This window comes from Triticum urartu, chromosome 4A (assembly GCF_056163025.1).
Source record: "Triticum urartu cultivar PI428250 chromosome 4A, HENAU_Tu73, whole genome shotgun sequence".
In the NCBI taxonomy this organism is placed as follows: domain Eukaryota; kingdom Viridiplantae; phylum Streptophyta; class Magnoliopsida; order Poales; family Poaceae; genus Triticum; species Triticum urartu.
In genome coordinates, this window is record NC_141876.1 from 64,849,416 (window position 1) to 64,921,504 (window position 72,089).

The window sequence follows — 72,089 nt, forward strand, 5'->3', positions numbered from 1 at the left end:
GCTGAGTGGTGCGTCAGATAGTTGAGAGGGGGAAAGAGATATTCCATCCGCTCGATAATGCAGTGCATGTAAATTTTTTAGAAGTCAAACTTTGGAAACTTTGATCAGGTTTACGCAAATGTTATTTATATCTACAATACCAAAGATACATCATACAAAAGTACATCTGATGGTGAATCTAATGGTATATGTTTGTCGTACTAGATGTAATTCTTTTTCTCCACGTACATGGTCAAACTTTGTGATGTTTGACTTTTCAATAAATCTATATGCTATGGACCGAGGAGAGTGACTCAGTCGAGATAGATCAAGTGCGTGTGAAGGAGAATGAGTAAGTGTGCAAAAAGAGTATGTGTGTGAAAGAGAAAGTGACAACAAACGATAAATTAGAGAGAGTGTGTGTTTTTTCGTTTCTTATGCGAACATATCACGCATGCATCTCCGAGATGGAAAAGAGAGGCGAGGAGATACACGAAGATAGCTAGTATGTGATTGTTTGCAACGGAGAGAGACACCCCTGTAGCACATGTCCAATAGAGGTGTGGCCAACAAGGAACAAAGGTCGAGAGGGAGACATGGATGGCATGGACGCATGGGGAGGGATAGAGGGTGTGTTTGTGATAGAGAGATCCCGTCGAGATCGTGAGGGGACTATATGGGTGGGAGATCGAGGGAGTGCGTGCGCGATAGAAAGATGCCCCGAGATAAATCGAGATAGACCATGCACATGTTTGTGATGGAGACTAAGATTAGCTAGTCATATACATATAGGGGGGACTGCGTGTGCCTACAATTGAGTGAGAGACCATCATACTTGGCTAGTTGGGCATGAGATTGTGTGTGTGCGCGTGTGAGATGGAGAGAGAACGAGGGGGAGAGATAGAGTTTTAGATGGGCCTATCGAGTGCGAGTGATATATGCATGTGTATGTGTGACCCAGGTGGATGGAGAGTTTGAGGGAGGGGGAAGAGCTCCGAGACGACATAGTGGTGCGTGAGAGAGTTACAGGCAAAGAGCCAAGGAATCTGTGTGCGTACGATGTGTGCACCCAAGATATCTAGCTTGGACTAGCTAGAGTATCATACATAGTGTGCGAGAGAGACCTATAGATGGTGTATATATGCATGCGAACTAGAAAGACCCCCCCCCCACACACACACAAAGAGAGAGAGAGAGAGATGGATAGAAAGGGAGAGGGACGAACAAGGTTTTTGTGTCGGATGCGTGCGACAGAATTGAAGATTGTCGGCGAGAGAGAGAGAGAGAACAGGAGTCTGGGAGAGGGGGAGGTCACATTTTATGCATCAAAGACTGATATAAACCATGTTTCGATATAAAATTGCATTCAAATATTTAAATTGGAGAACATGTTGTCTGCAATCCACACATGAACGGATATATGCGTATATCAAACAAGTCCATTAATTTGACTTTCAACATGTTCATGGAGTACTATAATATTGTACAACATGCTACTCGATTGAGGTGTTCAATTTTGGATTTAGTTCACTATTTTGACCTACTGAACGAGCTATTTCATTGAATCGAGATATTTCATTTTGTGTTTGATTCGCGTTTTTGAGTGGGTCAACTATTTGTCATATAGTAAATCGCTAGCAACGAGCATGTAAAAACACATTACTCCCGAGCATCATCTCTCCATCTAAAAAAGAAGTGGCAAGCTAATATTTAAAAATTTGATCCGAATCGACTTGGTAAGGTAGACGTGGATGCTCGTTCTCCCAAAATTTGAACGAACCGTTAAACATCCTCTCTGCTCGGTGGAATTCGCCCGAGCAAATAAATGGGAGACGCGAAATTACCGTCCTATGTTGTTGGTGTACAATAAGAGGGGTACACTTTTTGTACCCCTATAACTGTGCACGGGCAGTCTAAGCCACGGGCACCACCACACTGAGCAAGGCAAGGGAGGTGAGCCAAGGTAAGGCCGAAGCTCAGTAGAAGCAGAACGATGCCAAGACCAAGATCACAAAGAGCAAAGGGGACGAAGCGGACCCCCCCGGCAAGATCCTTGCCGGGAGGCGGTTTTAGCAAACCCGGCAAGACCCTTGTCGTGGCAGCTCGCCCCACACCTATGGAGTAAGTCACCCTTGAGTCCACTGCCCCCATGGGGCAAGGATTCGGGAGACATCCCCGTGGTGGCATGCAGATCTTTGTGAAGACATTCAAGATCAGATACACCCTTTAGAAGATGATGATGCTTGGCGGGATCCCAGCCAAGGAGGACCACAAGGCCCCCGGCAAGAGCCTTGCCGGGGATGACAGCAGGCGCCACGGCAAGACCCTTGCCGGGGCCCCAACAAGGCCCTTGCCAAGAACACCCGTAAGGCCACCATCAGGCCCACGCCAGTCAAACCTCCATCGCCGTTCGCATGCAGCTACCGACCCAACCAGCTGGGCAGGCACCTGCGTGGCGGCATGCGGATCTTCATGGAGACCCACCACTGCGCCACCTCAGCAGCCTACCTGCCTACATGGCACCGCGGGCGCCACTGGCCAGGGCGCGTGTCAACACGAGAGGGAGCGGCGACGGACGAGACAGGGCTCTCCCCCGTACCCGATAAAGCAAGGACACCTAAGCAGGACGCATTAAATGCACCTTGTCATGTAATGCGAGGGATAACCTCGCATCGCTGTTCCCTTTCCACCTCCTGTGTGCCACTATGGCCACCCCTTTTCCTATAAAAGGAGGCCCGAGGCAACCAGGAGGAGGATTCGGCTTTTTGGAGCTCCTCACGCCCCATAGCTAGCTCAAGAACACAGATATACAATCCACCAAAGCAGGAGTAGGGTTTTACGCATCCTCGCGGCCCAAACCTGGATAAACGAACCGTGTGCTATCTGTTTGATCCGCTCTTCTCACGATCCCGCGCCTCGCAACCGTAGTAGGGATTCTTGTGATCCCATAGGTGTCATTCCCACCGACATCTTTGGCGCACCAGGTAGGGGACGCAGTTGTGAGAATCGGCTCTAGCAATTAGCCCGGCACTCCTTCATCTTCATGACCCTTGAAGAATAAAGGAGGCCAGAAGATCGACACTCGAGCGATCGCAAACAGAAGCTAAGTTGCACTGAACCCTTATTTGTGCTACCCTTCTTATATGAGGTTATTCCCCCCGAAGATATTTGCTTTGTATGAGAAACCTGCACGCCAGGGGGCTCTACCACGATCGGCAACGCCCTTGCCCTGTTTCGAGTCCACTCAACAGCTCAAGCGGCTGCGTCGAGAATGGCAGAGTAGCCTTCCGCGATCAGCAACGCCCCCGATTCTAACTCGAGTCAAGCTTGACAGTTCGAGCGGACGCGTTCAGAACGGAAAGGTGGCTCGTCCGGCAGCACGCGTACCTGGCCGGCCATGGGGATCCGTCCCCAAAACGCCGCTAGGGGCTTCCGCGCCGGCAAGCCTTCCCGATTGACGTAGGGCACGCATACAAAGAGGAATTGAACGGGGAAATAACATGCATGAAAATTAAGAGTACTTCAAAGTTATATTACATCACATCATAGCTGCGGTTCTAACTAAAGATAAAATTTGTCTTGGTCGGGAACCCGCAGCGGCGAAGAAGAACGGGATGCCTAATCCCGGCGCTGGCCTTCCACCCTCTTGATTTCGTTGATGCAGTCGGTGATGGGCTTGATGCGCTCCTTGAGCACTGTGAGGTCAGCACCATCCGGCAAGCTCTTCATCGCGGCCGCGAAGTCAAGATCGGGATTCCAGTACGCCATCTTGGAGAGGACCTTCGTCACGACCCTCCGGCAAAGTCGCCGGGCCTCCTCGGCCAGCGTGGCCGTCCTGTTGGAGTGAAGATAAGCCAAGGCTCCGAGGACACCCTCGAAGAACAGGGTCAACTTGGTGTTGACGGTCCCGCTGCGCTCAGGGGCGTACCTCACGTTTGGCATCCCCATGGTGGCCAACTGCGAGGTGACCCTGCCGGCGACCTCCTCCAGACGGCTGATCCGTCTGTTCTCGCCCACCACATAATCCTGGTGGGAGGCGGCCTTGTTCGCCCGCAGCTGCTTCTCCTCCTCCAGGCTCCTGGTCAAGGTCTCCTCCCGAGCCCTGCTCTCCGACAGCATCTTCTCGAGATCCTCCAGCTTCAGCTTGAGGTCTCTGACGGAGTTTTGTGCTTTGGAGAGCTCCCCAGCCCTGCTGATGACCGCTCCTTGCGCCTCCACCAAGGCGCTGTTGAGCATGCTCTTCTCGTTGGACAGCTTGAGGGCCTGCTCCTTCAGCTCATCCTGCGCCACCTCCAACTCCCTTACCTTGCCGGCATGGGCCAGAGCCTGGGCATCGAGTGCCTCCTTGTGCCTCTGCTCCAGCTCGCAAGTCCGCCGTGCGACAAGGGCCTCGAGCTCCTCATCCTTGCCACGGAGCGCTGCGGCAAGCTTCGCCTCATGCGCGGTGAGGTCCTCTTCCTGGGAATCCAGTGCGGCTTGATGCTGGTTCCGGACGGCCTCGGCCGCGGCAGCCAAGTTCGCCGCCTGTTCCTGGGCCTTCTCGATGTCAGCCATCTTCATGGTGAGCTCGACATTGCGCTTGGCCAATTCCTCCTGAAGGGCCCTCTGCTCCTCGCGAGTCTGGTGGAACCAGGTCTGCGTCTCAGCAACGCGCGCCTTGAAATCCACCTCCGCCTGGTCCACCGTTGCCATCCTGGACTTAACCTTATCCAGACGGACACGGTAGAGCGCCTGGAGTTTTCGGAAGTTGGCCCCCATAGCGCGGAAAAGACGCTCTTTCGAAGAACCGTCACCGCCAACGCCCGGCTCACCGACAACCTCAAGCCCGGTGGTGGCAAGCACCTCGCCGTCAAAGACTTCCCCTTCGGCGGGCGCCCGGGAACTTGACGCCCCTGGGAGGTGGACGAAAAGATCGTCGCCCACCTTCAGATACCTGCCGGGGCCCGAGGTTGAGGAGGAGGGAGGCTGATCATCAACCGCCTCTTCCTCGGCGGTGGCCTTGCCGGCTTCCCCGGTAGGCCCACCGTTGGCGCCCTCGGCAGAAGCCTCCCCGGTCGCCTTGGCGGCCCCCGCCGTGGTGTCCTCGGCAGCATCCTTTGAGGCCTCATCAGCGGTGACCTCGGCAGCGTCCTTGGCGGCCTTCTCAGCAATGTTCCCAGCAACGGTATCCACATCCTCCATACCTGTTGAAGGAGGGTCTGGGTAGTAATGGGAGCATGGAAGCCAAGAAAAGAATAAGGGAAAAACAGAGACGAAGGACAGGCAACTCACAAGTGCCAGGCTATGAAGCAGAAGTCCCCTCTCCGCCAGCATTTGGTGCCGTGGCAGAGCCACCAGCACCCAAGTTCCCCTCTTCCTCCATGAGTGTGGGCTCCGTGCCTGATGCCCTTGCCGGGGACGCCCCCGCGGCGGCGTAGTCGATGGGGGTGGTGTGTTAGGAGTAGCCCTCTGTGGCTCCTCCTGCTGCCGCTCCCCTCCGGCAAACCCGGCAAGTTAGCATCATAGCATCAAGCGCCTACCACATGTCGAGTAAGAAGAGGGTGGCGAACTTACGCTGGGGGCTGCGCCGAGGGCTGCTGTCCGGGCTGCTCAGCACCACCAGTGGTGTCTTTGAAGCCCCAGCCGGAGGCTAGCTGCTCGCCGAGGTCCTCGCCCTCTTCACCCTCTGGGCCAACGTCTCTGCCTCCCTATGGAAGCGAAAATGGATCAAGACAAGCGACCCAATTCGAGGAAATGGAAATGACAGTAAGAAACAGAGAACTTACTCGTCATTCGTCTCCTCCTCTTCCACCAGTTTCCTTTTCCTCTCCGGGCTGAGAGCCCCGAGATCAAAAGGGAGCTCCACATCATCATCCGAGTCGACACCTGCCAGAGGAGGCGAAGGAGGCGGCAGGGTTTGTGCGCGCCCGGATGAGGAAGGGGCTGTTGTCTTCTTCTTCTCAGCGGCCTTCGTCTGCCTCTTGGCTGCCGTGGCCCTCGTGTGGCGCCCAGACCCCTCCAGGGTCAATTGAGGCCGCGCAGCCCTGTCGGGCCGGACCGGCTCACCGGAGCCAGCCCGCCGCGAGACTCGCCCTCTTCCCCTGGTTGGCATCGAGCCCGCCGCCATGTCCTCCTCCTCCCCCGACGACTCGTCGGCCGTGTCTTCGACGAGCGGAGATCCAGTGTCGGCGCTGCTGACCTCCCCGGAGGCCGCCGCCCACCGGGTGAGCTCCTCTTCCTCCGCCGCCGTTGCGGCCTTGTCCTCCACGCCCCCGGCGCTACCGGCCTCCATGGCAAACTGTGCCTCCATCGCCCTAGTGGCGATCTAGTCCAGCTCTGCTTGGGTGGTGTCCATGATAAGCCACCGCTCGACGTCGGCATTGACGTACACCTCGATCAGGGTGTCGAAGAATTGTTGTACATCCTCGTCCTTCGGCTCCTCCCAGCTCGGGACAGGGCAGTGCACATTACAGTCTGGCATCATGGCGATGATCTCAGACCGACGCGAATTGTTGCACAACGGGACCACCCCCGCTGGCAGCTTGAAAAATGGCCCCTTGAGGGCCTTGCCAACCTTTGCGGCAGCCCTCGCGGCCTTGCCGGTCCGCTCGACCTCACCATCGCGACACACATCAAGCTGGAAAAGCCGCTGGCAGAAGTGGGCATGCGCCAGCACTGTGAAGTTGTGATCGAGGCCGGGGCGGAGTCGCATAATGTCAGCCAGGTTCGTAAAGAGCCAAGCTGGCCTCCCATTGCTGTGCAACGGGGCGATCCGGCATAATGAAGTCCGCCCCGATCATCTCAAGGGTGAGTCCGGCCTGGGTGAGCCGGAGAATCCTGGTGGTGGCAACGGTGAGCCTCCCATCGGCGGCGTCGACATCGCTCCAATCGCTGCCGTGGACCGGCAGCACTCGGTGGACCTTGCAGAATTCCGGCGGGTTTATATCTTCAATCCAGCACCACTGGCCACGCCATTCCTCCCACCTCTCCTTCACGGCACCGTCCGAGTACACCCCTTTGGATCTTGGGATCCAGGTGACGCAACCGGAGAAGGCTCCTCCCGGCTGGATTCGAGGGAAGAAGTAATGGCGGAAGAGCGCCATGTTGGGCTGCATCCCGGCAAAGCCTTCGCAGAGATGCGCGAAGAAAGCCATGCACGCCACCGAATTCGGAGTAAAATCCAAGAGGCGAAAGCCAAAGGTGCGCATAACGTCGTAGAAGAAATCGGAGAAAGGGGGCATAACCCGCAAGAAAAGTAATCAACGAAGAAGGGGTACCGATTTGGGCCAGGATCAGCGCAAGCGGCAGGAATGACGCGCGTCGCCGGGTGTCCCGAATCCTCTCCCCCCTTCTTCACTCCCCATAGGGGCTTGAAGGAGGCCCAAAGCTCTTGAACATCAACCATCAAGGGGAAGAAGAAGGCGGACTTCGTCCGGTCCCCCGACAGCGTACTCTCCGGCGGCTCCACCGTCCCGGCGCCCTTAGCCACCCCCTTGCCCTTGGCGAATTTGGGAGCCATGGCGACCAAGAAGTTCATAGGGCTGAGGAAGGGGGATGGCGAAGCAGCGACGGCGGGCGACGGCGGAAGCTTAGGAAGGAAGGAAGAGAGGAAACAGCTGCTCCGAGATTGGAAAAGGCACGAGGAAAGAGGAGAAAGTGAGCAGCGCGCCCGCGGTTATTCCTTTCTTATGGGGGAAAACAATGGGCCGCCTCCTTTCACATTAACTATGATGTGACGCATGCCCGCGGGAAGCAACCCCACGCATGCCGCCCACGTCACACACGCCTCCCCACGCCGCGCCACCCGCGGGAGGCATGGGAAGCGCAGTGCGCGAAGAAACTTACCGCGGTAAAAACCGCCCCGCCTGCCCGCGCACCATTTTTGGGCCTAGCCCAACGACGCGATTGCGCTTACGTGTAGCCCAGGCCCGGGGGCTCCTGTCGGTGTACAAAAAGAGGGGTACACTTTTTGTACCCCTATAACTGTGCACGGGCAGCCTGAGCCACGGGCACCACCACACTGAGCAAGGCAAGGGAGGTGAGCCAAGGTAAGGCCGAAGCTCAGTAGAAGCAGAACGACGCCAAGACCAAGACCACAAAGAGCAAAGGGGATGAAGCGGACCCCCCGGCAAGATCCTTGCCGGGAGGCGGTTTTAGCAAACCCGGCAAGACCCTTGCCGTGGCAGCTCGCCCCACACCTACGGAGTAAGTCACCCTTGAGTCCACTACCCCCATGGGGCAAGGATTCGGGAGACATCCCCGTGGTGGCATGCAGATCTTTGTGAAGACATTCGAGATCAGATACACCCTTTAGAAGATGATGATCCTTGGCGGGATCCCAACCAAGGAGGACCACAAGGCCCCCGGCAAGAGCCTTGCCGGGGATGACAGCAGGCGCCACGGCAAGACCCTTGCCGGGGCCCCGGCAAGGCCCTTGCCAAGAACACCCGTAAGGCCACCATCAGGCCCACGCCAGTCAAACCTCCACCGCCGTTCGCATGTAGCTGCCGACCCAACTAGTTGGGCAGGCACCTGCGTGGCGGCATGCGGATCTTCGTGGAGACCCAACACTGCTCCACCTCAGTTGCCTGCTTGCCTACATGGCACCACGGGCGCCGCTGGCCAGGGCGCGTGTCAACACAAGAGGGAGCGGCGACGGACGAGACAGGGCTCTCCCCCGTCCCCGATAAAGCAAGGACACCTAAGCAGGACGCATCAAATGCGCCTTGTCATGTAATGCGAGGGATAACCTCGCATCGCTGTTCCCTTTCCACCTCCTGTGTGCCACTGTGGCCACCCCTTTTCCTATAAAAGGAGGCCCGAGGCGACCAGGAGGAGGATTCGGCTTTTTGGAGCTCCTCACGCCCCATAGCTAGCTCAAGAACACAGACATACAATCCACCAAAGCAGGAGTAGGGTTTTACGCATCCTCGTGGCCCGAACCTGGATAAACAAACCGTGTGCTATCTGTTTGATCCGCTCTTCTCACGACCCCGCGCCCCGCAACCGTAGTAGGGATTCTTGTGATCTCATAGGTGTCGTTCCCACCGACATATGTGGAACACGCATCAATTGGCCCGTTGTACATCGAGGGTAGGTTCGTAACTTCATCCAAGCACGCCTTCTCCTCGGCCGAAATGACATGTGCCGAATTATTCATAAACCATGGTCGGCAAAACACGCTCTCCTCGCCCGAAATCGCTCGCGCCCACTATAGTTCAAAACACGCCCTCCTCGCCTGAAATCGCTCCCGCCCAGAGAAGCAAAGTTACTCTACTATCCCCGACCCTCAGTACACAGACCCAAGCTGAGAAGCCTATAGGTAAGGGTAGAACTGTAACTCCCCCTCACATTTCAGACAAATGCATCCGTAAGACATGGTTCCACTCCCCTCCCAATTTCCCCCGCCCGCCCCCGTTCATACCTCGTGGGCGCCAAATCACCTTATCCCCGGGAAGCTCCCTTCTCCCGAGCCGCGAAACCTCAGCCCCACCTCCATGGCGCCCCCCACCGCACCAATTTCACAGCCGCCCTCCTTCCTAATGCTGGAGACACTGTCCATTTGCCATCATGCACTGGGCCATGTGCCTCTTACTCCGTGCTGCTGGTGCTGCCTCGACAACGGCCGCGTGAACCGTACCAGAGCCGATTCACCCCCGCCGTTGTTCACGGCGCCGGAGCGGCTCCAACTTCAGATCCGTCCAGAGTCCTGGCGCTCGGCGTAGCCGTCGACCGTCGCGACATCGCTCTTTCCCTGCCGCCGGTCGCCACCACAACGGCGCCGGCCTCACCGACTTGGCAGCTGGACCTGCCTACTTCACCATGCCGCCAGATAGGTCACACCCTCATCTCAAATCACTTTATTTAGGCGTCAGTTGTCTGAATTTTTATTCTGGGCCAATCGATTTGCAATGGGAAGCAGCACCCCTCGAGGCGGCGGAGCTCCTAGGCTGTCGGTTGGCTGGTGTCTAACGAAAGGGTGCGGGGCTGCAAGTTCGCCGCGGAAGCAACGCTTAGATGGCTATATTTTAGAGTTGCGTGGGTTGAAGGTACTGTCGCCTCCGGATCTGGATGACGGGGAGTCTTTGTGGATTGGCCCGGGGGCAGCGCAACCACGGCAGTGCGGTGGGGCGGGGAGCAGGGTTTTGGCCGGGGCCATGGACGGCGGAGGCAGGCTGCTCTGCCGTTGGTCACTGGCTCTTCGGGGAAAATTCCGAACAGTGTCAGCCGGGAGGCACAAGACGGCCAGCCATCCGGCGTAGATCGGACAGTACCAAAATGAAATAAAATCGTGTGACCCCAATTTAGTCTTCAGTCAACAGATGTGTGACCACTCTCGTACCTTGCTGTTGATCTCTTAGTGTATTTCTTCAGATCAAAGAGATATGTCGTTCTTAACATTATGCGTTATCTGCATGTTCAGACACACCGTCTTCCGACTCACCGCAGCTGCTCCAACAAGGGAAGCATACACCAGAAGGGTGCTATAGTCCCCACTCAACAGTTCCCTGCATCGAATGCGCGTGCCCGACATGCACAGCCACAACAACTGCAGGGCCATCGACAAGTCAGCACATGATGCTCACTCCTATGGATGGCAGCCAGATAGGTTGTACCCTCATCTTACTTGTGTGCAACATTTATGGCTTTGTTATTCATCTAAGCATAGAAAATAGATCATCACATTTCACTGTATATTCATGTTGATCTCTTACGGGTCTTGTTCAGGAGTTAACGTTGTTCCATAGTTCAGCTAAGATACTTGTTCTTTAGGTAACACTGTTCCATAGTTATCATCCATCAGCCAATGCTATCCCACGGGCTGGTGATTATAGTATTATTCCACTTCTAGTATTTCCTATGTTGCTCTTTAATACTTTTGTGTGCCATCTAGTTAATCTCGAGTACAAACGATACATATTATGTAGCTTACATCTGTGTTCTCCCTTTAGTTTATGAGACCTGTTGCTGCTAGTTAACCCCAGTTCTACTATTTATGTCGTCTCCTACGGGCACTCATTACATAAATCTAACTACTAGTTGTCTTCCATGCATGTCAGATATAATTGCACACACTGATATATCCACAAGAACCTCACAGAGAAATGTAAAGGCCAATAAACTTGATGTCAATGATACCCAATATGATGGAACATGTAAAGGCAGTTCTTCAGAAGACTTGCAGAAAGATGATGAATCCTCTTCGCCCCACAAGGTCCTTGCTCTAACTTGGCCTGTGATATGGGTACAACATGCATATAATGTCCTGGAGTGTATCTACTCTGTTGCAATGCCATGTGCTTAGCATGCTGATCATGCATGTAAATATGTCATGCCTTCCTGTTTTTCAGTACCTATTCCATTCATGATAACATGTTTTCAAATTCAAGTACTGTCATTCTACTCTATCACAATGCCATCTGCTTAATTTGGACATCATGCTTCTGAATATCTTATGCATTGTTATTCATCAGTATGTACTTCATCTGTCTACCATACCATGTTTTTTTACATTGAAGTGCTGTTCTAGTGCTCTGTTGCAATGCCATCTTATTTTCCCAATCATACACGTGTATGTTGCCTTAGTTATTTCTGTACGTATTCCACTAGCATACAGTTTTACATTTTTTTGCTGTGTTGTCATGTCGTATCCCTAGCTCTTACACCATACTCCCTCCGTCCGGATTACATGTTGCCGAAATGGATAAAAAAGGATGTATCTAGAACTGAAATACGCCTAGACCCATCCATTTTTTTCCGGATGGAGGTAATACATGTCAATATGTCATGCCTTTCTATTCTTCAATACCTATTCCATCTCTCTGCTGCCGCATGTTTTATAATTAAAGCACCATTCTTCTATACAAGGCATGCAAGGGGAAGATGACTATGTTAGAATCTGAAGGGTTACAAACAAGGCCTTTGCAAAAGATCCAAACGCCAGGAGATAATAAACCAACTCCAGTTTTTATAGATACTGCTCCAGCACAGAGAAACCCAACTCCTACTGAGGGAGTCCGGGATTAGGGGGTGTCCGGATGGCCAGACTATACCTTCAGCCGGACTCCTGGACTATGAAGATACAACATTGAAGACTTCGTCCCATGTCCGGAAGGGACTTTCCTTGGCGTGGAAGGCAAGCTTGGCGATACAGATATATAGATCTCCTACCATTGTAACCGACTTGGTGTAACCCTAACCCTCTCCGCTGTCTATATAAACTGGAGGGTTTTAGTCCGTAGGACAACATACAGAGCAACAGTCATACCATAGGCTAGCTTCTAGGGTTTAGCCTCTCCGATCTCGTGGTAGATCTACTCTTGTACTACCCATATCATCAATATTAATCAAGCAGGACGTAGGGTTTTACCTACATCAAGAGGGCCCGAACCTGCGTAAAACTTTGTGTCCCTTGCCTCCTGTTACCATCCGGCCTAGACGCATAGTTCGGGAGCCCCTACCCGAGATCCGCCGGTTTTGACACCGACATTGGTGCTTTCATAGAGAGTTCCTCTGTGTCGTCACCGTCAGGCTTGATGGCTCCTACGATCATCAATAGCGATGCAGTCCAGGGTGAGACCTTCCTCCCCGGACAGATCTTCGTCTTCGGCGGCTTTGCACTGCGGGCCAATTCACTTGGCCATCTGGAGCAGATTGAAAGCTATGCCCCTGGCTGTCAGGTCAGATTTGGAAGTTTAAACTTCATGGCTGACATCCACGGGGACTTGATCCTCGACGGATTCGAGCCACTGCCGAGCGCGCTGCACTGTCACGACGAGCATGATCTACCTCTGCCGTCGAACAGTACCCTGGAGGCCGCACCCGCATCGGCTTCGACCCTTAATTCGGAGCCAACTGCGCCGATCGAGGATGGGTGGTTGGACGCTGCCTCGGGGGCTGCGATCCCAATGGCGATCGAGCCAAACACCAGCCCCGCACTCCGCGAGACTCGTGACTCCAAGGAGTCGGACTCCTCTCCGGATTCTGAACCCTCCACGTCCCTGCCGATCAAATCCGATCGGGCGCCGATCATGGAGTTTACTGCCGCGGAAATCTTTTAGCACTCGCCTTTCGGCGATATTCTGAAGACACTAAAGTCTCTCTCTTTATCAGGAGAGCCCTGGCCGGACTACGGTCAGCAAGGTTGGGATACGGACGATGAAGAAATTCAAAGCCCACCCACCACCCACTTTGTAGCCACTGTCGATGATTTAACCGACATGCTCGAGCTCGACTCCGAAGACATCGACGGTATGGACGCCGATGAAGGAAACGATGAAGAACCAGCGCCTGTTGGGCCCTGGAAAGCCACCTCGTCATATGACATATACATGGTGGACGCACCAAAAGATGACGACGAAGAGCGGAAGGACGCACCGAAGGCTTGTTCCCTCGAGAAGCAGTCAAAGCGGCCACCTGGCCTGATAGACGACCCCTCTGAAAACACAGAGCAGCGTACAACGCCACTCACAATACAACACGCGACCCATGCGAGGGATCGCACTCAAAGAACGGCGCAACAAGATCCATCTATGGACCACGCAAGCGTGCCCCAGCATACAATGCAACACAACAAACATCCGAACAACGTGGTACACCCAGCTACAGGGGTGCCGCACACCCCCTATGTTTCATCGATGAGGTGCTAGACCATGAATTTCCAGAGGGATTCAAACCCGTAAACATAGAGACATACGACGGAACAACAGACCCTGGGGTCTGGATTGAGGACTACATCCCTCATATCCAAATGGCTCGAGGAGATGATCTCCACACCATCAAGTACTTACCCCTCAAGCTCAAAGGGCCACCTTGTCACTGGCTTAAAGGCCTCCCCGAAAGCTCCATTGGAAGTTGGGAAGAACTTGAAGAGGCCTTTCGGACAAATTTTCAAGGGACTTATGTCCGACCTCCGGATGCGGACGATTTGAGTCATATAACTCAACAGCCCGGAGAGTCAGCCCGAAAGCTTTGGAACAGGTTCCTTACTAAAATGAACCAGATTGTCGACTGTCCGGACGCTGAAGCCTTGGCAGCTTTTAAGCATAGTGTCCGTGATGAATGGCTCGCCAGATACCTCGGCCAAAATAAGTCGAGAACGATGGCCGCATTAACAAGCCTCATGACCCGCTTTTGCGCGGGTGAGGATAGCTGGTTAGCCAGATGCAGCACCAGCGACCCCAGTACATCTGAAGTTAGAGATGGAAACGGGAAATCACGTCGCAACAGCAATAACAAACGCCGGAATAAAGAAGACGGCACGAAGGGCACGGCAGTAAACGCCGGATTCAAAAGCTCTCGGCCAAGTCAACAAAAGCCGCCCTCTAAAGGCACCAGGGATGAACTGTCCAGCCTCAACAAAATTCTGGACCAAGTATGTCAGATCCATAGTACCCCTGATAAACCTGCTAATCATACCCATAGAGAATGTTGGGTCTTCAAGCAGTCCGGCAAGCTCAACGCCGTACACAAGGGGGAGGATACACCAAGTGCAGACGAGGACGAGCCTCCCAAGCAAGACACTGGGGAACAAAAGAAATTTCCACCAGAAGTCAAAACAGTAAACGTGTTACACATGATCAAGGGAAAAAACAACGCGGCACTCCCAGGAAAATATACCCAAGTGCCTGTCACCGCGAAGTCCTGCCACTAGTGGTCTCAACCGATCACTTTCGACCATCGCGATTACTCAGCAAGTATCCGACGTGTGGGATGGGCTGCCCTGGTATGAGACCCAGTAATTGGCGGATATCACTTCACATGAGTCTTGATGGACGGTGGCAGCAATCTAAACCTAATACATCAGGATACAATCCGCGATATGGGGTTAGACCCAACAAAAATTCGCCATAGCAATACTACCTTTAAAGGAGTAACGCCAGGCCCAGGGGCTCGTTGTACGGGCTCCCTCCTACTACAAGTTATATTCGGCTCCCCCGATAACTTCCGTCGCGAGCATTTAACCTTCCACATCGCTCCGTTCCAAAGTGGCTATCAAGCACTGCTCGGACGCGAAGCTTTCGCTCGCTTTAATGCAATACCGCACTATGCCTCCCTCACACTCAAGATGCCCGGTCCACATGGCATCATTTCAGTGAACGGAAATATCAAGCGATCTCTGCGCGCCGAAGAGAGTGCGGCTGCCCTGGCAGCCGCACACTAAAGGCGCCCGGACCAGCAAAAGCATCCAATAGGTTGTCAAGACCTCAGACACAACTAATCAAGTCCGACGCCGCTATTTATACCGAATAAGTGGTCACACCCCTATTTGTCAATACAAGGGGCTCAACGCGCGCAGACAAGTGGCAATTTTTTCTCATCTTGAATTATACATGGTTTCTTTAAAAACTATCTTTTTGGACGACAACTTTTTCACCTCAATTTCTCTCTTTTACAGACGATCATCGTGCTACACCCGTCCAGGATACGGCACAACGGAGACACAGGCACAGACGTGCAGCAGGGACCCGCTCCAAGGATTCTTTTTAGATTAAGACGCTGCGTAAACCTTTTTTACTGTCTCTTGTTGATACATATCCACCGTTGAGAAGGATGCTGACGTCTTGGCATGTGGCCACGCCAGAACAATGCACGTACCTGGACACAAGGGGCTTCTTACAAAGGCCATTATTTAGGCCCGGTTTATACCACAAAGACTGAATACCTTAGGGAGTGTTCGGCGTCGCGAGTTTGGCCTTATATGCATCAGCTCCGAATCATTGTCTTTGGTCAAATGTTGGGTTTGCCCGGCTCCTGTGTTTTGGTGCCTTACGTTCCGCTTTACCGGCTAAGGTAGCACCAGGAGAACTACTGCGATTGTGCCCTGGTTCATCCGGACGAGCACCTCAGTAGAGAAAGCCAAAAACTGACTGTCATGATATAGCGTGAGACTGGTCAACCACTCGATGACCTGTTGGAATGTTAGAATTCCTCCGCCTTAACAAAGGGCCGTTTTCCGGCCAGGCATGTACGCACCCCGGGATCGGGAGAGTGCGGAGCCACCAGGGGCTATCTAGTAGCCCCACTGTCAAACTCCTATGGCTAAGTGAAAGTGCTAAAGCATTATAGTCTGGTTGCCTCGCTCGCTCCGCTATCACCTCCTTAATAGGACCAAGACATTGGGTTAAGTGTGAACTCATGTCTTTTGCGAGCACCTCCGCATTATATGCGTGGGGGTTGAAGCCGACGGCTGCAATCTTTCAGGTTATACACATGTATACATAAACGGCCGCCCAGGAGGCATCATATTACTTTCAGGCAAAAGTATAAAAATATTCTTATAAAAATTTATAAAGCATTTCGCTTACAATGAGATTACATATCACTCAAACATAATATTTTTTGAGCACTGGGTCTTTATCAACCGAGCACCCTCAAGAACTTCTTCAAAGTAGTGCTCAGCAGCCATTCGACCTGTGGCCGAATCCCGCGCTGCAACAGTGGTAGCATCCATCTCCACCCAGTATGCTTTAACACGGGCACATGCCATCCGTGAGCCCTCTATGCACGCCGACCTCTTCATCGCATTAATGCGTGGCACCACGTCAAGGAGCTGTTGCACCAAGCTGAAATAGCTGTTCGGTTTTGGCCTTTTCGGCCATAGCTGATCCACAACAGACCTCATGGCGAGTCCGGACAACCTATTCAGTTCGGCCCATTCAGCTAATTGGTCAGTCAATGAAAGCGGACGCTCAGGAGAATGGAATTGTGTCCAAAACAGTTGGTCCACTTCACGGTCCGTCTGGCCCTGGAAGTACTTGGCCGCATCGGCAGCGCTCGCCGCCAAATCCATATACACATCCTCCGAACTCCACAGCCGGTCCAGAGAGGCATACCGTGGATCTCCGAACTTCCTCCGCAACATAAAGGATTTCCCAGCTACAATATCCCCGGCTTCCCGCAGCTCCTCCTTCTTCGCCCTCATAGCAGAGCGGATGTCTTTTCTCGTCGCAGCAGCCTTCTCAAGGTCCGATGCCTTCACTAGGTTTTCCTTTTCAAGAACCCGGCAACGGTCGGCGGCGGCTTTTAATTCTATGGCCATCCTGGCCATCTTATCTCGGCTCTCGCCATGCGCGGCCTTCTCCGTTTTCAACTCTTCGGCTGCCATCAAAGCAGCCGCATTACTAAACCTCGCTTGTTCCTTGGCTCGGGCAAGTTCTGCCCGCAAGGCTTCAACAGTGGCAGCTCCATCTGCAGTCACAACATATTAAAGATATTGGCATCATGCTGCTCTTACTATGTGGCGTTTACCAGATAATGACACTTACCCTGTGCCTCGTCAAGCCTTTTGTTAACAAGCTCGATGTCGGCGTCTGCCGCATCCAACTGCCGTTTTAAATGGGCAAACTCGCTAGTCCGGCTAGCCACCGGAGCTTCCATCACCTGCACATAGAGGCAGTATGGCTATTACCTGGGAATATGATCCTCTGTTCGTCGTCGTTTCCGACGACAACCAGAGTCTCAGGGGCTACTATCTACAAAGGGCACACCTAGCATGTGCAGGACTATCATACATTATTTTACGTACCTCAAAACCTGTCAGTAGACTCATAAAAGCTTCATGCAATCCGCTTTCGGCGGACGAGATTCTCTCCATCAGCGTATTCATCAGCACACGGTGTTCATCTGAGATGGCCGCTCGCCCCACCAACTCCCTCAGAACATCCGATCGCACACCAGACGGTGCCGGACTCTTTTTTCCGCTCTCTTCAGGAGCCGGACACTGGGAGCTTCGGGGGTCAATGGGATTATCTTCTGGCCTCACCGGACCCGGAGAGGCCCTCCGCGACGACACTTCGGGGTCGCCCGCTTCCGGAGCGGAGGAGTCCGGAGGGGGCGTTTCGCTCTCCATCATCTCTGGAAGAAGATCCCCCGAAGACGAGCTCATTTGAGAGGGGATAAGGCCCGAACTGCAAAGATATTTGCGGTGGTTATTTTCTCAGAAGAAAAAGATGGCATACATGTACTATTAAAGTATTTCGGGTCACTTACGACTCACTGGAGAATTGATCCCCCCGCGGACTTTGTGCGGCAAAAGCACCCCCCAAGGTAGGACCCTCCGTGGGAGACTTCTTCTCCCGTTTGGAAGCTTCGGCGTCCGAATCCCCAGGCGCAGTCCTTTTCCTCCTCCGGTCGTCTTCCTTCATGGAGACGCTCGCTCCCTCGGTTAGAATGGGCAGCGTTGGGGGCCCGCTTCTGTCCATATTATCCTTCCCAGTATCTTCCTTCAAGGGCTCCGGGCAAGGTGCGACCTGTAGCATCTTTTCCAATACCGGATTGTCCAAACCCTCAGGGAGGGGGGCCGAACACCGAATCAACTTCGCCTTTGTTAGCCAGTCCTGGTCAAAAAGCAAACTCTCATAAATAACTTCGTAACAAATGAGAGATAGTATCTTCGGCCGGAAGATTCCTTACCTGTTCGGCGGTGCGGTTACTGCTCAGGCCCACGTCCTCGGTGATTTCCGGACACTCTACCTGAGGTCCGAAGAATGACTTGTACATCTCCTCGTGCGTCAGGCCGAGGAAATTTTGGATGACACGCGGTCCCTCGGGATTGAACTCCCACAAGCGAAGGGGCCGGCGTTTGCAAGGCTGGACTTGACGAACCAGCATAACTTGTATTACCACAACCAAACTAAAATCTCCATTGAAGAGATCTCGAATGCGGCTTTGCAGTATAGGCACGTCCTTGCCTGGACCCCAGCTCAGACCTCTGCTGATCCATGACATCAGTTGTGGTGGAGGGCCCGAGCAGAAAACAGGGGCGGCCGCCCACTTGGCACTTCTAGGAGCCGTGATGTAGAACCACTCCTGTTGCCACAATTCAGACACCTCTGGAATGGAACCTTTGGGCCATGGAGCTCCCGTAATCTTGCATATCGAGGCACCTCCACATGCCGCATGTTGCCCCTCGATCATCTTCGGCTTTACTTCAAAGGTCTTGAGCCACAAGCCAAAGTGAGGGGTAACCCGGAGGAAGGCCTCACACACGACAATAAATGTCGTGATATGAAGAAAGGAGTCCGGAGCAAGATCATAGAAGTCTAGCCCGTAATAAAACATCAAACCCCTGACGAAAGGATCCAGAGCAAGGCCTAGACCTCAGAGGAAGTGGGAGACGAACACGACGCTCTCGTTGGGTTTGGGGGAGGGGACGGCCTGCCCTCGGGCGGGCAGCCGATGCACAACCTCGGCGGCCAGATATCTGTCCTCCCTCAACTTTTTAATGTCTTCTTCCGTGACGGAGGAAGGCACCCATCGGCCTTGAAGGCTAGATCCGGACATGATTGAAGGTTCGGAGCACCCGACCTGAACTTTGGGTGTTTGAGCTTGAGGTGGGGGAAGGATTCGATTGAGCACGGGAGGGAAAAATAAAAGCCTTGTCACTTTATAAAGAGGGTGAATATCAAGCGTCCTCTCCGTGGCCGTTTGGACTTGCCTATAGTCTAGGAGTCCTAGAAGCGGTTGGGTTACCCACGCCCGTATTGATGAGAATCCCGGAATAAGGGGACACGATCTCTGCTTTAACAAGACGTGCCAAGGAAACCGCCTCGCGTGACACGCTGAGGTGGGATAATAAAATGATTCGAATAAAGGCTTGGCCGTGGTGCGTCCACACTATGCAATACGTTGGCAGATTAGATTTGTGTAAATATTATTCTCTCTATGGCAATATGTGGAAACTTATTTTGCAGAGCCGGACACTATCTTTGTGTTCAAAATCTTCTATGAAGTACTTGGAGGAGGAACCCGCCTTGCAATGCCGAAGACAATCTGCGCGCCGGACTCGTCGTCATTGAAGCCTGGTTCAGGGGCTACTGAGGGAGTCCGGGATTAGGGGGTGTCCGGATGGCCGGACTATACCTTCAGCCGGACTCCTGGACTATGAAGATACAAGATTGAAGACTTCGTCCCGTGTCCGGAAGGGACTTTCCTTGGCGTGGAAGGCAAGCTTGGCGATACGGATATACAGATCTCCTACCATTGTAACCGAGTTGGTGTAACCCTAACCTCTCCGGTGTCTATATAAACCGGAAGGTTTTAGTCCGTAGGACAACATACAGAACAACAATCATACCATAGGCTAGCTTCTAGGGTTTAGCCTCTCTGATCTCGTGGTAGATCTACTCTTGTACTACCCATATCATCAATATTAATCAAGCAGGACGTAGGGTTTTACCTCCATCAAGAGGGCCCGAACCTGGGTAAAACTTCGTGTCCCTTGCCTCCTGTTACCATCCGGCCTAGACGCATAGTTCGGGACCCCCTACCGAGATCCGCCGGTTTTGACATCGACACCTACTGATAATAAGCAGATTCCAGTGGCCAAAGAACTAGTCCGCTCCAATCCAACAAAAATATGTCAACTCAATTCTAAGAAGCGTGTGCGTATCCTTGCATCATGAAATTTTATAGCATGCTGATCATATTTTCTACATGTTTCTTACCCATCTCTCTTTTAGAAAATAAGCTTAACAGATAGAAGATTTTCTGCAATGGTATCGTTTATGAGGAAAGATTCTTGCAGGAATTCTCTGTGCTCCAATGTAGATGTAAGTACCTGTTGTATATCACTATATTTTTACATCAGCATGTATTTTGTTAATCGGCGTGAATCCAACCTTTATCTTATCTAAATTTAGTTGTAGCAAAATGTATGATTAAAGGCCACAATGTTGATTTTTGCAAGGAAAACTGCCCGGTAGTTTTTCATCCTGAGCTGCATGAGTGTACTATCTCATATGAGTGGGTTTGAATACTTTGGTTCTGCAGTGGGTTTTTCAGTGTTTTTTTACTGTGTTGTCCTGTCGTATCCCTAGCTCTTACATCATACTCCCTCCGTCCGGATTAAATGTCACAGAAATGGATAAAACTGGATGTATCTAGAACTGAAATACGTCTAGACCCATCCATTTATTTCCGGATGGAGTGAATACATGTCAATATGTCATGCCTTTCTATTCTTCAGTACCTATTCCATCTCTGCTGTAGCATGTTTTATAACTGAATCACCATTCTTCTATATAAGGCATGCAAGGGGAAGACGGCTATGTTAAAATCTGAAGGGTTACAAACCAGGTCTTTGCAAAAGATCCGAATGCCAGGAGATAATAAACCAACTCCATTTTTCATAGATACTGCTCCAGCACAGAGAAACCCAACTCCCACTGATAATAAGCAGATTCCAGTGGCCAAAGAACTAGTCTGCTCCAGTCCAGCAAAAGAATGTCAACTCCATTCTAAGAAGCGTGTGCGTATCCTCGCATCATGAAATTTTATAGCATTCTGATCATATTTTCTACATGTTTCTTACCCGTCTCTCTTTTAGAAAATAAGGTTAAACGATACAAGACTTCCTCCATTGGGATCGTATTCGAGGAAAATATCTTGCGGGAATTCTCTGTGCTCCAGTGCTGATGTAAGGACCTGTTGTATATCACTATATTTTTACATCAGCATGTATTTTGTTAATCGGCGTGAATCTAATCTTTATCTGATCTAAAATTAGTTGTAGCAAAATGTTAAAGGCGCCAATGTTGATTTTTGTAAGTAAAACTGCCTGGTAGTTTTGCATACTGAGCTGCATGAATGTGCTATCTCATATCACGCACATTACTGAATTGTAGTGCTTCTCTAGTTGCCCATTCATTCATTGTGTCAATGTTGCTTTCGTATTACCTTACCTAGATGATGATAGCTATGCCATATTGTGTTAATTTGGTGTAGGCTAGTTGCCCAAATGTTCGTTGTGTTAATTTTGTGCAGGCTGCTGAAGATAAGAAGACAAACTCTGAAAACAGCAAGGCAACCCCATTGTTTCTTTCCAGTAAATCTAGGCCAGGTAATATGGCAATAACTCATGATTAATCTGTTTGGTTCCCGTCTTAATTTATGTTATGATGTAGTGGTCAAGACACTCTCCACTATCAATAATACAAGCCTGCCAAAATCGCCATCTGAATCTGTTCAGTATCCTCTGTCTCGAATGCAACGGAATAAATGTATGTTTGTGAACCAATTAATGGCTGAAGCAATGATGGAAATGGTGGATGAATCAGAGGTGCAGAGTCATGCGACACAACAACTGATCAATGTTTTCAGAGACAGTGTGGCAAAGTAGCAAGAACTTGTCCACATGCTTATGGGCGTCATCTGTGCTGAGGTTGCAGATTGTGACGTTGTAGATGGTTAGGTTCTGCTCATTTATTTGCACTGGCATCAATCTTTGATTGCCCAGTGGATGTAATTTCCTGTAATATATTCTGGATGTGCAACGTTATTCCCTGTATGCCATACCTTTGCTCGTCGTAATGGGCTCAAATTATCTAATTTGGCCTAAAGACATGAACAAACTTTAGTGGGCCCATTAAGTTAATGGGCCGTTACTAGGCCGAAAGTTAATGGTCGGCCCTCTTACCTCCCGGGTCGTTAACAGGCCGACATCGAAGCGGGCAACAGGTGGACCCAATTTATTTTACAGGCCGTTACTATGTTTGGGCTACATATGGCCCAGCTATACTTTAGGCCTTTAGCAGGCCGAAAGAGGCAGCGGGCTTGTATTGGACCATGAAGAGCATGGGCCGCTAAGAGGCCGAAAGTCAGGTCGTATTGTAAACGGCCCAACTGTGTTGTGGGCCTTTAGCAGGCCGAAAGAGAAACCGGGCTGGTATTGGACCATGAAGGGCATGGGCCGTTAAGAGGCCAAAACTAAGGTCCGACTACAAATGGCCCAACTCATTTATGGTCCGTTAACAAGCCGAAAGGCACATAGGGCCGGGAATTGGCCCAACACTTAAATGGATCGCTAAACGGCCAAAACTCAGGTCTGACTACAATTGGCCCAACTGATTTATGAGCCGTCAACAGGCTGAAAGTGACACCGGGCCAGAAATTGGCCCAACACTTAAATGGGCCGCTAAAGGGCCGAAACTCAGGTCCGACTACAAATGGCCCATCAGATTTATGGGCCGTCAATAGGCTGAAAGACACACCATGCCGGAAATTAGCCCAACATTTAAATGGGTCGCTAAAAGGCTGAAAGATGTACATCCTGAAAATTGGCCCATCCATTAAATGGGTCGTTAACAGGCCGAAATCTCATCGGGCCGATATTGAGCCCAAATATATAGCGGGCTGTTAACGGGCTCGAACTGACGATGGGCTGCAATGGTGTCAAATCTTTAACGGGCCGAATTGGCACATCTCGTATGGGCCGTGGGCTTAAATGGACCTGACACAAATAGGCCTTATATGGGCCGGCCTGCTAATTTTTACTGGGCCGGCCTTTTTCACCGGAATGGGCCACTATTGGGCCGTGCCACGTGTCGACCTATCATAGGCGCCTCCTGTCCAATGAGTGGATGACATCTGTCCCAATGATGAGCCGACACGTGTTTCCTCTAGCCAATGATGATTTTACACATGGAAAATCCCCATTGGTCGGGGCTGTTAACGGGTTATCGGATCCAAAACCTGACCCGATAGCTTAACGGTGTTCCATTACGGTGGACGCCACGTGTCGGTCACCCTTGACGAAAGCACTTCTGTGACGCGCGATTTATCGTCATGGAAGTGGACACTTCCGTGATGATAATTTTGGTAATGTCATGGAACACTTCTATGACAGCACAGGTATGACTATCTTGATTCTGTCATAAATTTGTCATGTATGTACATGCATGACAAAAAACGCGACCTACTGTGACAAAAACATATCATCACGGAAGTGTATTTTTTTGTAGTGTAGGGGCGTTAAATGATAGCGCTTGTTGGGAGGCAACCCAATCCTATTCTTATTCTTTACTTTTTGCTCCTGTTTAGTAATAAATAATTCATATAGCCTCTTTTTAGATGTGGTTTTATGTTTTAATTAGTGTTTGTCCCAAGTAGAACCTTTGGGAAGACTTGGGTGAAGTCTTTCCGATCATGCTGTAAAAAACAGAAACTTTAGCGCTCACGAGATTTTCTGCCATTTTTTATTGGAGAGTGCTATTTAGTTAATTATTTTTGCAGATGATTAATAGATAAATTCCTCAGGTCCACCAATTTATTTGAGAATTTTATGAGTTCCATAAGTATACGTTTGATCCATATTACTACAGACTGTTCTGTTTTTGACAAATTCTGTTTTCTATGTGTTGTTTGCTTATTTTGATAAATCTATGAGTAGTATCGGAGGGTATGAACCATAGATAAGTTGGAATACAGTATTATTACACCAATATGACTTAGAATGAGTTCACAACAGTACCTAAGTGGTGATTTATTTTCTTATACTAACGGAGCTTACGAGTTTTCTGTTAAGTTTTGTGTTGTGAAGTTTTCAAGTTTTGGGTACAGATTCGATGGATTATGGAATAAGGAGTGGCAAGAGCCTAAGCTTGGGGATGCCCAAGGCACCCCAAGGAAATATTCAAGGACAACCAAGAGCCTAAGCTTGGGGATGCCCCAGAAGGCATCCCCTCTTTCGTCTTTGTTCATCGGTAACTTTACTTGGAGCTATATTTTTATTCACCACATGATATGTGTTTTGCTTGGAGCGTCTTGTATGATTTGAGTCTTTGCTTTTTAGTTTACCACAATCATTCTTGATGTACACACCTTTTGCGAGAGCCATACATGATTTGGAATTTGTTAGAATACTCTATGTGCTTCACTTATATCTTTTGAGTTATATAGTTTTGCTCTAGTACTTCACTTATATCTTTTAGAGCACGGTGGTGGATTTGTTTTATAGAAACTATTGATCTCTCATGCTTCACTTGGATTATTTTGAGAGTCTTAAATAGCATGGTAATTTTCTTAAATAATCCCAATGTGCTAGGTATTCAAGATTAGTAAAAAATTCTTCTGAGTGTTTTGAATACTAAGAGAAGTTTGATACATGATGATTGTTTTGAGATATGGAGATAGTGATATCAAATTTGTGCTAGTTGAGTAGTTGTGAATTTGAGGAATACTTTTGTTGAAGTTTGCAAGTCCCATAGCATGCACGTATGGTAAACGTTGTGTAACAAATTTGAAACATGAGCTGTTATTTGATTGTCTTCCTTATGAGTGGCGGTCGGGGACGAGCGATGGTCTTTTCCTACCAATCTATCCCCTTAGGAGCATGCGCGTAATACTTTGCTTTGATAACTTGTAGATTTTTGCAATAAGTATATGAGTTCTTTATGACTAATATTGAGTCCATGGATTATACGCACTTTTCTTCCTTCCACCATTGCTAGCCTCTCTAGTACCACGCACCTTTCGCCGGTATCATACACCCACCATATACCTTCCTCAAAACAGCCACCATACCTACCTATTATGGCATTTCCATAGCCATTCCGAGATGTATTGCCACTCTTGGTTCATTGCATATCCCGGTACACTGCCGGAGGCATTCATATAGAGTCATACTTTGTTCTAGTATCGAGTTGTAATCATTGAGTTGTAAATAAATAGAAGTGTGATGATCATCATTTTCTAGAGCATTGTCCTAAGTGAGGAATAAAAGAAGGCCATAAAAAAGAGAAGGCCCAAAAAAATGAGAGAAAAAAAGAGAAGGGACAATGCTACTATCCTTTGCCACACTTGTGCTTCAAAGTAGCACCATAATCCTCATGATAGAGAGTCTCTTGTTTTGTCACTTTCATATACTAGTGGGAATTTTTCATTATAGAACTTGGCTTGTATATTCGAACAATGGGCCTCCTCAAGTGCCCTAGGTCTTCGTGAGCATGCAAGTTGGATGCACACCCACTTAGTTTCTTTTGTTGAGCTTCCATACATTTATAGCTCTAGTGCATCCGTTGCATGGCAATCGCTACTCCTTGCATTAACATCAATCAATGGGCATCTCCATAGCTCATTGATTTGCCTCGTTGATGTGAGACTTTCTCCTTTTTGTCTTCTCCACATAACCCCCATCATCATATTCTATTCCACCCATAGTGTTATATCCATGGCTCGCGCTCATGTATTGCATGAAGATTTATAAAGTTTGAGATTACTAAAGTATGAAACAATTGCTTGGCTTGTCATCGGGGTTGTGCATGATGAGAGCATTCTTGTGTGATGAAAATGGAGCATGACTAAACTATATGATTTTGTAGGGATGAACTTTCTTTGGCCATGTTATTTTGAGAGGACATAATTGCTTAGTTAGTATGCTTGAAGTATTATTATTTTTATGTCAATATGAACTTTTATCTTGAATCTTTCAGATCTGAATATTCGTACCACAATTAAGAAGAATTACATTAAAATTATGCCAAGTAGCACTCCGCATCAGAAATTCTGTTTTTATCATTTACCTACTCGAGGATGAGCAGGAATTAAGCTTGGGGATGCTGATATGTCTCCAACGTATCTATAATTTTTGATTACTCCATGCTATATTATCTTCTGTTTTGGACATTATTGGGCTTTATTATCCACTTTTATATTATTTTTGCGACTAACCTATTGACCCAGAGCCTAGTGCCAGTTCCTGTTTTTCCCTTGTTTCAGTGTTTCGAAGAAAAGGAATATCAAACAGAGTCGAAACGAAATGAAACCTTCTGGAGAAGTTATTTTTGGAAGGAAAGCAACCTGATAGACTTGGAGTGCACGTCAGGAAAGAAACGAGGGAGCCACGAGGTAGGGAGCGCGCCCTCCACCCTCGTGGGCCCCTCGTGGCTCCCCTGACGTATTTCTTCCGCCTATATATATCCATATACCCTAAAACGATCAGAGATGACAATAGATCGGGAGTTCCGCCGCCAGAAGCCTCCGCAGCCACCGAAAACCAACCTAGACCCGTTCCGGCACCCTGCCAGAGGGGGAATCCCTCTCCGGTGGCCATCTTCATCATCTCGGTGCTCTCCATGACGAGGAGGGAGTAGTTCTACCTCGGGGCTGAGGGTATGTACCAGTAGCTATGTGTTTGATCTCTCTCTCTCTCGTGTTCTTGAGGTGGTACGATCCTGATGTATCGCGAGCTTTGCTATTATAGTTGGATCTTATGATGTTTCTCCCCCTCTACTCTCGTGTAATGGATTGAGTTTTCCCTTTGAAGTTATCTTATCGGATTGAGTCTTAAAAGATTTGAGAACACTTGATGTATGTCTTGTCGTGCGTATATGTGGTGACAATGGGATATCACGTGATTCACTTGATGTATGTTTTGGTGATCAACTTGCGAGTTCCACCCATGAACCTATGCATAGGGGTTAGCACACGTTTTCGTCGTGATTCTCCGGTAGAAACTTTGGGGCACTCTTTGAGGTTCTATGTGTTGGTTGAATAGATTAATCTGAGATTGTGTGATGCATATCGTATAATCATACCCACGGATACTTGAGGTGACATTGGAGTATCTAGGTGACATTAGGGTTTTGGTTGATTTGTGTCTTAAGGTGTTATTCTAGTACGAACTCTAGGGCTGTTTGTGACACTTATAGGAATAGCCCAACAGATTGATTGGAAAGAATAACTTTGAGGTGGTTTCGTACCCTACAATAATCTCTTCGTTCGTTCTCCGCTATTAGTGACTTTGGAGTGACTCTTTGTTGCATGTTGAGGGATAGTTATGTGATACAATTATGTTATTATTGTTGAGGGAACTTGCACTAGCGAAAGTATGAACCCTAGGCCTTGTTTCAACGCATTGCAATACCGTTTACGCTCACTTTTATCATTAGTTACCTTGCTGTTTTTATATTTCCAGATTACAAAAACCATTATCTACCATCCATATACCACTTGTATCACCATATCTTCGCCGAACTAGTGCACCTATACAATTTACCATTGTATTGGGTGTGTTGGGGACACAAGAGACTCTTTGTTATTTGGTTGCAGGGTTGCTTGAGAGAGACCATCTTCATCCTACGCCTCCTACGGATTGATAAACCTTAGGTCATCCACTTGAGGGAAATTTGCTACTGTCCTACAAACCTCTGCACTTGGAGGCCCAACAACGTCTACAAGAAGAAGGTTGTGTAGTAGACATCACATACCTACACAAACAAATAAGAACCTCGCAACCAACGCGATAAAGGGGTTGTCAATCCCTTCACGACCACTTGCAAGAGTGAGATCATATAGAGATAATAATAATAAGATAAATATTTTTGGTATTTTTATGATATAAATTTAAAGTAAAGATTGCAAAATAAAATAGATTGGAAAATTGTATGATGGAAAATAGACCCGGGGGCCATAGGTTTCACTAGTGGCTTCTCTCAAGATAGCATAAGTATTACGGTGGGTGAACAAATTACTGTCGAGCAATTGATAGAATTGAGCATAGTTATGTGAATATCTAGTTATGATCATGTATATAGGCATCTCGTCCGTGACAAGTAGACCGACTCCTGCCTGCATCTACTACAATTACTCCACACATCGACCGCTATCCAGCATGCATCTAGAGTATTAAGTTCATAAGAACGGAGTAACGCTTTAAGCAAGATGACATGATGTAGAGGGATAAACTCATGCAATATGATATAAACCCCATCTTTTTATCCTCGATGGCAACAATACAATACGTGTAGTTTCCCTTTCTGTCACTGGGATCGAGCACCGCAAGATTGAACCCAAAGCTAAGCACTTCTCCCATTGCAAGAAAGATCAATCTTGTAGGCCAAACCAAACTGAAAATTCGAAGAGACTTGCAAAGATAACCAATCATACATAAAAGAATTCAGAGAAGATTCAAATATTGTTCGTAGATAATCTTGATCATAAACCCACAATTCATCGGATCTCGACAAACACACCGCAAAAGAAGATTACATCGAATAGATCTCCAAGAGAATCGAGGAGAACTTTGTATTGAGATCCAAAGAGAGAGAAGAAGCCATCTAGCTAATAACTATGGACCCGAAGGTTTGAGGTAAACTACTCACACATCATCGGAGAGGCTATGTTGTTGATGTAGAAGCCCTCTGTGATCAATGCCCCCTCCGGCGGAGTGCCAAAAAGGCCCCAAGATGGGATCTCATGGGTACAGAAGGTTGCGGTGGTGGAATTAGGTTTTCGTGGTGCTCCTCGATGTTTTCAGGGTACGTAGGTATATATAGGAGGAAGAAGTAGGTCGGTGGAGCCACGAGGGGCCCACGAGGGTGGAGGGCACGCCCCCCTGCCTCGTGGCCTCCTCGTTGGTTGCTTGACGTCCACTCCAAGTCCTCTGGATCACGTTTGTTCCAAAAATCACGCTCCCGAAGGTTTCATTCCGTTTGGACTCCGTTTGATATTCTTTTTCTGCGAAACACTGAAATAGGCAAAAAATAGCAATTTGGGTTGGGCCTCCGGTTAATAGGTTAGTCCCAAAAATAATATAAAAGTGTATAAATAAGCCCATTAATCATCCAAAACAGAATATATAATAGCATGGAGCAATCAAAAATTATAGATACGTTGGAGACGTATCATGGCATCCGAGCCAAGTTTATGCGTAGATGTTATATGCACGAGTAGAACACACGTGAGTTGTGGGCGATACAAATCATACTGCTTACCAGCATGTCATACTTTGGTTTGGCGGTATTGTTGGATGAATCGGCCCGGACCGACATTACGCATACGCTTACGCGAGACTGGTTCTACCAACGTGCTTTGCACACAGGTGGCTGGCGGGTGTCAGTTTCTCCAACTTTAGTTGAACCGAGTGTGGCTACACCCGGTCCTTGCGAAGGTTAAAACAACACTAACTTGACGAAATATCGTTGTGGTTTTGGTGCGTAGGTAAGAACGGTTCTTGCTCATCCCGTAGCAGCCACGTAAAACTTGCAACAACAAAGTAGAGGACGTATAACTTGTTTTTGCAGGGCATGTTGTGATGTGATATGGTTGTCGCTTTATTGTATGCAATGTAGTCGCCCTGTAATTGCTTTACTTTATCACTAAGCGGTAGCGATAGTCGTAGAAGCAATAGTTGGTGAGACGACAACGATGCTACCATGGAGATCAAGGTGTCGCGCCGGTGACGATGGTGATCATAACAGGTGCTTTGAAGATGGAGATCAAAGGCACAATATGATGATGGCCATATCATATCACTTATATTGATTGCATGTGATGTTTATCCCTTATGCATCTTATTTTGCTTTGTTTGACGGTAGCATTATAAGACGATCTCTCACTAAATTTTAAGGTAGAAGTGTTCTCCCTGAGTATGCACTCTTGCCAAAGTTCGTCATGCCGAGACACCACGTGATGATCGGGTGTGATAAGCTCAACGTTCATCTACAACGGGTGTAAGACAGTTTTACACACGCAGAATACTCAGCTTAAACTTGACGAGCCTGGCATATGCAGATATGGCCTCGTAACTGAAAGTGCGTTATATCGACTGGAGGGGGGGGTGAATAGGCGATTTTTATGAAAGTCTTCAAAACGTGAGAGTTATGAAGACAAACAGTGAAGATTATGCCTATTACTATGCAGCGGAAGTTAGATTACACTAGACCAGCCATGGTCATGTATTCAATAGAGTGAAAGCGCAATGACAAACAGCTTCAGTGTAATAAGGATCAGGTAGGAAGAAGTTATGAAGCCGAACAGATCATACATTCATGTTGTGAAGACAAAAGATAAAGCAAGCATGCAATGGCTTCACAATGAATAACTGTAAGTAAGGGAAGTGAAGATGAAACCAGTGAAACGTTGAAGACAATGATTTGTTGGACCAGTTCCAGTTGCTGTGACAACTGTACGTCTGGTTGGAGCGGCTAGGTATTTAAACCAAAGGACACACAGTCCCGGACACCCAGTCAAGGACACTCAGTCCAAGACACCCAGTCCTCACCGTTTTCTCCTTGAGCTAAGGTCACACAGACCTCGCCCAATCACTCTGGTAAGTCTTCAAGGTAGACTCCCAAACCTTCACAGACCTCGTTCACTGGCAATCCACAATTTCTCTTGGATGCTCAGAACGCGACGCCTAACCGTCTGGAGGATGCACAGTCCTCAAGTGTAATAAGTCTTCAGATCACACAGACACGAAGACTTAAGTGATGCCCAATTTACTCTGGCTCTGGGTGGTTAGGGCTTTTCTCCTCACTGGGAATTTTTCTTTCAAAGGCTTCGAGGTGGGTTGCTCTCAAACGACAAAAGCCGTGCACTGAAATCTGAGCAGCCAACCATTTAAGGTTGTGGGGGGTGGACTATTTATAGCCACTTGGCAACCCGACCTGATCTGTCCGAAATGACCCTGGGTCACCAAGGAACTGACACGTGTACCAACGGTCGAATTTTGAACTCACACGGCAACTTTACTTGGGCTACAAGTAAAGCTGACTTGTTTGACTCTGGACAAGATTTTCTCTCAAAGTCTTCGCTCGAAGACATAGGATTTGAATTTGGCATCACTTCAGTCATTCTGAATGGTTCTCTTCGACCCCACTTAACAGTACGGTGGTTCCTATGACACAACATGAATGAAATAAAACTATGAAGGATCTAGGTCTTCGAGTTCCAAAAGCTTCATAGGGAGTCTTCCTATGTCATTGTCTTCAATATGAATATCTTCATAAACCACCATTGTCTTCAATGTCTTCGTACATTTTTAGGGGTCATCTCTGGTAGTGAAACCGAATCAATGAGGGACTTCTACCTGTGTTTTCCTGCAATTCTCACAAACACATTAGTCCCTCAACTAGGTTTGTCGTCAATACTCCAAAACCAACTAGGGGTGGCACTAGATGCACTTACAATCTCCCCCTTTTTGGTGATTGATGACAAACTAGTTGAAGTTTTCAACGGGAAACATAATTTGCGAAATTGTAAAAGATTTGTCTTCATAAGTTGCAAGGGCTCCCCCTGAAGATGTGCATATAAGTAATTTGCTTCTTGAATGCAAATGCACATGGCAGGTTGTACTTGTGGAGATCCACTTCAACTTATGACAATCCACTATGCATGTGAAAGTATATGAAGATAATGACATGCATAATGGAAAATGGACGTCTGCAGAATGAGATGAATGCGGAATTTATCTTCGCAACACGGAGTGACAAACAGGTAGCAGACGACCATCAAGGCTAAGTGTTACAACTCAATGAAGCAAATGTAGCAAAAAAACGGGAGTTGTAAGCACGAAGCAAAATGTAGCAAATATATGAAGGCACCCGCCCATAGTGACCCGCTTGAAGACTATTACCATCATATGCTTCTCCCCCTTTTGTCAGTGATAACCAAAAAGGTTTGAAGACATAGAGGTTTCTACGCGTTCCCAGGCGCAGCAGGGTCGGTGGAGTTGTTTGGCGGCGGTGCAGACGAGCTTGGTGCAGATTCGACGCGCGTTGAAGCAGGTGGAGATGATGTCGCGTCGTCTTCTTCTTCAATAATCCGGGCAGACACGGTGGCAGCAGAAGAAGAGAACTCTGACTCTTCAAGTGATGGTGTGCTGCGCATCACCGCTCTGCTTGGAGGCGTGGAGTCAAATTTGAAGTGCTCTGTGAAGCCATCCTCATGCAGTTCAGCTTCAGGGCACATCATGGTGAGGCCCTTCCAAGTGCGGCGACAGGTCTCGTGTGTGACAAATGCATTCTTTGTTGCCATATTTCTGATGCGATTGACGTCTTGCATGATGCTTCTCATCTGCCTCTTGAGCCAGTCGTGATGCCTATCTTGCTTTTGGTGAAGAGCCACAAGAAGCTCTCTGTCATTGAGTGCACGAGCGCGCTTCTTGGGTCTCTTTGCAGCTGTGCTGTTGGTGGCTTCAGTTGATGCAGGGGCACGTGTGGTGCCAGCCATTGGATACACTCGGGAGAGAGCTTCAACACCTTCAATATTTTGAGTGAAGCTCTGGTGTTCTGCATTCTGAAGACTTAGTGGTTGCTTGGCCGGCTCTGGATAGATTGCTTCAGCAGATGTGTCCACATCTGGCAAAAATATTCTATGATTGCGGGCTGAGGGTTGATAGGAGATTGCAGAGTGAAGCTTGATCAGCCTCATAACCCAAGGAGCATAAAACTTTAATCCAAACAGTTCTGAAGCAGATGCTGCAAATTGACGGATGAAGAGATCATGTGCATTGAAGCATTTGCCGTGAAGAATGCAGAAGATGAGAGTCTTCATTGCACCATCAATCGTTGCATATCGAGAGTGTCCCTTGACAGGCCATAGAGTCCGCCTTATGATATGATATATTGTTCTGGGCAGGTACTCTAAGTCTTCAATGAAGAACCTAGTTGGATAGGGTGCATTTGGAGCAAAATGCTTCATCATTGAGAGCATCTGACTCATATCTGGCTCAGGACGCTGAAATATGCTCTCAATTGCTTCAGCATGGAGTTGGCACCCTTCTTCAAAGAATTCGCCAGGAGTGGGAAGGCCAGTAAGCTCAATTAGGTCGAAAGCATTGGCTTCATGATGGATATTGCCTGTCATCCACTCCAGGATCCATGTCTTCGGATCTCTGTTATAGCCTTTGATATGCAAAGTGGCATAGAACTGGAGCAGAAGCTCTTCGTTCCAGTGCTCTTCGTCAGTGATAAATGGCAGCAAACCCACTTGCTTGAAGCAATCCAGTGCTTCTTCCAGACCAGGCAGACCTGCAACAGCTTCAACCTCAAGGCGCTTGTGAGGAAAGATGCGGCCTTGGTTGTAGAGGATGCATGAATAATAGCTGCGCTATTGATGGCTCCAGAACCTATCTGATACAATCCGTTCCCTTGAATAAGGGTTCTTGGAGCGGTCAAAAAATGTGTTATCTGCCCTGAAGCCGTTGATGTTGAAGGAACCAGGAGCTGATGCAGGACCTGGGAACCTTGGTAGTCGTGGGATCGGCTTCTGGACCTGGGGCCTGTGCGCAATATGATAGTTGAATTGTGGTCCGGCAGCAGACTCAGGCACAGAATGTTCAGGAGCAGTAGCTTCGGTGTCTTCTGAAGCTGTTGTTGGGGAGGGCTCCACATTTGCTTCGGGGTTGTTTTTGGCAGCCTCAACATTTTCAGCTTCAGGCACGTTCTCCTTGAGAACTTCTTCTTGTTGGTGCGGGGGAGTTGGAGCTTGTGGTATTTCTGCTTGCTCTTCGGCTGATGCAGCCGGAATGTCTTCAGCAGCCTGAGCCCTTGGCCCTTTGCGAAGCCTATGGAGTGTAGGCGCTGGTGGAGTTGGAGTGGGATGGGGCTCATCTTCCTCCTGTGGGCTGTCTGCCCACGACGCATTTTGTGTGATTGGCGTCAATGGACGACCAATACTGATCTGTTCGCTTGTCTCAAGCCGAGGAAGGGCTGCATCACCTTGCACATTGTCTTGGGGACCAATGTCTTCAGCAGCATTGGGGTTGGCTGCTGGAATGTCTTCAGCGTGCGGAGCCTCTATGTAAGCAGGCTCATGCACAGTCAACTGACGATCTGCGTCAGGATAGCGGACGCAGAGTGGTTCAACTATCACGGGCTCTGTGGGAGCAGCCCGAGATTTCTTGGTCTTGCGCTTCTTGATGATGGGTTCAGAAGGAGAGGCTTCAGAATGTTTTCTCTTCTTAGCTTTAGCCTCTGCAGTCCGTGTCTTCTTGTGTTGTAAGGCGGTTGATCGACTCTTTGGCTTCGAGCCAGTCGTTGCAGCGGGGAAGACAATCGGAGCATCAGGTTCTGACCTTGGCGCTTCAGGTTCGGTCACAGCCACCTTCTTTTTCTTCTTCGCGGCCATCCTGGGGTCAATGCCGGGACGTCCAAGCGCCTTGCGCTTTTCTGCCTCATTGTAGGCCTGCACGCAGTGATCAGCCAAAGTCTTCATGCGTTCTCGCGAGCCTTGAGCTTCAGCACGCGTCTTCAGGAAGCTCTCTTTCAACTCATGCAACATGGTTTTGAAGTTTTTCACTTCTTGCACACTGAGCATGGACACGTGCTTCTTGAACTGAGCTTTTTCATAATCAATTTTCTGCTTCAGTTCTACAATGCGCTGGGCTATTGCAAGTTCTGAAGCAATTGCACCTTGAAAGGCAACGCTGAGGCCTATGGGTAGCTGCAGATCATTGAAGCTTATGTCTGGTGTGTCAAACCATTCATCGATGAAGTTGTGGATGATGGCGACATCAAACAGAGGCAGATTGTTGAAGATTTCAGCCTCCTCCTTGCTCTTGATGAGCTGCTCAAGAGCATCATCTCCAAGATCTTCATCGCTTGAGAGATCAATGGCTTCGCAGCGCAGAATGTCAGCAGCTGTGAGCTCTTTGCCTGTGTGTGGCTGAGGCTTCTTGGCTTCTTGTGGCTTGGACACTCGTGATAAGCCTTCTGACTGCACACTGGCTTCAGGAGGTGCAGTTGCTAAAGGCTTCACTCTTGCGATCTTGGGAGAAATGGCTGGCTTTGAAGCTTTTGGAGCTTTTGGTTTCTTCTGCTTTGGCTTCGGAGCAGCAGGGGCGTCATCTGACTCAGTATCTGCTGGAGGGTCATTCACAGCAGTCCCTTGGACTAGGATGCGAGTGATGAGGCCTGCAAGATTGGCATACGGCCCGATGATATTGGGATCGGCGTTGCGTGTGCCATCTGCCCTTGGTGAAGAGGGACCAGGGTTGAAGTCAAGCCCAAATTTCTTCTTGTTTATCTTTGCTGACTGTTGTGCAAACTGAAAGTTGCGCTTGAAGAGATTATCATCGCGACACCAGAGAAGTGATGACGGATGTGCCTCAGCCGGCTGTGGTCCTCTCACCATGCATGGATAGAAGCCTTGAGCAATGGCTTCGTCTCTGGACCTGGGTACGAGATTTTTGTATAATACATCTCCCCACGGTCTCTTGATGGCGCACTTCTCCGCATATTCCTGAGTGACGAAGCGGTAGTGAAACCATTGCTCTGCCCAATATCTTCGAATCCATTGGATTCGTGTCTTGCGCTGACCATAGCTTTCTTCAGGATCAGTTTTGTACATTTCTGCCAATTCATCAGGCAGATCTTTGGACATTTCACCACGTCGCTGTCTGCCTCCCTTCCTTGCTGCTGTTTCTGAAGCCATGAATAACTTGGAAGGCTTCAAGATGTTCAAAGGCTTCAAAGGCTTCCTTTTGCAAGAACTGGCTTCAGGCGAGTTGATGTGATGCTGCAAGTAATCTGCAAATGAATGCAGACTATGAGAACCAAAGGATTCTCCCACGGACATGTACCTGTGACAGCATTAAGGTGCGAGGGAAGGGGAAGAGGTCATATGCATTCTCAGAAGATTTTGAAGATAAATCGGTTTAGAAGACATTGACCTCATTATGCGAAGACATTCACTTATAGATAAGAAGTTGGTTCCAGATTTGTACGAACCCATAGATCAGTACAAGTGAGGAATCTAACTACTTTATGAATCACAAGTGAATATACTAGGCATGTTATGAGATGCAGCGAGAGATTTAACTAGTGTGAAGAGAAACTTCTTATGGCAGAAAGTGACTGAACTATAGGATCAAAAGAAGCTGTAAAAAGAGGTTTTATTTACCACACTTGGAACTGCTAGACGAAGTGAGAGTTGAGGCCGAGCAGTTCGATCCTCCGTGCCCTAACTTGGCGACGGAAGACACCTACGGCGACGGCGGAGAAAGTGATGTCCGCTGTCGGCGTGAAAACGGCGTCGGAGAGGTTGCGGCAGTGAAGCGCTTCGTCGCCGGCGTCGTCGAGTGCTAGCGGTGGCGCTAGGGTTCGTGCGAGGGTGGAAGAAGGAGATAATGACCGCAGTGAATCGTATATTTATAGGGATAGAGGCGGCACTGTGCTTATTACGCAGGTACCCCTGGCGGTTGGCATTTGAGGCATGCGTGGCCAGTTAGAGGATGATTGGGATTTGTTCCACGTCCCACGCACGCCTAAATTATCGGGCGGTCGTTCCTGCTTCTCCGGATCTTATGTGGAGGAATGAGCATTAAAACTGACTTTTATGGTTGTCTCAATGTCTTCGGCTGACAAGGACACAGTGAAGACATTCGACAGTTTCAACAGAATGCATATGACTTGGAGAGATAGAGTTTGAGATAGAAAGCATAGAGAGGTTAGGGTCCGATCACATTCACTTAGTTCAAAAGATTCAACCAAGAAGACATAGCTATAAGTGAATGCTGTAGAGGACAGAACATCAGTACATATATATCCATATAGTCAACGCAGTGAAGATAATCATGAAGACATACAGAGAATGAAGCCAAACCAATTGTGAAGACATTGAGAGATGACGCCATGAGAGAAACACTTCAAAATGGAACGTTTGGTGGTGGCGTTGCCCACCGTTTAGGAAGTATTAGACCCAGACACGGCGCACAAGTATCGTGGCGCTCCGAAGTCAAATTCCACATTAATATATTCACACTTAGAATGTATGTCTTCATTGATTGAAGATATACGCTACTTCGTGTGTTGCACATCTAAGTCATCAATATGCATAAGTGTTAGGATGTGTGCCTGATCACAGGACATTTGAGGATTCCAAGATATTTAGCTCACACCGTAACTTGCAAAATCTCTTCTCATCCAAGGGCTTTGTGAAGATATCTGCCAATTGCTCTTCAGTGTTGACGTGTATGATATAAATGTCTTCCTTCACAACATGATCTCTGAGAAAGTGATGACGAATTTCAATGTGCTTTGTCTTCGAGTGCTGAACTGGGTTGTTGGCAATCTTGATGGCGCTTTCGTTGTCGCAGTAAAGTGGCACTTGCTTCAGATGAATGCCATAATCCTTGAGTGTTTGCTTCATCCACAGAAGCTGAGGCAGCAAGATCCAGCAGCAATGTATTCAGATTCAGCAGTGGAGAGAGATACACAGCTCTGCTTCTTTGAAGACCAACATACAAGTGATCGTCCCAGAAAATGACACGTGCCTGATGTAGATTTGCGATCAACTTTGTCACCAGCATAATCAGCATCCGAAAATCCAACCAGATCAAACTCTGAGCCCTTTGGATACCATAATCCTAGAGTTGGGGTGTGAGCCAAATATCAAAGAATTCGCTTCACAGCTAAGTGATGCGACTCCTTTGGTGTCGCTTGAAATCGAGCACACATGCAAACACTAAGCATGATATCTGGCCTAGATGCACATAAATAAAGCAAAGAACCAATCATGGAGCGGTATACCTTTTGATCGAACTCTTTACCATTGTCGTCAGGACCTAGATGATGTTTGGCTGGCATTGGTGTTGTGAAGCCTTTGCAGTCTTGCATACCGAACTTCTTCAGGCACTCTTTAAGATATTTCTCTTGAGATATGAAGATGCCGTTGCGTTGTTGCCGTATTTGAAGACCGAGGAAGAACTTCAGCTCCCCCATCATGGACATCTGATATTGCTCTTGCATCATATATCCAAACTCTTCACTATACTTCTTATTGGTGCAGCCGAAGATAATGTCATCCACATATATTTGGCACACAAACAGTTCACCATCATATGTCTTCGTGAAAAGAGTGGGATCCAGGGAACCAGGTATGAAGCCTTTGCTTTTTAGAAAGTACTTGAGTGTATCATACCAGGCCCTAGGGCCTTGTTTGAGGCCATACAGTGCCTTGTTGAGCTTGTATACCATATCAGGATGCTTTGGATTTTCCAAGCCAGGTGGTTGTGCAACATACACTTCTTCTTCAATCTTGCCATTGAGAAAGGCGCTTTTCACATCCATTTGATATAGAAGTATGTTATGATGATTTGCATAGGCCAGCAGTATGCGTATGGCTTCAAGCCTAGCCACAGGAGCAAATGTTTCATCGAAGTCAATGCCCTCCACTTGAGTATATCCTTGAGCAACTAAACGAGCTTTGTTTCTGACAACTTGACCATGCTCATCTTGCTTGTTGCGGTATATCCATTTGGTGCCTATTATGTTGTGCTTCTGTGGATCAGGACGCTTAACCAGCTCCCATACATTATTCAGCTCAAACTATTGAAGCTCTTCTTGCATAGCTTGAATCCATTCAGGTTCCATGAAGGCTTCTTCAACTTTCTTAGGTTCTGATATTGAGACAAAAGCGAAATGCCCACAGAAGTTTGTTAGCTGAGTTGCCCTTGAACGAGTGAGTGGACCAGGTGCATTGATGCTGTCTAGTATTTTGTCAATTTGTACTTCATTTGCAACACGAGGGTGTGTGGGGCGAAGACTTTGCTCTTGTTGATCCATGTGGTCATTTGAAGGTATGTCTTCAGGCTGAGCATTGTCTTCATGTGGATCAGGTGCTGAGATGATAAGTTCTTCTTCAGGTTGAGCTTCAGAAGGTACAATTTCTCCAGTTCCCATAAGCTTGATTGATTCATTTGCTGGAACTTCATCTAGCACATTTGGCAATTGCTCTCTTTGTGATCCATTGGTTTCATCAAATCGCACATCCACTGTTTCAACCACTTTGTAGTGGAAGAGATTGAAGACTCTGTAGGAGTGCGAATCCTTTCCATATCCAAGCATGAAGCCTTCATGTGCTTTTGGTGCAAACTTTGAAGTGTGGTGTGGGTCCTTGATCCAGCATTTTGCGCCAAATACTCTGAAATAACTGACATTTGGCTTCTTGCCAGTTAGGAGTTCATAGGATGTCTTGTTCAGGAGCTTGTGAAGATAAACATGATTGATTGTATGGCATGCAGTATCAATGGCTTCAGTCCAGAATTTTCTTGGAGTCTTGTATTCATCTAGCATTGTTCTGGCCATCTCAATGAGTGTTCTGTTCTTGCGTTCGACGACGCCATTCTGCTGTGGCGTGTATGGAGCTGAGAATTCATGTGTGATGCCCAAGGTGTCCAGATATGTATCAAGACCAGTGTTTTTGAATTCAGTGCCATTGTCACTTCTGATGTGCTTTATCTTGGCGCCAAAATTGTTCATAGCTCGATTTGCGAAGCGTCTGAAGACATCCTGCACTTCAGTCTTGTAAAGGATTATGTGCACCCAAGTATATCTAGAATAATCATCAACAATTACGAAGCCATAGAGGCATGCAGAAGTAGTAAAAGTTGAGTAGTGAGTGGGACCGAAAAGATCCATGTGAAGCAGTTCGAAGGGTTGTGTAGTAGTCATGATTGTCTTCGAAGGATGTTTTGCCCTTGTCATCTTCCCTGCTTCACAAGCACCGCATAAGTGATCTTTCTTAAACTTGACGCCCTCGATGCCTGTGACGTGCTTTTTCTTCGCAAGGGTGTGGAGGTTCCTCATGCCAGCATGCCCAAGCCTTCGATGCCAAAGCCAGCATTCTGAAGCTTTTGCAAGAAGACATACTGCAAGTTGTGGTCCTGCTGAGAAATCTACCACATACAAATCACCTTTCCTATACCCTTCAAACACTAGAGATTTGTCAGATTCCATTAGCACCAGGCAGCGATATTTGCCAAACATTACAATCATATTCAAATCGCAAAGCATTGAGACAGACATTAAGTTGAAGCCAAGGGATTCAACAAGCATGACTTTATCCATGTGTTGATCCTTTGAGATTGCAACTCTACCTAGACCCAATACCTTACTTTTACCAGTGTCAGCGAATGTAATGTGGCTCTTGTTGGATGGACGTAAAGTTGAGTCCATAAGAAGGCTTCTTCTGCCAGTCATGTGATTTGTACACCCAGTGTCAATAATCCATTCTGAAGACTTTAAAGTCGCTGGTATCGTACCCTACAGTGCAGTTAGGGGGATAGGCTTCACGAAGAGTGTTGTGAAGCATAAACATTTGACGAACCAGTGGGTTATGAAAACTTAGATCCAGATTAGGACTAATGGGGAGAGTAGCATGCGATTCAGGAACGAAGTACATAATGATGCCATTTGGGCATTTTATCTTGCGCCCCACAAGATTTTTATGGTCCCCAGCAATAGCATTAGAAGATTTTGTTTTTGTGCTGGAGACCTTTCCCTGCAAAGGAGAGTTAAGCTTTCTTAACCACCCACATCTTCAAGGGTGGCTTAGAAGCTATGAGTCTAAGGGCAGCATCTGAGAATTTTGGCTTTGAAACCTTAGCAAACAGTCTAGCAGGTGGACAATAATACTCATAGGAATAAGCAGAATAATTTTTGGTCATATGAACATGACGGTTCGACGAACCACTCTCATATTCATATGCCTGAGTATGGTTCCCCTGCAAAACATTTGCGTTAGTGCGACTCAGGTGAGTCCCCTGTTTGTATGAAGCATTTGGACCATATGAAGCCTTTGGTCTGAGGTTTGTCTTCTTCAAGTGAGGTGTCATGAAGACATTCACAGGAAGATTTTCCAGACATGTTTTCGGAACCCAGATCTTCTTCATAGGCGGTCCATTCCTGCAGTTAGTACCAATGTACCTGGCAAACACTTCATCATTCTGATTCTTAAACAGTTTATAGTTTGCATCAAAGGATTCATCAATGATAATTGGGTTAGCACAAGTGAAGCCAGACAGATTGGATGGATCTGCTGAGGATTCCTTTGCAGCAACCCATGTGGTTTTGGGGTACTGCTCAGGTTTCCAGTAAGACCCATCTGCATTAATTTTCCTCACGAACCCAACACCCTCTTTCCTAGGGTTTCGGTTCAGAATCTGCTTCTTAAGGACATCACATAATGTCTGATGCCCTTTCAGACTTTTGTACATCCCTGTTTCAAGCAATGTCTTCAACCTAGCATTCTCATCAGCAATAGCAGTGGTATCCTCAGCAGAGGGGTTAGTTACCACGTCAACAGTTGAAGATATTGAAACAGTAGTAGCAATGGAACATTCAGCAACAGAAGCAGCATTATCACGCTCAATGCATTTAAGACATGGTGGTTCAAATCCTTCCTGAGCGGGACTGATCTGTTCAGCGCGAAGTGACTCGTTTTCCTTTTGAAGATCTTCATGAGCCACCCTCAATTTCTCAAGTTCTTGCTTCCTTTGAAGATAATCATAGGAAAGCTTTTCATGAGTTGTTGAGAGAGTATCATGACGATCTTCAAGTTCCTGATAATTAACGTGAAGGTTTTTTATGTCTTCAATTAAGGATTCAGATCGAGTCATTTCAGCACCCAACAGATCATCGCTTCTGTCTAACAATTTTTGAATATGTTCCATAGCTCTCTGTTGTTCAGTTGCAATTTTAGCAAGTGTTTTGTAGCTAGGTTTTGAATCACATTCAAAGTCATCGTCACTAGATGTTTCATAGCGAGTAGTGCGTGTGTTTACCTTGGCACTGCGTGCCATGAAGCAGTAGGTAGGAGTGGAGTCGTTCTTGTCATTTGCGTCGGTGTCGGTGATGCAGTCATTGTCTTCAGTATTGAAGATGGACTTGGCGACGTATGCTGTAGCCAGACTCGCAATGCCAGAATCAGACTCCTCCTCAGACTCCACCTCTGCCTCCTCAGATGCGGACTCCTCCTCTGAATCCATCTCCTTTCCAACAAACGCACGTGCCTTGCCAGATGAGCTCTTCTTGTGTGATGAAGACTTTGATGAAGTTTTGGAAGAAGACTTTGAGTATTTCTTCTTCTTCTTGTCGTCAGAATCATATTCCTTGCTCTTCTTCTTCCTTCTGTTCTCATTTTCCCACTGTGGACACTCAGAGATGAAGTGTCCAGTTTTCTTGCACTTGTGACATGTTTTCTTCTTGTAGTCATGAGCAGAAGCTTCATCATTCCTTGAGCTTGATCGTGAAGATTTCCTGAAGCCTTTCTTCTTAGTGAATTTTTGGAACTTCTTTGCTAGCATTGCAAGTTCTCTTCCAATGTCTTCAGGATCATCAGAACTGCAGTCAGATTCTTCTTCAGATGAGGAGACAGCTTTTGCCTTCAAGGCACGAGTTCGCCCATAGTTTGGGCCGTAGATATCTCTTTTCTCAGAAAGTTGAAACTCATGTGTGTTGAGCCTCTCAAGTATGTCAGACGGATCGAGTGTCTTGAAATCAGGACGTTCTTAAATCATCAGGGCCAGGATGTCAAACGAACTATCAAGTGATCTCAGCAGCGTCTTGACAATTTCATGTTTGGTGATCTCAGTGGCCCCGAGGGCTTGAAGCTCATTTGTGATGTCAGTGAGCCGGTCAAATGTGTGCTGAACATTCTCATTGTCATTTCGCTTGAAGCGGTTGAAGAGGTTGCGAAGAACACTGATTCTTTGATCTCTCTGGGTTGAGATGCCTTCATTGACTTTTGAGAGCCAGTCCCAGACTAGTTTGGATGTCTTCAAAGCACTCACACGGCCATACTGTCCTTTGGTCAGATGACCACATATGATATTCTTGGCAGTGGAGTCCAGTTGAGTGAACTTCTTGACATCAGCAGCAGTGACACGTTCTCCAGCCTTGGGAACGCCGTTCTCGATGACATACCATAGGTCGATGTCAATGGCTTCAAGATGCATGCGCATCTTATTCTTCCAGTAGGGATATTCAGTTCCATCGAAGACGGGGCAAGCAGCGGAGACTTTGATTATCCCTGCAGTCGACATAGCTAAAACTCCAGGTGGTTAAACCGAATCACACAGAACAAGGGAGCACCTTGCTCTGATACCAATTGAAAGTGCGTTATATCAACTAGAGGGGGGGTGAATAGGCGATTTTTATGAAAGTCTTCAAAACGTGAGAGTTATGAAGACAAACAGTGAAGATTATGCCTATTACTATGCAGCGGAAGTTAGATTACACTAGACCAGCCATGGTCATGTATTCAATAGAGTGAAAGCGCAATGACAAACAGCTTCAGTGTAATAAGGATCAGGTAGGAAGAAGTTATGAAGCCGAACAGATCATACATTCATGTTGTGAAGACAAAAGATAAAGCAAGCATGCAATGGCTTCACAATGAATAACTGTAAGTAAGGGAAGTGAAGATGAAACTAGTGACACGTTGAAGACAATGATTTGTTGGACCAGTTCCAGTTGCTGTGACAACTGTACGTCTGGTTGGAGCGGCTAGGTATTTAAACCAAAGGACACACAGTCCCGGACACCCAGTCAAGGACACTCAGTCCAAGACACCCAGTCCTCACCGTTTTCTCCTTGAGCTAAGGTCACACAGACCTCGCCCAATCACTCTGGTAAGTCTTCAAGGTAGACTCCCAAACCTTCACAGACCTCGTTCACTGGCAATCCACAATTTCTCTTGGATGCTCAGAACGCGACGCCTAACCGTCTGGAGGATGCACAGTCCTCAAGTGTAATAAGTCTTCAGATCACACAGACACGAAGACTTAAGTGATGCCCAATTTACTCTGGCTCTGGGTGGTTAGGGCTTTTCTCCTCACTGGGAATTTTTCTTTCAAAGGCTTCGAGGTGGGTTGCTCTCAAACGACAAAAGCCGTGCACTGAAATCTGAGCAGCCAACCCTTTAAGGTTGTGGGGGGTGGACTATTTATAGCCACTTGGCAACCCGACCTGATCTGTCCGAAATGACCCTGGGTCACTAAGGAACTGACACGTGTACCAACGGTCGAATTTTGAACTCACACGGCAACTTTACTTGGGCTACAAGTAAAGCTGACTTGTTTGACTCTGGACAAGATTTTCTCTCAAAGTCTTCGCTCGAAGACATAGGATTTGAATTTGGCATCACTTCAGTCATTCTGAATGGTTCTCTTCGACCCCACTTAACAGTACGGTGGTTCCTATGACACAACATGAATGAAATAAAACTATGAAGGATCTAGGTCTTCGAGTTCCAAAAGCTTCATAGGGAGTCTTCTTATGTCATTGTCTTCAATATGAATATCTTCATAAACCACCATTGTCTTCAATGTCTTCGTACATTTTTAGGGGTCATCTCTGGTAGTGAAACCGAATCAATGAGGGACTTCTACCTGTGTTTTCCTGCAATTCTCACAAACACATTAGTCCCTCAACTAGGTTTGTCTTCAATACTCCAAAACCAACTAGGGGTGGCACTAGATGCACTTACAATCTCCCCCTTTTTGGTGATTGATGACAAACTAGTTGAAGTTTTCAACGGGAAACATAATTTGCGAAATTGTAAAAGATTTGTCTTCATAAGTTGCAAGGGCTCCCCCTGAAGATGTGCATATAAGTAATTTGCTTCTTGAATGCAAATGCACATGGCAGGTTGTACTTGTGGAGATCCACTTCAACTTATGACAATCCACTATGCATGTGAAAGTATATGAAGATAATGACATGCATAATGGAAAATGGACGTCTGCAGAATGAGATGAATGCGGAATTTATCTTCGCAACACGGAGTGACAAACAGGTAGCAGACGACCATCAAGGCTAAGTGTTACAACTCAATGAAGCAAATGTAGCAAAAAAACGGGAGTTGTAAGCACGAAGCAAAATGTAGCAAATATATGAAGGCACCCGCCCATAGTGACCCGCTTGAAGACTATTACCATCATATGCTTCTCCCCCTTTTGTCAGTGATAACCAAAAAGGTTTGAAGACATAGAGGTTTCTACGCGTTCCCAGGCGCAGCAGGGTCGGTGGAGTTGTTTGGCGGCGGTGCAGACGAGCTTGGTGCAGATTCGACGCGCGTTGAAGCAGGTGGAGATGATGTCGCGTCGTCTTCTTCTTCAATAATCCGGGCAGACACGGTGGCAGCAGAAGAAGAGAACTCTGACTCTTCAAGTGATGGTGTGCTGCGCATCACCGCTCTGCTTGGAGGCGTGGAGTCAAATTTGAAGTGCTCTGTGAAGCCATCCTCATGCAGTTCAGCTTCAGGGCACATCATGGTGAGGCCCTTCCAAGTGCGGCGACAGGTCTCGTGTGTGACAAATGCATTCTTTGTTGCCATATTTCTGATGCGATTGACGTCTTGCATGATGCTTCTCATCTGCCTCTTGAGCCAGTCGTGATGCCTATCTTTCTTTTGGTGAAGAGCCACAAGAAGCTCTCTGTCATTGAGTGCACGAGCGCGCTTCTTGGGTCTCTTTGCAGCTGTGCTGTTGGTGGCTTCAGTTGATGCAGGGGCACGTGTGGTGCCAGCCATTGGATACACTCGGGAGAGAGCTTCAACACCTTCAATATTTTGAGTGAAGCTCTGGTGTTCTGCATTCTGAAGACTTAGTGGTTGCTTGGCCGGCTCTGGATAGATTGCTTCAGCAGATGTGTCCACATCTGGCAAAAATATTCTATGATTGCGGGCTGAGGGTTGATAGGAGATTGCAGAGTGAAGCTTGATCAGCCTCATAACCCAAGGAGCATAAAACTTTAATCCAAACAGTTCTGAAGCAGATGCTGCAAATTGACGGATGAAGAGATCCTGTGCATTGAAGCATTTGCCGTGAAGAATGCAGAAGATGAGAGTCTTCATTGCACCATCAATCGTTGCATATCGATAGTATTTTTCTTATCTATGTTGTTGTAGATAGATGGCCCGTGCTGTTGTTCCGTTGAATTTTAATGCGTTCCTTGAGAAAGAAAAGTTGAAAGATGATCGTAGCAATTGCACGGACTGGGTTCGTAACTTTAGGATTATCCTCATTCCTGCACAGAAGAATTACGTCCTGGAAGAACCGCTAGGTGCCAGGCCTGCTGCAGATGCTGCTGATGAAGTTAAGAACGTCTGGCGGAGTAAAGCTGATGACTACTCGATAGTTCAGTGTGCCATGCTTTACGGCTTAGAATCGGGACTTCAACGACGTTTTGAACGTCATGGAGCATATGAGATGTTCCAGGAGTTGAAGTTAATATTTCAAGCAAATGCCCAGATTGAGAGATATGAAGTCTCCAATAAGTTCTACAGCTGCAAGATGGAGGAGAATAGTTCTGTTAGTGAACATATACTCAGAATGTCTGGGTATCATAACCACTTGACTCAACTGGGAGTTAATCTTCCTGTTGATAGTGTCATTGACAGAGTTCTTCAATCACTGCCACCAAGCTACAAGAGCTTCGTTATGAACTATATTATGCAAGGGATGAATAAGACAATTACCGAGCTCTTCGCAACCCTAAAGGCGGCAGAGATAGAAATCAAGAAGGAGCATCAAGTGTTGATGGTCAACAAGACCACCACTTTCAAGAAAAAGGGTAAAGGGAAGAAGAAGGGGAACTTCAAGAATAACGGCAAACAAGTTGCCACTCAGGAGAAGAAACCCAAGTCTGGACCTAAGCCTGAGACTGAGTGCTTCTACTGCAAACAGACTGGTCACTGGAAGCGGAACTGCCCCAAGTATTTGGCTGATAAGAAGGATGGCAAGGTGAACAAAGGTATATGTGATATACATGTTATTGATGTGTACATTACCAGAGCTCGCAGTAGCACCTAGGTATTTTATACAGGTTCTGTTGCTAATATTTGCAACTGGAAAGAGGGACTACAGATTAAGCAAAGACTGGCTAAGGATGAGGTGAAGATGCGCGTGGGAAATGGTTCCAAAGTCGATGTGATCGCTGTCGGCACGCTACCTCTACATCTACCTTCAGGATTAATGTTGGACCTGAATAATTGTTATTTGGTGCCAGCATTAAGCATGAACATTATATCTGGATCTTGTTTGATGCGAGACGGTTATTCATTTAAATCTGAGAATAATGGTTGTTCCATTTATATGAGTAATATCTTTTATGGTCATGCACCCTTGAAGAGTGGTCTATTTGTGATGAATCTCGATAGTTATGATACACATATTCATAATGTTGAAGCCAAAAGATACAGAGTTGATAATGATAGTGCAACTTATTTGTGGCACTGCCGTTTGGGTCATATTGGTGTAAAGCGCATGAAGAAACTCCATATTGATGGACTTCTGGATTCACTTGATTATGAATCACTTGGTATTTGCGAACCATGCCTCATGGGCAAGATGACTAAAACGCCGTTCTTCAGAACAATGGAGCGAGCAACGGATTTGTTGGAAATCATACATACTGATGTATGTGGTCCGATGAATATTGAGGCTCGCAGCGGGTATCGTTATTTTCTCACCTTCACAGATGATTTGAGCAGATATGGGTATATCTACTTAATGAAACATAAGTCTGAAACATTTGAAAAGTTCAAGGAATTTCAGAGTGAAGTGGAAAATCATCGTAACAATAAAATAAAGTTTCTATGATCTAATCGTGGAGGAGAATATTTGAGTTACGAGTTTGGTCTACATTTGAAACAATGTGGAATAGTTTCGCAACTCACGCCACCCAGAACACCACAACGTAATGGTTTGTCTGAACGTCATAATCGTACTCTACTAGATATGGTGCGATCTATGATGTCTCTTACTGATTTAACGCTATCATTTTGGGGTTATGCTTTAGAGATGGCTGCATTCACGTTAAATAGGGCACCATCTAAATCCGTTGAGACGACACCTTATGAACTGTGGTTTGGCAAGAAACCAAAGTTGTCGTTTCTTAAAGTTTGGGGTTGCGATGCTTATGTGAAAAAACTTCAACCTGATAAGCTCGAACCCAAATCGGAGAAATGTGTCTTCATAAGATACCCAAAGGAGACTGTTGGGTACACCTTCTATCACAGATCCGAAGGCAAGACATTCGTTGCTAAGAATGGATCCTTTCTAGAGAAGGAGTTTCTCTAGAAAGAAGTGAGTGGGAGGAAAGTAGAACTTGCTGAGGTAACTGTACCTGCTCCCTTATTGGAAAGTAGTTCATCACAGAAACCGGTTCCTGTGACACCTACACCAATTAGTGAGGAAGCTAATGATAATGATCATGAAACTTCAGATCAAGTTACTACCGAACCTCATAGGTCAACCAGAGTAAGATCCGCACCAGAGTGGTACGATAATCCTGTTCTGGAAGTCATGTTACTTGACCATGATGAACCTACGAACTATGAAGAAGCGATGGTGAGCCCAGATTCCACAAAATGGCATGAGGCCATGAAATCTGAGATGAGATCCATGTATGAGAACAAAGTATGGACTTTGGTTGACTTGCCCGATGATCGGCAAGCCATCAAGAATAAATGGATCTTCAAGAAGAAGACTGACGCTGGTGGTAATGTTACTGTCTACAAATCTTGACTTGTTGCAAAAGGTTTTTGACAAGTTCAAGGAGTTGACTACGATGAGACTTTCTCACCCGTAGCGATGCTTCAGTCTGTCCGAATCATATTAGCAATTGCCGCATATTATGATTATGAAATTTGGCAAATGGATGTCAAAACTGAATTCCTGAATAGATTTCTGGAAGAAGAGTTGTATATGATGCATCCAGAAGGTTTTGTAGATCCAAAGGGAGCTAACAAAGTGTGCAAGCTCTAGCGATCCATTTATGGACTAGTGCAAGCCTCTTGGAGTTGGAATAAATGTTTTGATAGTGTGAACAAAGCATATGGTTTTATACAGACTTTTAGAGAAGCCTGTATTTACAAGAAAGTGAGTGGGAGCTCTGTAGCATTTCTAATATTATATGTGGATGACATATTGCTGATTGGAAATGACATAGAATTTCTGGATAGCATAAAAGGATACTTGAATAAGAGTTTTTCAGTGAAAGACCTCGGAGAAGCTGCTTATATATTGGGCATCAAGATCTATAGAGATAGATCAAGACGCTTAATTGGACTTTCACAAAGCACATACCTTGAAAAAGTTTTGAAAAGGTTCAAAATGGATCAAGCAAAGAAAGGGTTCTTTCCTGTGTTACAAGGTGTGAAGTTGAGTCAGTCTCAATGCCCGACCACTGCAGAAGATAGAGAGAAAAATGAAAATTGTTCCCTATTCTTTAGCCATAGGCTCTATCATGTATGCAATGTTGTGTACCAGACCTGATGTATGTCTTGCTATTAGTTTAGCAGGAAGGTACCAAAGTAATCCAGGAGTGGATCACTGGACAGCGGTCAAGAACATCCTAAAGTACCTAAAGAGGACTAAGGATATGTTTCTCGTTTATGGAGGTGACTAAGAGCTCATCGTAAATGGTTACGTAGATGCAAGCTTTGACACTGATCCGGACGATTCTAAATCGCAAACCGGATACATGTTTATATTGAACAGTGGAGCTGTCAGTTGGTGCAGTTCTAAACAAAGCGTCATGGCGGGATCTACGTGTGAAGCTGAGTACATAGCTATGTCGGAAGCAGCAAATGAAGGAGTTCATATCCGATCAAGGTGTCATACCTAGTGCATCGGGTCCAATGAAAATCTTTTGTGACAATACTGGTGCAATTGCCTTGGCAAAGGAATCCAGATTTCACAAGAGAACCAAGCACATCAAACGACGCTTCAATTCCATCTAGGATCAAGTCCAGGTGGGAGACATGGAGATTTGCAAGATACATATGGATCTGAATGTTGCAGACCCGTTGACTAAGCCTCTTCCACGAGCAAAACATGATCAACACCAAGACTCCATGGGTGTTAGAATCATTACTGTGTAATCTAGATTATTGACTCTAGTGCAAGTGGGAGACTGAAGGAAATATGCCCTGGAGGCAATAATAAAGTTATTATTTATTTCCTCATATCATGATAAATGTTTATTATTCATGCTAGAGTTGTATTAACCGGAAACATAATACATGTGTGAATACATAGACAAACATAGTGTTACTAGTATGCCTCTACTTGACTAGCTCGTTGATCAAAGATGGTTGAGTTTCCTAGCCATAGGCATGAGTTGTCATTTGATTAACAGGATCACATCATTAGGAGAATTATGTGATTGACTTGACCCATTTCGTTAGCTTAGCACTTGATCGTTTAGTTTACTGCTATTGCTTTCTTCATGACTTATACATGTTCCTATGACTATGAGATTATGCAAGTCCCGAATACCGGAGGAACACTTTGTGTGCTACCAAATGTCACAATGTAACAGGGTGATTATAAAGGTGCTCTATAGGTGTCTCCTATGGTGTTCGTGGAGTTGGCATAGATCAAGAATAGGATTTGTCACTCCGATTGTCGGAGAGGTATCTCTGGGCCCTCTCGGTAATGAACATCACTATAAACCTTGCAAGAAATGCAACTAATGAGTTAGTTGTGGGATAATGCATTACGGAAACGAGTAAAGAGACTTGTCGGTAACGAGATTGAACTAGGTATTGAGATACCGACGATCGAATCTCGGGCAAGTAACATACCGATGACAAAGGGAACAACGTATGTTGTTATGCGGTTTGACCGATAAAGATCTTCGTAGAATATGTAGGAACCAATATGAGCATCCAGGTTCCGCTATTGGTTATTGACCGGAGACATGTCTCGGCCATGTCTACATAGTTCTCGAACCCGTAGTGTCCGCACGCTTAAAGTTCTGTGACGATCGGTATTATGAGTTTATATGTTTTGATGTACCGAAGGAAGTTCGGAGTCCCGGATATGATCACGAACATGACGAGGAGTCTCGAAATGGTTGAGACATAAAGATTGATATATTGAAAGCCTACATTTGGACATCGGAAGAGTTTCGGGTGAAATCGGGATTTTACCGGAGTGCCGGAGGGGTTTCCGGAACCCCCGGGGGTTGATGGGCCTTGTTGGGCCCTAGTGGCGAGTGAGAGGGGCCGTCCAGGGCAGGCCGCGCGCCCCCTCCCGCTCTGGTCCGAATTGGACTAGGAAGGGGGGGCATTTCCTTCTCCTTCTCCCCCTTCCTTTCCCCCTCCTAGTAGGAGTAGGAAAGAGGGGAGTCCTACTCCTACTAGGAGGAGGACTCCTCCTATAGGGCCCTACAGGGCCGGCCAGCCTCCCCCTTTGCTCCTTTATATACGGGGGCAGGGGCACCCAGAACACACAAGTTGATCATTGATTTCTCCCAGCCGTGTGCGGTGCCCCCCTCCACCATAATCCACCTCGGTCATACTGTAGCGGTGCTTAGGCGAAGCCCTGGTAGCTTCATCAACATCGTCACCGCGTCGTCGTGCTGACGAAACTCTCCGTCAAGCTCTACTGGATCGTGAGTTCGCGGGACGTCTCCAAGCTGAACGTGTGCTGAACGTAGAGGTGGCGTACGTTTGGTACTGAGGATCGGTCGATCGTGAAGACGTACAACTACATCAACCGCGTTGTCATAACGCTTCCGCTTAACGGTCTACAAGGGTACATGGGTGACACTCTCCCCTCTCATTGCTATACATCACCATGATCTTCCGTGTGCGTAGGATTTTTTTTTGAAATTACTATGTTCCCCAATAGAAATACCTACTGTCGTTGTGCTGCAATCATCCCTTCCTCTTTGAGGAAATACCGACATAGTCTAGCAGACTTCATGCCCCTCGGGGCACCCCTCTGGTACTTCTTCAGCCCAAGTTGTTCCTTCTGGTCCAGAAAATTTCTCCAAAAAGTTTCGCTGCATTTGGACTCCGTTTGGTATTGATTTTCTGCGAAGTAAAAAACAAGAAAAAAAATAGCAACTGGCACTAAGCACTATGTAAACAGGTTAGTCCCAAAAAATGATATAAATTTTCTATAAAATGATTGTAAAACATCCAAGACTGATAATATAACAGCATGGAACAATAAAAAATTATAGATACGTTGGAGACATATCATCGGCCACTATATTGAATAAGAGAGGAGACATCGAATCACCTTGTCTCAAACCCTTATGTGTATGAAAGTAGTGACTGATATCATCATCAACCTTCACTCCAACACTACCTTTTTGGACTAGAGAATCCACTCGATTCCTCCATGTCTCATTAAAACCCTTCATGTGCATTGCCTGTTGAAGGAAAGTCCATTTTACTTTATCATATGCCTTTTCGAAATCCACTTTGAAGATGACACCATCTTAAAGATTTAATTGATTCTTTGATATCTACCTTGGGTGGAGAAATTTTAATCTTGAGATTTTCTACATCATGAGAAATTCTATCAATGCTTCTAGACATATCATCAATCTTATTCAATTTTTCTTCTATCGTAGTGTTAAAAGCCTTTTGAGCATCGATAAATTATTTAATATTATTCTCAAGATCAGAGGGATTCATATTATTATAAGAATAATTACCATAGGAATTATCATAATTATTAGAGGAATTTCCAGGAAAAGGCCTAGGATTAAATTACCTCTATAAGCATTGTTGTTGAAATTGTTTCGTGAGACAAAATTCACATCTATGGGTGTAAGTGCATCTAGTGCCACCCCTAGTTGGTTTTGGAGTATTGACGACAAACTTGGTTGAGGGACTAATGTGTTTGTGAGAATTGCAGGATAACACAGGTAGTAGTCCCTTATTGATTCAGTTTACCTACCAGAGATGACCCCTAAAATGCGTGAAGACATTGAAGACAATGGTGGTTCGTGAAGACATTCACGATGAAGGTTATGACATGTGAAGACATTCAATTGAAGAATATGGAGTGCGAAGACATAGTTGTTTCATAGTTTCGTTTTCTTCTTTGTTGAGTCATAGGAAGCACTGTACTGTTAAGTGGGGTCCAAGTGAACAAAGTCAGAGTGACTGATGTGATGCTCAACCAAAATCCTATGTCTTTGAGCGAAGACAATGAGAGCAAATCTTATCCAGAGCTGGATGAGTCAGCTTTGCTTGTAGCCCGAGTAAAGATGACGCGTGTGTTTGAAATCCGACCATTGGACACGTGTCGGTTCCTTAGTGACCCAGGGTCATTTCGGACATACCAAGTCAGTTGTTGACCCCAGCGCAGCTGAAGACATTGGTCGTGAAGACAATGTGAATGATGATGAAGTCCTTCCTCAGCTTGAACCCCAGTTGGTATCATCGCCTGCTCTCACAAGCAGTGAACTTATTAGCATTGGTCGTCCATTGACGCCAGTTCCTCAAGATGACTCATGGGTTGAGCAGCAACAACAAGACACCCCCATGCAAGATGAGACCCCATGTACTCCACCACCTCAAGTCACCACTCTGGTGCTTGATGATGACAATTACATGGAACAGACCACTCCCTCACCAAAGGCGTCGCCAGCATTTCGCAGCCTTCGCAAAGGCCTCAGGCCACATGTCTCCATGACAAGCATTCCAGAAGAGGATGTGCAACACAACATCTCAGTAGCACATCAAGTATTCCCTGAAGCCACCCCTTCTATGTCTACCTCTGAGTGTGAAGCTAAAGCTGCTGAAGACATTCTGGCTGCATCAGCCAAAGAAAAAGAAGAAGAGAAAGAAGATGAAAGAGAAGCCACACCCCTTGCCAGTGATCTAGTCATTCAAGGAGAGAATGTGATCGTGCACGACCCTCTAGTTGTTGAACAGATGGAGGTTGAAAACAATGAGGCTGCCACAACCAACAATACTGAAGCCAATGACATTGTCATGGCTGAAGACAATGTGGGGCCTGAAGCCAATGTTGCTACTGACACCATTGTGCAGCAAATCATCTCTGATAACGCCATTACCCCAACAAGGCCTCATACAATGGAACAGGCGTTCAATCGTAGTGGCGAGCTTGTCACTGTCAAATGGCCAGTAATGGTTCCACCCACTGCTCTAGGGCCGCAATATGATTATCATGTGGAGTAGAGGTCTTAGGTTCAGAAGCCAAAGCCAAGATTGCCAAGGCTTCCCAGTGCTGCAACAACACAGGGCTCATTCGGCGTGCTCAGCTTCAGAGAGCACAATACCTTCTTTGACAGCTCCAAGAACCCATACAAGAAGCCCAAAATCTCCTCTAACAGGTTTTGGAGCCATCAGCAGCGAAGCTACTACTCCTGCATCCTATACAACCAGGACCGGATTTTTTCTCATAAGCGTCTAGATTGTGATGCTATGGCTGGGCTGCCATAGCTTGAGGAGGCCCTTGACTGCTTCAAGGATGTTGGGTTGCTGCCTTTTGTGACTGACAAGGAGCACTGGAACGAAAAGCTTCTACTGCAGTTCTATGCTACACTACACATTCGAGGCTACAACAGGGATCCGAAGACTTGGATCCTTGAGTGGATGACAGGTGATATTCATCATGAAGCCAAAGTTTAGTATATCATCGAGCTTTCTTCCCTGCCCACTCCACGTGAGTTATACGAACCTGGTTGTCAGCTTCATCAGGAAGAACTGCAGAGCATATTCCAGAAGCCAGAGCCCAACATGAGCCAGATGTTGAGCATGATGAATCCATTGCCCCATGACGCCGAATAGCCCAAGGAATTCTTTGTTAAGGACCTTGAGTACTTTCCATGCATAGTGTATCACATTCTGAGGCGTACTCTCTGGCCAATCAAAGGCAATTCTTCTGAAGCTAAACTTGAAGGCGCCATGAAGACATTGGTTTTCTATATCATCAATGGCATCAGATTCAATACTTAGGGTTTCTTCATCCGACAGCTTGCAGCTTCTGGGGTTGATCTTTTTGGCCTGAAATTCTATGCTCCATGGGTGATGCGTTTGATCAAGCTTCATTCAACCATCAACTATTGATACGTCTCCAACGTATCTATAATTTTTGATTGTTCCATGCTATTATATTATCAACCTTGGATGTTTTATATGCATTTATATGCTATTTTATATGATTTTTGGGACTAACCTATTAACCTAGAGCCCAGTGCCAGTTTCTATTTTTTTCCTTGTTTTTAAGTATCGCAGAAAAGGAAAACCAAATGGAGTCCAATTGACCTGAAACTTCATGGAGATCATTTTGGGACCAGAAGAAGCCCACGGAGTACCGGAGGTGGGCCAGAAGAGTCCTGAGGCCACCATGAGGGTGGGGGCGCGCCCTACCCCCCTGGGCGCCCCCCTGCCTCGTGGCCGCCTCGTGGCCCCTGACCGACTTCTTTTACCTATATATATCCATATACCCTAGAAACATCAGGGAGCACAATAGATCGGGAGTTCCGCCGCCAGAAGCCTCTGTAGCCACCGAAAACCAATCTAGACCCATTCCGGCACCCTGCCGGAGGGGGGAATCCCTCTCCGGTGGCCATCTTCATCATCCCGGTGCTCTCCATGACGAGGAGGGAGTAGTTCTCCCTTGGGGCTAAGGGTATGTACCAGTAGCTATGTGTTTGATCTCTCTCTCTCTCTCGTGTTCTTGAGGTGATACGATCTTGATGTATCGTGAGCTTTGCTATTATAGTTGGATATTATGATGTTTCTCCCCCTCTACTCTCTTGTAATGGATTGAGTTTTCCCTTTGAAGTTATCTTATCGGATTGAGTCTTTAAGGATTTGAGAACACTTGATGTATGTCTTGTCGTGCTTATCTGTGGTGACAATGGGATATCACGTGATCCACTTGATGTATGTTTTGGTGATCAACTTGCGGGTTCCGCCCATGAACCTATGCATAGGGGTTGCCACACGTTTTCGTCTTGACTCTCCGGTAGAATCTTTGGGCACTATTTGAAGTTCTTTGTGTTGGTTTGAATAGATGAATCTGAGATTGTGTGATGCATATCGTATAATCATACCCACGGATACTTGAGGTGACATTGGAGTATCTAGGTGACATTAGGGTTTTGGTTGATTTGTGTCTTAAGGTGTTATTCTAGTACGAACTCTATGATAGATTGAACGGAAAGAATAGCGTCGTGTTATTTTACTACGGACTCTTGAATAGATTGATCAGAAAGGATAACTTTGAGGTGGTTTCGTACCCTACCATAATCTCTTCGTTTGTTCTCCACTATTAGTGACTTTGGAGTGACTCTTTGTTGCATGTTGAGGGATAGTTATGTGATCCAATTATGTTATTATTGTTGAGAGAACTTGCACTAGTGAAAGTATGAACCCTATGCCTTATTTCCTAGCATTGCAATACCGTTTGTGCTCACTTTTATCATTAGTTACCTTGCTGTTTTTATAATTTCAGATTACAAAAACCTTTATCTATCATCCATATTTCACTTGTATCACCATCTCTTCGCCGAACTAGTGCACCTATGCAATATACCATTGTATTGGGTGTATTGGGGACACAAGAGACTCTTTGTTATTTGGTTGCAGGGTTGCTTGAGAGAGACCATCTTCATCCTACACCTCCCACAGATTGATAAACCTTAGGTCATCCACTCGAGGGAAATTTTCTACTGTCCTACAAACCTCTGCACTTGGAGGCCCAACAACGTCTACAAGAAGAAGGTTGTGTAGTGGGCATCAACTATCAACCTTCATCACTCAACCATATTGTATTTCTGCCTGATGTTGATATGTCCATTGAAGCCATCTACCCCGAGCCAGCAAAGAACCCACTACACCTTCAAAATGCACAATTCCAAAGCTTCACACAGCCCATTGAAGGAATTCATGTACCGAATGCTGCTACTCCTGCTTATCCTCTGGATGGCAACTTGCGTCTACCGCACCGTGCCAATACCGAAGCCACTGCCATCACCATCGCTCAAAGGCCTCAGAAGCGTCCTCGTGTCCTCAACGACCGTGAGCTTCTAGTTGCTCTACATCTAGAGCAGGATAGGCATCATGACTGGCTAAAGCGTCAGATGCAAAGTCTCTTGGTGGATGTTAATCGTATTCGCAACTTAGCCACCAAGAACTCTTTCATTGCACATGAAGCTTGTAAGTGGTCCTGGAAGAGCCTCACATTGCACTGCGCTGAACATGATCTTCGTGAAGATGGCTTCACAGAGAGCTTCAAGTTTGACTCCAGGCCTCCGGAAACTGCAAGCTAGCATCACACACCAACCATTGAAGATTCTGAACATTCGTCTTCGGCTGCAACTGTTGTTGCGAGAGTCGTCGATGAAGAAGATGACGCCACTTCACCAACTCTGGCTGCACGCACCACGATTCTGCTTTAGGCCTGTCTGCACCACCAAACTCCAACGTCGACCCTGCTCCATCCTCCACTCCAACTAGGAACGAGTAGACCCTCTATGTATTCAAACCTTTTTGGTCCTTACTGACAAAAGGGGGAGAAGCATATGAGGTTGATAGTCTTCAAGCGGGTCCATATGGGGTGGTTGCATTATTTTTGGTAAGTTATTACAACTCTCGTTTTGAAACTATTTGGCTTTTGAGTTGTAACACTTAAACTTGATGGTCGTCTGCTGCTTTTGCTGCTACTTTGTGATGCGATGATAAATTCCGCATGAAGTCATTCTACAGACGCCCATTTCTCATTATGCATGCCATTATCTTTGTTATACTTATATATGCATGATGAATTGTCTTCGTATGTTGAACAGGATCTCCACAAAGTAAAACCTGCCATGTGCATTTTCATTCAAAAGCAAACTACTTATATGCACATCTTCAGGGGGAGCCTCTTGCAACATATGAAGACAATGTCTTAATCCTTAACTTTCACATACTTTTTATCCCCGTTGAAAACTTCAACTAGTTTGTCATCAATCACCAAAACGGGGGAGATTGTGAGTGCATCTAGTGCCACCCCTAGTTGGTTTTGGAGTATTGACGACAAACTTGGTTGAGGGACTAATGTGTTTGTGAGAATTGCAGGATAACATGGGTAGTAGTCCCTTATTAATTTGGTTTACCTACCAGAGATGACCCCTAAAAATGTGTGAAGACATTGAAGACAATGGTGGTTCATTAAGACATTCACGATGAAGATTATGACATGTGAAGACATTCACTTGAAGACTATGGAGTGTGAAGACATGGTTGTTTCGTAGTTTCCTTTCCTTCTTTGTTGAGTCATAGGAACCACCGTACTGTTAAGTGGGGTCCAAGTGAACAAAGTCAGAGTGATTAATGTGATGCTCAACTAAAATCCTATGTCTTCGAGCGAAGATAATGAGAGCAAATATTCTCCAGAGATGGATGAGTCAGCTTTGCTTGTAGCCCAACTAAAGTTGCCGCGTGTGTTTGAAATCCTACCGTTGGACACGCGTCGGTTCCTTAGTGACCCAGGGTCATTTCGGACATACCAGGTCGGGTTGCCTCCTGGCTATAAATAGCCCACCCCCTACACCATAAATTGGTGGCTACTCAGAGTTAGTGCACGGCTTTTGTCGTTTGAGAGCAACCCACCTCCGAAACTTTGAGAGACAGAGAGAGAGAGAGAGAGAGATCCTTGCAAGGACAGAGCCCAAAAGACCCAGAGCCAAAGAGTGTTAAGCATCACTGAAGTCTTTCTGTCCGCGTGACCTGAAGACTTGTTAGACTTGAGGAATGTGAATCCTCCAGCCGGTTAGGTGTCGCGTACTGAGCATCCAAGAGTCATTGTGGATCGCCGGTGAACGAAGTCTGAAGGTTTGGAAGTCCACCTTGAAGACTTACCAGAGTGATTGAGCAATGACTGGGTGTCCTTAGCTCAAGGGGAATAAGGTGAAGACGTGATGACCCACAAGTATAGGGGATCTATTGTAGTCCTTTCGATAAGTAAGAGTGTCGAACCCAACGAGGAGCAAAAGGAAATGATAAGCGGTTTCCAGCAAGGTATTCTCTGCAAGTACTGAAATAAGTGGTAACAGATAGTTTTGTGATAGGATAATTTGTAACGAGCAACAAGTAACAAAGGTAAATAAAGTGCAGCAAGGTGGCCCAATCCTTTTTGTAGCAAAGGACAAGCCTGGACAAAATCTTATATAGAGAAAAGCGCCCCTGAGGACACATGGGAATATTGTCAAGCTAGTTTTCATCACGCTCATATGATTCGCGTTCAGTACTTTGATAATTTGGTATGTGGGTGGACCGGTGCTTGGGTACTTCCCTTACTTGGACAAGCATCCCACTTATGATTAACCTCTATTGCAAGCATCCGCAACTACAACAAAAGTATTAAGGTAAACCAAACCATAGCATGAAACATATGGATCCAAATCAGCCCCTTACGAAGCAACGCATAAACTAGGGTTTAAGCTTCTGTCACACTAGCAACCCATCATCTACTTATTACTTCCCAATGCCTTCCTCTAGGCCCAAATAATGGTGAAGTGTCATGTAGTCGATGTTCACATAACACCACTAGAGGAGAGACAACATACATCTCATCAAAATATCGAATGAATACCAAATTCACATGACTACTAATAGCAAGACTTCTCCCATGTCCTCAGGAATAAAAGTAACTACTCACAAAGAATATTCATGTTCATAATCAGAGGGGTATTAATATGCATATAGGATCTGAACATATGATCTTCCACCAATTAAACCAACTAGCATCAACTACAAGGAGTAATTAACACTACTAGCAACCTACTAGCACCAATCCCAGACTTGGAGACAAGAATTGGATACAAGAGATGAACTAGGGTTTTGAGAGGAGATGGTGCTGATGAAGATGTTGATGGAGATTGCCCTCTCCCGATGAGAGGAGCGTTGGTGATGATGATGGCGATGATTTCCCCCTCCGGGAGGGAAGTTTCCCTGGGAGAACAGCAATGCCAGAGCCCTAGATTGGATCCGCCAAGGTTCCGCCTCGTGGCGGCGGAGTTTCGTCCGAGAAGATGGCTTCTTATTTTTTCCCATCGAAAGACTTCATATAGCGGAAGATGGCCACCGGAGGGCCACCTGGGGGCCCATGAGGTAGGGGGCGCGCCCAGGGGGTAGGGTGCGCCCCCCACCCTCGTGGGCAGGGTGTGGCCCCCCTGGTGAAGTTCTTGCTCTCAATATTTTTTATATATTTGGGAAACGTCTTCCGTGGAGTTTCAGGACTTTTGGAGCTGTGCAGAATAGGTCTCTAATATTTGCTCCTTTTCCAGCCAGAATCCCACCTGCTGGCATTCTCCCTCTTTATGTAAACCTTGTAAAATAACAGAGAATAGGTATAAGTATTGTGACATAATGTGTAATAACAGCCCATAATGCAATAAATATCGATATAAAAGCATGATGCAAAATGGACGTATCAACTCCCCCAATCTTAGACCTCGCTTGTCCTCAAGCGAAAAGACGAAATCGAAAAATGTGTCCACATGTTTAGAGATAGAGGTGTCGATAAAAATAAAATACGGACATGAGGGCATCATGATCATTCTTAGAACAGCAACTTATATAATTCTTGCCATATGAATTCTTATGCTAGAGTAACAATTCAATCACAATCTCAAGTATGAATAGTAAACTTCATTGAAAACTAACAAACTATAATCTCGGTCATTGGAGCAATTGCAATTTATCATAACATAGGAAAGAGCCAGTGTATAAGAGCTTTTCAGCAAGTCCACATACTCAACTATCATATAGACTTTCACAATTGCTGACACTCACGCAATACTTACGGGTATGGAGTTTTAATCGGACACAGAGAAAGATAGGGGCTTATAGTTTTGCCTCCCAACATTTTACCTCAAGGGTAATGTCAACAGTAACAGTTAATGAAAACTCACATCGAATTAGCCATATATACCAGGATCTTTCCAACATACTGTGCTTGCCAAAGGATAAAATGTAAAAAGGAAGGGTGAAGATCACCATGACTCTTAGGAGATAAAAGTAAAAGATAGGCCTGAAAGTGCGTTATATCGACTAGAGGGGGTGAATAGGCGATTTTTATGAGAGTCTTCAAAACGTGGAAGTTTCGAAGACAAATGATAGAAATAAACCTATTACCATGCAGTGGAAGGTAGACTACACTAGGCAAACCATAGTCAAGTATTCAGTGAAGTGAAAGCACAATGACTAATAGCAGCTAGGTAGTAAGGATCAGGTAGGAAAATATTATGAAGCCAATCAGAACAAGCAGTCACTCAGTGAAGACAAAAGATAATGCAATCATACAATGACTTCACAAGGACCAACAGTAAGTAAAGGGAAGGGAAGGATGAAACCAGTGACTCGTTGAAGACAATGATTTGTTGGACCAGTTCCAGTTGCTGTGACAACTGTACGTCTGGTTAGGGCGGCTAGGTATTTAAACCTGAGGACACACAGTCCCGGACACCCAGTCCTGAACACGCAGCTCAGGACACCCAGTCCTCACCGTATTCCCCTTGAGCTAAGGTCACACAGACCTCGCCCAATCACTCTGGTAAGTCTTCAAGGTAGACTCCCAAACCTTCACAGACTTCGTTCACCGGCGATCCACAATGACTCTTGGATGCTCAGAACGCGACGCCTAACCGGCTGGAGGATTCACAGTCCTCAAGTGTAATAAGTCTTCAGATCACACAGACAGGAAGACTTAAGTGATGCCTAACACTCTTTGGCTCTGGGTGTTTAGGGCTTCATACGCGCAAGGAAATCTCTCTCAAAGGCTTCGAGGTGGGTTGCTCTCAAACGACAAAAGCCGTACTTTAACTCTGAGCAGCCAACCGTTTATGGTTGTAGGGGGTGGGCTATTTATAGCCACTAGGCAACCCGACCTGATTTGTCCGAAATGACCCTGGGTCACTAAGGAACTGACACGTGTTCCAACGGTCAGATTTCAAACACACATGGCAACTTTACTTGGGCTACAAGCAAAGCTGACTTGCCCAACTCTGGACAAGATTCGCTATCATAGTCTTCACTCGAAGACATAGGATTTTGGTTAAGCATCACTTCAGTTATTCTGACTGGTTCTCTTGGACCCCACTTAACAGTACGGTGGTTCCTATGACTCGGCAAAGATGAAAAAGAACTACGAAAGATCTAAATCTTCGTGCTCCATAGTATTCATGCGATGTATTCTCTTGTCATAGTCTTCAATGTGAATATCTTCACATGCCACCTTTGACTTCAATGTCTTCATACATTTTTAGGGGTCATCTCTGGTAGGAAAATCCAATCAATGAGGGACTTCTACCTGTGTTATCCTGCAATTCTCACAAACACATTAGTCCCTTAACTAGATTTGTCATCAATACTCCAAAACCAACTAGGGGTGGCACTAGATGCACTTACAATCTCCCCCTTTTTGGTGATTGATGACAAACTAGTTGAAGTTTTCAATGGGGAATATAATATGTGAAATTGTAAAGGGTAAGGAATTATCTTCATAAGTTGTAAGGGATCCCCCTGAAGATGTGCATATAAGTAATTTTCTTTTGGAATGCAAATGCACATGGCAGGTTGTACTTCTAGAGATCCTCTTCAACTTATGATGACAACTCATCATGCATGAAAGGTATGTGAAGATAATGACATGCATAATGGAAAATGGACGTCTGCAAAATGATCTAAGTGCGGAATTTATCGTCGCACATGCGGAATTTATCGTCGCATCACAAAGTAGCAAATGAGTAGCAGACGACCATGGAGTTTAAGTGTTACAACTCAAAGAACCAAATGTATCAAAACGAGAGTTGTAAACACTAGGCAAAGCATAAAGTAACCGCCCATATGGACCCGCTTGAAGACTATCAAACTCATATGCTTCTCCCCCTTTTGTCAGCAAGGACCAAAAAGGTTCGAAGACATAGAGGATCTACTTATTCCCCTGAGGAGTAGGTGAAGTAGCAAGGTCGTCGGTGTTGTTAGGCGGTGCAGACGAGCTCGGGGCAGTGTCGACGTGTGCTGAAGGAGGGGGCGGTGAAGTAGGATCGTCTTCGTCCTCGATCACTCTGGCATTCACAGTTGCCGCAGAGGAAGAGAACTCAGAGTCTTCAAGAGAGGGAGTTCGTCGCAGCACAGCCCTTCGGGGAGGTGTGGAGTCAAACTTGAAACGTTCAGAGAAGCCATCCTCTTGAAGATCATCTTCAGAGCACATAAGCGTCAGCCCTTTCCATGTACGCCGACAAGTTTCATGGGCAACAAAGGCATTCTTGGTGGCAAGATTGCGAATGCGGTTGACATCCACCAAGAGGCTTTTCATTTGACGCTTCAGCCAGTCATGATGCCGATCCTATTTCTGATGAAGAGCAACCAGAAGCTCTCGGTCATTGAGAACACAAGATCACTTCTTGGGCCATTGGGCAATGGTGCTTTCAGTGGCTTCAGTGAGGGCACGATGAGGTGCACGTGTAGTGCCATCTAGAGGATAAACACGAGTGACTGCTTCAACTCCTTCAATGTTCTGAGAGAAACTTTGATGCTCCGCATTCTGAAGACTAAGAGGCTCTTTGGAAGACTGTGGATAGAGGGCTTCAATGGACATATCCACGTCAGGCATAAAGATCCGATGATTGCGAGCAGAGGGCTGATATGAGATAGCTTAGTGGAGTTTGATTAGCCGCATTATCCATGGAGCGTACAACTTCAAGCCAAAAAGATCAGATCCTGAAGCAGCAAGTTGGCGGATGAAGAATTCTTGTGCGTTGAAGCATTTGTCATGAAGAATATAGAAGACCAAAGTCTTCATTGCACCTTCCAGCTTTGCATGTGGGGAATGTCCTTTGATGGGCCAGAGAGTTCGCCTTAAAATGTGATAGATGGTCCTTGGCAGATACTCCAGGTCTTCAACAAGGAACTCCTTAGGATATGCAGCGTCTTGTGGCAAAGGCTTCATCATGCTGAGCATCTGACTCATGTTCGGTTCAGGCTTCTGAAAGATGCTCTCCATAGCTTCACTGTGAAGTTGACATCCAGGTTCATAGAGATCTCTAGGAGTGGGCAGACAAGTGAGCTCAATGATATCAAAGGCTTTGGCTTCGTGATGAACATTTCCTGTCATCCACAAGGACCTAAGTCTTCGGATCTCTGTTGTAACCATGTATGTGAAGTGTGGCATAAAATTGGAGCAGCAGCTCTTCTTTCCAGTGCTCTTGGTCGGTGATGAAAGGCAATAATCCAACCTCTTTGAAGCAGTCCAGAGCTTCTTCCAAGTAGGGCAGACCAGCTATTGCTTCGGTGTCAAGACACATATGTGGGAAGATGCGACCTTGATTGTACAGAATGCAGGAGCAATAGCTTCGCTGCGGATAGCTCCAGAACCGATCAGAAGATATTCGTTCCCTTGAGTAGGGGTTCTTGGAGCTATTGAAGAAGGTGTTGTCTGCTTTGAAGCTGTTGACATTGAAGGATCCAGGTGCTGATGCAGGACCTGGAAACCTGGGCAACCTTGGCATTGGCTTCTGTACCTGAGGCTTAAGCTCTATATGATAGTCAAACTAAGGACCAGCAGCAGGCGCAGTAACAGAAGCAGTAGCATCATTGGCTTCGCTGACTTCTGGTTCTTGGGTTGGTGTAGGCTCCACATTTGCTTCAGCCACAGTGGCTTCATTGGTGTTGGTGGTGGCAGCCTCAAGATTTTCTACCTCCACTTGGTGAGCTGGAGGGTCGGGCACAGACACGTTCTCCGCGAGAACAGCTTCGTTAGTAGTTGGGGGAGTGGGGACACGTTCTTCTTCTTGGGTGTCATCGGCTGATGCAGCCGAAATGTCTTCAGCAACTTTAGCTTCAGATTCGGAGACTGGAGGCCTTGGTCCTTTGCGAAGCCTGCGTAACGCTGGCGACGCCTTTGGAGAAGGAGTTGGCTGGGCCTCAAGGTCATCTTCTTCTTGTTCTTGTGGGTGATCAGCCCATGATACATCCTGAGCAATTGGCGTCAGAGGATGACCAATGCTGATAAGTTCGCTGTGCGTAAGCACAGGCGATGATACCTGTTGGTGCTCGATCTGAGGAAGAACTGCATCATCTTCAACATCGTCATGGTGACCAATGTCTTCAGCAGCAGTGGGATCAGCTGCTGGAAAGTCTTCAGCTTCATGAGCCTCTGTGAAAGCAGGCTCATGGACAGTCAGTTGGCGCTCTTGATGTTCAGCGGCAGGGCGAACTATGGAGATGGGTTCAACAATTAAGGGCTCTGTGGGAGCAGCCCGTTCCTTCTTGGTCTTCCGCTTCTTCTTGGGGGGAGCGGGAGCAAAGGCTTCAGGATGTTTCCTCTTTCTGGCTTCAGCCTCAGCAGTCCTCGTCTTCTTCAGTTCTGAAGCGGTAGACCTAGCTTTTGGCTTCGAGCCAGTCATGCTGGTTGGGAAGACAATGGGATGTGCTTCCTGCCTTGGTGCGTCGGGTTCGGCCATAGTGGGCTTCTTCTTCTTTTGCTTTGCAGCCATCCTGGGGTCGATGCCAGGACGACCAAGGGCCTTGCGCTTCTCAGCCTCATTGTAGGCTTGCACACTCTTGTCAGCCAGGACCTTCATGTGCTCACGAGAACCTTGAGCTTATGCACGTTTCTTGGGAAAGGCTTCTTTGAGCTCGTGCAGCATAATCTTGAAGTTTTTCACCTCTTGCACGCTGAGCTTGGCCATGTGCTTCTTGAACTGGGCTTTCTCAAAGTCAATCTTTTGCTTCAGTTCGACGATGCGCTGAGCTAGAGCTAGTTCTGAAGCAATGGCGCCATGGAAGGCGACGCTGAGGCCAATTGGAAGTTGCAGATCTTCGAAGCTGAGGTTGGGCGTGTCAAACCACTCATCAATGAAGTTGTGGATGATTGCCACGTCAAAGAGAGGCAGATCATTGAAGATTTCTGCTTCTTCTTTGCTCTTGATCAGGTGCTCAAGAGCGTCATCTGCAAGATCTTCATCACTAGACAGATCAATGGCATCGTTCGCAGAATAGCAGCAGCAGTCGGTTCTTGGCTGGTGTGTGGCAGAGGCATCTTGACTTTCTAGGGCTTGGAGATGCGTGACAGATCTTCAGACTGCACACTGTCTTCAGGAGGTGCAGTAGCCAGTGGCTTGGCCCGTGAGATTTTTGGTGCTGAGGCAGGCTTTGAAGCTTTAGGCTGCTTCAGTTTCTTTGGCTTCAGCGTTACAGGCGCTTCATCTGATTTGGTGTCATCTGCAGGCTCATCCACGGCTGTCCCTTGAACCACGATATGAGTGATGAGACATTCCAGGTTGTAGAAGGGCCCAACAAGATTGGGTTCAGCTTCGCGGGTCCCATCGGCATGGGGAGCAGAGGGACCAGGGTTGAAGTCTAACCCAAAGACTTCTTGTTCTGCTTCGCCGAATTCTGGGCAAACTGGAAGTTGCGCTTGAACAGATTGTCGTCACGACACCATAGCAGTGACGATGGGTCAGCATCCGCAGGCTGTGGTCCACGGACCATGCAGGGATAGAAGCCTTGTTCAATGGCTTCATCTCTGGACCTGGGTTGAAGATTTTTGTATAGGATGTCTCCCCATGGTCGCTTGATGGCATTCTTCTCAGCATATTCCTTTGTCACAAACCTGTACTTGAATCACTGTTCTTCCCAATATCGTCGAATCCATTGGATTCATGTCTTGCGCTGACTCTAATCCTCTTTAGGATCTATCTTGTACAGCTTTGAGAGGTCATCAGGAGAGGTTGCGGCAGCTAAGCGCTTCGTCGCCGCCGTCGTTGAGGGCTAGCGGTGGCGCTAGGGTTCGTGCGAGAGTGGAAGAAGACATAATGACTGTGGTGAGGCGTGTATTTATAGGGATAGGGGCGGCTCAGTGTTATTACACAGGTGCCCCTGGCGATTCACATCTGAGGAACACGTGGCCATCATGCAGCATATCGGAGGTTGTTCCACGTCCCACGCACGCCTGGATTGTCGGGTGGTCGTTCCCACTTCTCCGGGTTTCACGTGAAGGAATGAACATTGAAAGCAGACTTAATGTTTGTCTCTGTATCTTCTGCTGACAAGGACGCAGAGAAGACATATGACAGTTTCAAGAGAATGCATATGATTTGGAGAGATAGAGTTTGAGATAGAAAGCATAGAGAGGTTAGGGTCCGATCACATTCATTTAGTTCAAAAGATTCAACAAGAAGACATAGCTATAAGTGAATGCTGTAGAGGACAGAACACTAGTATATATATATAATCAACATAGTGAAGATAATCATGAAGACATGTTGAGATTGAAGCCAAACCAAATGTGAAGACATAGCAAATGTAACGCCATGAGTGAAACACTTCAAACAGAACATTTGGTGGTGGCGTTACCCACCGTATAGGAAGTATTAGACCCAGACACGGCGCACAATTATCGTGGCGCTCCGAAGTCAAATTCCTCATTAATGTATTCACACTTAGAATGCATGTCTTCATTGATTGAAGATATACTTTACTTCGTGTGTTGCACATCTAAGTCATCAATATGCATGAGTGTTTGGATGTGTGCCTGATCACAGGACATTTGAGGATTCCAAGATATTTAGCTCACACCGTAACTTGCAAAATCTCTTCTCATCCAAGGGCTTGGTGAAGATATCTGCCAATTGCTCTTCAGTGTTGACGTGTATGATATCAATATCTTCCTTCACAACATGATCTCTGAGAAAGTGATGACGAATCTCAATGTGATTTGTCTTCGAGTGCTGAACTGGGTTGTTGGCAATCTTGATGGCGCTTTCGTTGTCGCAGTAGAGTGGCACTTGCTTCAGATGAATGCCATAGTCTTTGAGTGTTTGCTTCATCCACAGAAGTTGAGCGCAACAAGATCCAGCAGCAATGTATTCAGATTCAGCAGTGGAGAGAGATACACAGTTCTGCTTCTTTGAGGACCAACATACAAGTGATCGTCCCAGAAAATGACATGTGCCTGACATAGACTTGCGATCCACCTTGTCACCAACATAATCAGCATCCGAGAATCCAACCAGATCAAACTCTGAGCCCTTTGGATACCATAATCCTAGAGTTGGGGTGTAAGCCAAATATCGAAGAATTCGCTTCACAGCTAAGTGATGCGATTCCTTTGGTGCCGCTTGGAATCGAGCACACATGCAAACACTAAGCATAATATCTGGCCTAGATGCACATACATAAAGTAAAGAACCAATCATGGAGCGGTATACCTTTTGATCGAACTCTTTACCATTGTCGTCGGGACCCAGATGATGTTTTGCTGGCATTGGCGTCGTGAAGCCTTTGCAGTCTTGCATACCGAACTTCTTCAGGCAATCTTTGAGATACTTCTCTTGAGATATAAAGATGTCGTTGCGTTGCTGTCGTATTTGAAGACCAATGAAGAACTTCAGCTCTCCCATCATGGACATCTGATATTGCTCTTGCATCATATATCCAAACTCTTCACTGTATTTCTGATTGGTGCAGCCGAAGATAATTTCATCCACATATATTTGGCACACAAACAGTTCACCATCATATGTCTTCATGAAGAGAGTCGGGTCGAGGGAACCAGGTTTGAAGCATTTGCTCTTCAGGAAGTATTTGAGTGTGTCATACCAAGTCCGAGGGGCTTGTTTGAGGCCATACAGTGCCTTGTTGAGCTTCTATACCATGTCAGGATGTTTTGGATCTTCAAAGCCAGGCGGTTGTGCAACATACACTTCTTCTTCAATCTTGCCATTGAGAAAAGAGCTCTTCACATCCATTTGATATAGAAGTATGTTATGATTATTTGCATAGGCCAGCAGTATGTGTATGGCTTCAAGTCAAGCCACAGGAGCAAATGTTTCATCGAAGTCAATCCCTTCAACTTGAGTATATCCTTGAGCAACGAGACGAGCTTTGTTTCTGAAAACTTGACCATGCTCATCTTGCTTGTTGCGGTATATCCATTTGGTGCCTATTATATTGTGCTTTCGAGGATCAGGATGCTTAACCAGTTCCCATACATTATTCAGCTCAAACTATTGAAGATCTTCTTGCATAGCTTGAATCCATTCAGGTTCCAAGAAGGCTTCTTCGACTTTCTTGGGTTCTATTATTGAGACGAATGCGAAGTGCCCACAGAAATTTGCTAGCTGTGTTGCCCTTGAACGAGTGAGTGGACCGGGTGCATTGATGCTATCAATTATTCTCTCAATCTGCACTTCATTGGCAACACGAGGATGTACAGGGCGAAGATTTTGCTCTTGCTGATCATTGTCATTGTTAGAGGGATTGTCTTCAGGCTGAGCATTGTCTTCAGGTTGATCAGGTGTGGAGATGATAAGTTCCTCTTCAGGTTGAGCTTCAGAGGGTATGATTTCTCAAGTTCCCATAAGTTTGATTGATTCACTGGATGGAACTTCATCTAGCACATTTGGCAGGTGCTCTCTTTGTGAGCCGTTAGTCTCATCGAACCTCATGTCCACTGTTTCAACCACTTTATAATGAAAGAGATTGAAGACTCTGTAGGAGTGCGAATCCTTTCCATATCCAAGCATAAAACCCTCATGTGCTTTGGGTGCAAATTTTGAAGTGTGATGTGGATCCTTGATCTAGCACCTGGCGCCAAATACTCTGAAGTAACTGACATTTGGCTTCTTGCCAGTAAGGAGCTCATAAGATGTCTTGTTCAGAAGCTTGTGAAGATAAACACGGTTGATTGTATGGCATGCAGTATCAATGGCTTCAGGCCAGAATTTTCTTGGAGTCTTGTATTCATCAAGCATCGTTCGGGCCATCTCAATGAGTGTTCTGTTCTTGCGTTCGACGACGCCATTCTGCTGTGGCGTGTACGGAGCTGAGAATTCATGTGTGATGCCCAAAGTATCAAGATATGTATCAAGGACAGTGTTCTTGAATTTAGTGCCATTGTCACTTCTGATGTGCTTTATCTTGGCGCCATAGTTTTTCATTGCTCGATTGGCGAAGCGTCTGAAGACATCCTGCACTTCAGTCTTGTAGAGGATTATATGCACCCAAGTATATCTAGAATAATCATCAACAATGACAAAGCCATAGAGACAAGAAGTAGTAGTAAGAGTTGAGTAATGAGTGGGACCGAAAAGATCCATGTGGAGCAGTTCGAAGGGTCGAGTCGTTGTCATGATTTTCTTCGAGGGATGCTTGGCCCTCGTCATCTTTCCTGCTTCATAGGCACCGCATAAGTGATCTTTCTTGAACTTGACGCCCTCGATGCCTATGACATGCTTCTTCTTTGCAAGGGTGTGCAGGTTCCTCATGCCAGCATGCCCTAGCCTCCGATGCCAGAGCCAGCATTCTGAAGCTTTTGCTAGAAGACATATGGCAAGCTGTGGTCCTGCTGAGAAATCTACCACGTACAAATCATCTTTCCGATACCCTTCAAACACTAGAGACTTTTCAGATTCCATTAGAACAAGGCAACGATATTTTCCAAACATCACAATCATGTTTAAATCGCAAAGCATTAAGACAGAAATTAAGTTGAAGCCAAGGGATTCAACAAGCATGACTTTATCCATGTGTTGATCCTTTGAGATTGCAACTCTACCTAGACCCAATACCTTACTTTTACCAGTGTCAGCAAATGTGATGTGAGTTTTGTCGGATGGTCGTAAGGTTGAGTCCATAAGAAGGCTTCTCTTGCCTGTCATGTGATTGGTACACCCACTATCAATAATCCATTCTGAAGATGCTGGTGTCGTACCCTACAGTGCAGTTAGGGGGATAGGCTTCACGAAGATAATTGTGAAGCAAAAACATTTGACGAACCAGTGGGTTATGAAAGCTTAGATCGAGATTTGGACTGATAGGACGAGTAGCAAGCGATTCAGGAACAAAGTACATAATAAGACCATTTGGGCATTTGATCTTGCGCCCTACAAGATGTTTAAGGTCCCCAGCAATAGCGTCAGACGATTTTGGTTTTCTGCTGGAGACCTTTCCCTGCAAAAGAGAGTTAAGCTTTCTTAGCCACCCACATCTTCAAGGGTGGCTTTGAAGCAATGAGTCTAAGTGCAGCATCTGAGAACTTTGTCTTTGCAGCCCTACCAAAAAGTCTTGCAGGTGGACAATAGTACTCATAAGAATAAGCAGAATAGTTCTTGGTCTTATGAACATGGCGGTTTGATGAACAGTGCTCATATTCATAGGCCTGAGTATGGCTTCCCTGCAAAACATTTGCGTTAGTGTGACTCAGGTGAGTCCTCTGTCTGTATGAAGCCTTTGGACCGTATGAAGCATGTGGTCTGGGGTTTGTCTTCTTCACCTGTGGTGTCATGATGACATTCACAGGAAGATTCTCCAAACACCTTTTCGGCACCCAGATCTTCTTCATAGGCGGTCCATTCCTGCAGTTAGTACCAATATACCTGGCAAACACTTCACCATTCTGATTCTTAAACAGTTTATAGTTTGCATCAAAGGATTCATCAATAACAATGGGATTAGTACAAGTGAAGACAGATAGGGTGGATGGATCCGCTGAAGGTTCCTTTGCAGCAACCCATGTGGTTTTGGGGTACTGCTCAGGTTTCTAGTAAGAGCCATCAGCATTCATTTTCCTTTCGAACCCAACACCCTCTTTCCTAGGGTTTCGGTTCAGGATCTGCCTTTTGAGGACATCACATACTGTCTGATGCCCTTTGAGACTTTTGTACATCCCTGTTTCAAGTAGTGTCTTCAACCTAGCATTCTCATCAGCAATAGCAGTGGTATCCTCAGCAGAGGGGTTAGTTACCACATCAACAGTTGAAGATATTGCAATAGTAGCAGCAGCAGAACATTCAGCAACAGAGGTAGCATTATCACGCTCAATGCATTTAAGACATGGTGGTTCAAATCCTTCCTGAGCGGAACTGATCTATTTGGCACGAAGTGACTCGTTTTCCTTTTGAAGATCTTCATGAGCCGCTCTCAATTTCTAAAGATCTTGCTTCCTTTGAAGATAATCATAGGAAAACCTTTCATGAGTTGTTGAGAGCATTTCATGACGAATTTCAAGTTCCTCATACTGAACGTGAAGATTTTTTATGTCTTCAATTAAGGACCGAGATTGAGTCATTTCAGCG